The 71347-nt window shown below is 41.4% G+C and overlaps 4 protein-coding genes and 1 pseudogene across 5 annotated transcripts; 1 reads left to right on the top strand and 4 right to left on the bottom strand.

Annotated features, from left to right (window-relative positions):
• Window positions 1-2792: 2792 nt before the first annotated feature.
• On the bottom strand, window positions 2793-10036 carry LOC100585563 (paraspeckle component 1-like). Its single transcript, XM_003279144.4, has 3 exons — window positions 9909-10036; window positions 5796-5965; window positions 2793-3286 (listed from the first exon to the last, which is right to left on the bottom strand). Exons 1-3 carry the CDS (start codon window positions 9952-9954, stop codon window positions 3101-3103), a joined length of 402 nt encoding a protein of 133 aa, XP_003279192.1. The 5' UTR covers window positions 9955-10036; the 3' UTR covers window positions 2793-3100.
• A 6165-nt stretch (window positions 10037-16201) lies between these two features.
• Window positions 16202-41709, top strand: LOC115835057 (cilia- and flagella-associated protein 47-like). Its single transcript, XM_030812452.1, has 5 exons — window positions 16202-16278; window positions 22342-22488; window positions 23955-24180; window positions 36362-36586; window positions 41640-41709. The coding sequence occupies exons 1-5, from the start codon at window positions 16236-16238 to the stop codon at window positions 41707-41709; spliced, it is 711 nt and encodes a 236-aa protein (XP_030668312.1). The 5' UTR covers window positions 16202-16235.
• A 1322-nt stretch (window positions 41710-43031) lies between these two features.
• On the bottom strand, window positions 43032-53732 carry LOC100585893 (NUT family member 2G). 2 transcript variants are annotated; one of them, XM_030812516.1, is made up of 7 exons: window positions 53683-53732; window positions 50333-51029; window positions 47300-47428; window positions 46196-46335; window positions 45357-45697; window positions 44774-44890; window positions 43032-43070 (listed from the first exon to the last, which is right to left on the bottom strand). In XM_030812516.1, exons 1-7 carry the CDS (start codon window positions 53696-53698, stop codon window positions 43032-43034), a joined length of 1479 nt encoding a protein of 492 aa, XP_030668376.1. In that variant the 5' UTR covers window positions 53699-53732. The 2 variants fall into 2 exon arrangements, with proteins under 2 accessions (XP_030668376.1, XP_012362187.2); XM_012506733.2 differs by lacking the exon at window positions 43032-43070 and adding an exon at window positions 43631-44413 and having other exon boundaries at window positions 53683-53731.
• A 3062-nt stretch (window positions 53733-56794) lies between these two features.
• On the bottom strand, window positions 56795-65332 carry LOC115835056 (annotated as a pseudogene).
• A 3753-nt stretch (window positions 65333-69085) lies between these two features.
• LOC100602135 (prothymosin alpha-like) lies at window positions 69086-70430 on the bottom strand. Its single transcript, XM_003276106.3, has one exon. The coding sequence runs from the start codon at window positions 69444-69446 to the stop codon at window positions 69114-69116; it is 333 nt and encodes a 110-aa protein (XP_003276154.2). The 5' UTR covers window positions 69447-70430; the 3' UTR covers window positions 69086-69113.
• Between the last annotated feature and the right edge of the window lie 917 nt (window positions 70431-71347).

Here is a 71347-nt window from a genome sequence, read left to right as displayed (position 1 = left end):
TGGAGTCTCGCCCTGTCACCCAGGCTGGAGTGCAGCGGCTCGATCTCGGCTCACTGTAACCTCCGCCTCCTGGGTTCAAGCGATTCTCCTGCCTCAGCCTCCCAAGTAGCTGGGATTACAGGCGTGCACCACTGCACCCGGCTAATTTTTGTATTTTTAGTAGAGACTGGGTTTCTCCATGTTGGTCAGACTGGTCTTGAGCTCCTAACCTTCGGTGATCCGCCCGCCTCAGCCTTCCAAAGTGCTAGGATTACAGGCATGAGTGACTGCACTGGCACAATTCATTGTTTTCAACAGGAACCCAGGCATGGCATTTGAAAGGAGGGGCATATTCTTGATTTCAACAAAGGATTGAAGATGAGGACAGACAGTGGCTTAGGTGTTGGGAAGGTGAAGGGGATCCACAGTGATGAGATTCCATGTTATCAGGGTATATGAGGCTAGGTCACAGATGGGGATGATGATGGAGGAGGGCCTGAAAGCAGAAGGCTACTGCAGGGAGGAAAAGGCATGAGTTATCTCAATGAATAGGAAATTATACCAATTCAATCAGTACAGCATGGTGTTATGAGCTGAACTGTGTCCCACAAAATTCTATAGTATGTGGAAGTCCTAACCTCCATCACCTCAGAATGTAACTGTCTTTGTAAATAGGTCTTTAAAGGAGGTAATTAAGTTAAAATTAGACAGTTGTGATGGCCCTTAATCAAATATGGCTGCTAGCCTTTTAAGAGGAAATTTGGAAATACAGATTTTTTATTTATACAGATCTTCATTTTTGTATCTACCACCTTTAAGCAGATGATATTTAAAAATCTTCCTTGGTATACTGATTCACAAGAAAAAAATATTGACTGAACCAGCCACAAAGTTTAACTATACAAAAACACTAAAAACACGGAATAACTGGGAGTTCAGAGATGCTCCACTTGACTGTCACACAGAAGCTGACTGCTCCCAGCGTAAACTTGGTAAAGCCGGAACAAGGATTTTCTTGATGCCGGGAAAAAGTTGTGTAGAACTCTGTTCTTGGTGCCGGAGTTGAGCCTGGACACTAGGATGTTCAGGAGATTAAGACATCTTTTTGTGCACTGGCCTTCAAGTGTTCTTGAATGAATCATACAGAATTTCACAGCCTTGGCCAAAGGTACCTTGGTTTAACATCAAAGGATCAAGTTTCTCCCAATCATATTTCAGCTTTGAAGTGAAATACAATGCTAAAAATTACCTGAGAATTATATGAATAAAATATAGATGACGGGAAAGGTAGATTTAAGTGCAACAGATATCACTGAAAAACTGTAATCAATGTTAAAATTCCCCATATCCCAATTAATGTCACAAATTAAAGCAAATCCCACTCTCCATCACCTCATACTTATGAGAAACATGAGAATAGTCTTTGACTATTATTTTGCAATCTCCAAATCATGTTTTCAAAGAACTGTCAAAAACAGAAACCTATGAATACCGCAAATTTTAGAAAATAGTTCCATCCACACTGTGTATCTAAAAAAATAGCAGAACATGAAAGAGTATGTATGAAAATTTTAATTAGTATAAAAGAATGCATCAGTTATGCTTTACAACCAACTGCTTTTATGCAAAATTTAAATTGTTTTTTTCCAAACTACACCTTCCAGCAAAACAGACACCACTATTTACATACTGTTTATTTTAAAATAGCATATTATCTTTCAGAAAGGTGCTGAAAGCCTGATATAGCAAACCATTGCGATGTTTTATGAGAAATAGCTACGCTATGATCAGTAGCTGATGAATTAGATTTGTGGTATGAGTCATATGATTCCTTAAATGTAATTTTAAATAAACATGACCAACATACACATTTTTAAATACAGTTATGACTTTGTTTGGCAATAAACTATAATGTGATAAAATCAGTTTCTCCCTAGTATTGAAAATCAAAATAGGTATTTGATAGTAAAGGGAGCTAATCAGATTCCAATGACTCTAGCCATTCTCAAGTAATTCTCTGCTTTTTAAAATCACCTCTTGAACTGTACTCCTTGGATGTCTTAGCATTATCTTGAAAAAAACAAACAAACAATAAAAAAAAAAACCACCGCCATTCCTTGGAGACAAATGGTCCTAACCCATCAGACAAGTTTTACTGGAGAAATGTCCAAACTTTGGGGAAATATTTACAACAATGCAGAGTCAAACCATCTTTTAATACTTCTAGAAACCTACATTCTCAAGAAATGCCTAATTCACCACAAATCACACAGCAAATCCTCACTTCACAGCCAACCCAACAGTATTGTTTTATTTTAAAGAATGTTTAACACTAACTGTACGATAATAATTGGGTAAGGTCTAGATATTGAAACCAAATAAATAATGGCAGATATGTTTAAAACTAGACATTATTTTTTACCAGCAAAAGAGATTTGCCATTAGTTTTTTTCAAGATGAAAAAGACTTATTTGGAAAAATCAGCACAGGACAAAGATATCCTTAATAATCTGTCTCAGGATACCTGAATATTCAGAATCTATATGAAATGTAGGTGGAAATTCCGATTTCACAGAACATCAGTGGTTTATACAAATTAAACTCCCATACCCTCCCACCCCCACATATACTACTCTATCTACCCCTTATTGACATTAGCTTTCATTAATTAAGCTTCTATCTTCAGTGCTACTTGCACAAATTAAAAAGCAAAATCATTTTCATTTTTAATGACTACGATTAGTTAAAGCAACCAAAGCATTACTGTTACAGCAAAGTTTAGTAAGACCATAAGAGAATACCACTAATAACAGTTTTAAATTATCCAAAATGATTTCCTTATTGAGATTAAGTAACTACATAGATTTCACAGTACTATGGAATACTTATATTTAGCTAAAGTCACAAACACATTTCAACATTCAAAATGAGCATCATTACCATTCTAATCTACAAAGCTCATGAATAAAGAAAAATACAAAAACCTCAAGTTTAAAAAAAAAAAAAAACTTTTAAGTCTACATACATTAACAATAAAACCATTTCTTCCAGATAACAGGTAAAAGTATAAAGGCATACCACTGACTTTTTTTTTTCTAGATAGCCAGGAATGAACGAACGTTTAATATCTACGACGCTTATTAGGGCCTTCAAAGTTGCCCCCTTGATTTCCTCTACCAAAGCCACCAGGACCACCACTCACAGGACCTACACCACTCATTGGTGCTTGAGGGGTTTCAGAACCTGTTCTACTCCCCATAGGTGAACCCATCTGAGATGGCGGTCCTTGAGGAAATCTGTCATTGTGCTATGATACCACACAATAAGGAATAGAACATGAAGTCCATTTGGAACACGCCAAATATAAGTGACAAGAAAAACTGGCAAAATCCCAAGTGGTGGTGTCATGAAGTTTGGCAGAAAGTCCAGCAGAATCAGGATCACACATAGAAGGAAGAAAGGAGCAATTTAATTAGTTACTATGTTTTTTTTTTAAAAAATGCAGCATCTGAAGATTTACATATTGCTAATGCTATGCCCCAATTTCATGAACAATGAACTGATTTCGTGACAGAAGCAAATGTAATCTTAAGCCTAAACAATATTATAATAAAGCTCTGATTCCTTTTTTCAAAAGTTTATATTGCATGAAACTATGCTATGTAAGAAAAATACTTTTTTTTTTCCCTTGGAGATGGAGTCTCGCTCTGTCGCCCAGGCTGGAGTGCAGTGGCGCAATCTCAGCTCACTACAACCTCCACCTCCTGAGTTCATGCCATTCTCCTGCCTCAGCCTCCCAAGTAGCTGGGACTACAGGCGCCTGCCACCACGCCCAGCTAATTTTTTGTAAGAAAAATACTTTTAAAAAAATCAGAGAAATAAAAACTGGGGAGCAGCATCATGTTCTGCTTTTTAAAAGTAAACATTCTAAAAAAAATCTTTACATCAATTCCTCGAAGATAGAAAGCACTAGTATAAACATACACAAAGAATTATGATTTCAGTATGGAAACTTCTGAGAGTGTTTTCCTTGAAATATTATCATTGGGAAAATAGTTTTAAAAATTAGTGCAATAACATGCACTAATAAGCACAATTAAACATCTGAATGAAGTATTTTGAGAAACTTCACAATAATCATACATATTCATCTCAAAGGTTGGACAGAACTCCCTAAAGTGTAGCAGTAAAATGTCAGTGCAAAAAAGACCAAGGGTGATATTTAAATAAAGTTTACAATTTCAGGGAGACAATAAAAAACTGGGACAGTTAATGTTACTTCTCTGTTTCTATTGATGATTATATGCCACACAAAAACTTAACCAAAGTAGTATAAGTTTTTACTAGCTTTCAAACATACCACCATAAAATAAAGCCTCTACTGAAGGAAATAAATGCAATCACTGTGTTAAGCGCCATCTGTTCATAGTAGCTGTGCACTGCCTCTTTATCTCCCTGTATAAACTATCATTTTAAAAAATCCAACTGCCAGCATGTCCAATTTCTCCAAATTCTTAAAAGACTACATTTGAAGCAAATAAAATAATGATAAATGCTGAATTCAATTCTAAGACATACAAGGCATTGCTTTTAATGTCTCTGATCACGATGGATTTACAACTGATGACAGGTCTGAGTCTAACTGGCAGTGCTTTTTCTTTCTTAGCAGCATTGGCACCTCAAGATTTCATATAGTAGTTTCAAAACGAAACTGCCTTTTCAAAATAGATAACCAGTTTCCCTTTCAAAATGTTGTTTAGAACAAGCATTAACAAACACTAAATGAGAAAACGGTTTGCCTATATAAAACCCGATTTATATAGTGATAGACTTTAATGGAAATGATAAAAGGTATCATTCTTGCTACTAATATATTTAAATATAGTAAAAATTACAACTGAAAAACCTTGTCGTCATAGTATTTAATCCACACAAAGATATCTTCACACTCTCAGATCAAGAAAATAAACTGTCTACTTTAAATTTACTAAATATAATTTAAAATTCTGTGAAAAGAATGCCACAATGGTGGTTTGGAAATACACAAACACTTTAATGTTAATTTATAGCTAAATTCTTTGCAATAAATCATGACAGGTAATATTTTTATCAAAAATATTTACTGAAAACTGTGTGTTCATACATATTGGACTTCTGTCCCCATCAAACATAAGGAGTCCACACAGGAAAAGAACACCATCATAAAATGCTTGAACATTAGAATGCTGGTAAAAGATGGAAACAAATTAAAAAGCACAGAAAAGTATCTGTAATAACATATGCATTTGCTATATACTGAGGTACCACAGCATGCCACAGACAGTAATCCTAATTCTTGGACTACTTAAAAACTATCTCAGCCGGATGCAGTGGCTCACGCCTGTAATCCCAGCACTTTGGGAGGCTGTGGTGGGCGGATCACGAGGTCAGGAGTTTGAGACCAGCCTGGCCAACATAATGAAACCCTGTCTCTACTAAAAATACAAAAATTAGCCGGGCGTGGTGGCGCACGCCTGTAGCCCCAACTACTCTAGAGGCTGAGGCAGGGGAATTGCTTGAACCTCGGAGGCAGAGGTTGCAGCAAGCCAAGATTGCGCCACTGCATACCAGCCTGGGTGACAGTGCGAGACTCCATTTGAAAGAAAAACAAAAACAAAAAAAACTATCTGTAACAAATCAACATATGATGTCACAAAATTTTCTTCTTCATTGGCTGCCAAAACAAATGATACCAAATTATATTAAGTGTGAAATTATCCTTGATGCAGAAGTGTACATTACTGAATATAATCAAAATAATGTTTATGATACATTACCACTGCTCCATTATCTGGCATCATTGGGGTTCCCATATTTGCGGCTCCTTCTGGTCCCATGGCAGGACCAGGACCCATTGGTGGGCCAGGTATAGTTGCTCTGTTGTTCATATTCATACCCATCATTGGAGGAGGACCTTGGTTACCAGCAGGGGCTGGGCTAAACGCATCTATGTAAAACAATCTATACTTAGAGCTGTCCTATCTTAGTTTAGTAAACATTAACCATTTAACAATATTTATGCAATCTATATACCAAGACCATTATCAAAATTACTTTCGCTCCTTGAGAATGAGATATGCGTTATCTACTCTGTAATAGAGCATTACCTACACTCTAGAATTAGAATTTTCATCCCCAAGCCAAACGTACATAAAATCAATGAGGAACCTATCAATTATTTTAGGGCATTTGAGACTGTAACAGTTTGCAAGCTTTGAGACATCACTATTATTTGTTATACTAGGCTTTTTTTTTTTTTTTTTTTTTGAGACAGAGTCTTGCTCTGTTGCCGAGGCTGGAGTGCAGTGGCGCGATCTCAGCTCACTGCAAACTCTGCCTCCTGGGTTCACGCCATTCTCCTGTCTCAGCCTCCCGAGTAGCTGGGACTACAGTCGCCCGCCACTACGTCCGGCTAATTTTTTTTGTCTTTTTAGTAGAGACGGGGTTTCACCGTGTTAGCCAGGCTGGTCTTGATCTCCTGACCTTTTGATCTGCCTGCCTCGGCCTCCCAAAGTGCTGGGATTACAGGCATGAGCCACCGCTCCTGGCCTATAGTAGGCTTTTAAACCAAATAATGCCTAACAATCGGGACTACATTTTACAGTTTAAATGAGTAACAAATGATTAGCACTTACAAAACCCACTTAATTTTTTTTAAGCCATGGCTAAAAATATTAGCAGTAAATTATGCTAAGTTGCCAGAGAGGAAATCATTTCCTGCAATATATAAATAAAGATCATTATAACTAGCCTCTCATCTTAGTTTTTTGTTTTTCCTCCCTGAGTTTATGGAATACATTTCTAAATTACAGGAGGTACTCTTTTTTTAACTTTTTGTATTGAAATATGCAATCTAAACAAAAAAATTAAAATGACTTATAGCAAAACTTATTTTTAAAAGCAACTGCAACCAAATACAGATAAAACATTAATATAGCTATCTGGATCTTCCTGACAAGCTTAAATTCCATAAATGGGGACAATCTGATAATATTTCAAGATTTTTCATTTAAAAATCCACCTACCTCATATTAATTTTAATAGTGTTTGTGCTCTAATACTACATATATGATGATCTCAGATGCAACACATTTTTAGGTATTTTCTTTGAAAAATTTTTTCCCTTAGTACTTGTTTATCATTAAAAATTCATGACAAAGCCATTCTAATTTAGGATTTTATTCTAGTATTTCATTACATAGGTCAATTTTCTGACAATAAGAACTCAATTTCTCAAATATACATTATAATGCAGCTAAAATCTCTACATGGCTGAGTCCCTACCAGCCCCTGGCATCATACTTCTGCTGTTTGAATCCAATCCCCAGAAACCTAGCAAATTCATAGGAAGGAATTATTTCCTTCATCCCCAAATGCTCTTGCCAATAAATATACTTTATCCAAGAATCTTTCCACTCCCTCAGTATAGCCCTAAATAGCTATTTTTAATGATTTCTATAATCTAGAAATGAACAGAATATAAGAACAGTATCTAAGAGGAGTCTTACCTCAACTATCCCCCAGAAAACAAATTAAGTTTCTTTTTCCTCTGTTTCTCTGTAATAGAATGTAATTTTACAATGATGGGTTCGGAATATAACTATACAACTATGGGTATAAAAAATCAAAAATAATATTTCCAACTAACAATAGTTAGCTTAGAGCTTTACTTTTAGTACTCACATCTTCCACCACATAGCTATAAATTAAATTTAAAGATATAAGAAACGTTAGCATTATCTGATTACTAGAAAGGCAGCATTATAATGTAGGTTTCACTTGGTTATACACACTAGTGATACACCAGAAAATCTGCTGCCACTTTCCATCAATGTAACTTGATGAGTTATGACAGTTTTAACTTCTCAACAACCCAACTGGATGATAATGATTAATAGCTCTATAAAACCATTATGATGAAGTCTCACATTGAATGAAGACTGAAGAGAAAATTAGAGAAACTGGGCTTTAGGAGAGTAAGTGCTAAAATGTAAATAAGTCCTCTGGTGAATAAAATGTCACAAAAATTTTAAATTCTCTTCAATTCCTAACTAAATAAGGACTCTAAAGGCGTATTTTTAGATTTCCTCTGATAAAATTGCAGAGTATCTCTGCACCATCAGAAATGGTTTTAAGTTTTATACTATTTTAAAGTTTAGCTCAGATGTTAATACCACTCTAATAATGATAACGGCCTTTTAAACTGCGTATAATCTATAATAACCTTATTCCTAAAATCCTTAAAATTATGTAGATTATAGTAAATACCATCCCAGAATTTACTCTAAAAGAAAGACATAAATATTGGACCTCTTGGACATCATTATACTCAATTATGCTTCATAATTTAGAATGTAGATGCTCTTGGTTCATTAATTATTTCACTTATCCACTGTAGTAATTTCAGTAAAGTTCTTTATGGGCAAGAGTCATGTTTCTTGCTTCCTGCATATACCAGAGATATTCACTAACTACTCATTGGTAAAAAGTGACCAAGTAAACAGCAATATATGACTCTACATCATCTGATTAGTAGTACTGAAAAACTGGCAACAGAAGTTTAAGAAAAAAAAGCTGGTCATGGAAAATGTTTATTCCACACATGACGTAAGTTTCATTTGATAGACTATATATACTAAGGACACACTTGATTTTGTAAATGGGTGTGCATGTTAAGTATATTGTTTACCATGGTAGTGTAATCTTTAAAACAATATGTACATTTAACTTACGTAAAGATTTTCAGCTTCATAACAGCTTTTGTGGGACAATTTAATGTGGGACAGCTTTTGTGGGACAATTAATTTCATAAAATTTAATTCCTTACCCAACTTGTAAATGTATGACATTTCAAATTTAGTAAGGCCTACTATATGCCACACTTGTTTTTCCTTCAGGTTATTTACTTGGCATTATTTCCCTTGCAACTTGGCTATACGAGCAAATCCATACTAAAGTTGCTAATATACTTTCTTAAAAGCTTAGTCAACTCTAAAACATGCATTGGCGACACACATGTAATTCCCTTGAGTCATAGACTACAAACACTGAGTGCACTTCTGTGCACAACACTGTAGGTTAAAGGAAAAAAGTTCAATGTTCATTAAAGTGAAGGAAAACAGCTTCAAAGTTACACAAAAAGCTAGTTTAAGATAGAAATGTATAAAATGCTCTCTAAAAGCCTAAAAACACAACTCAGAAACAATCTATTTCCAACTCAGAAACTATCAATTTCCAGTGTCCAATTAGGACAGGTGAGGTGGCTCATGCCTGTAATATCAGCACTGTGGGAAGCTGATGTGGGCAAACTGCTTCAACCCAGGAGTTCGAGACCAGCCTGGGCAACAAGGTGAAATCCCGTCTCTACTAAAAATACAAAAAATAAGCCAGGCATGGCGGTGCGTGCCTGTAGTCCCAGCTACTTGGTAAGATGGAAGGACCACTTGAGCCCAGGAAGTCGAGGTTTCAGCGAGCTGAGATTGTGCCACTGTACTCCAGCCTGGGCAACAGAGTGAGGTCCTGCCTCAAAAAAAAAAAAAAAAGCCAATTAGAAGGCATAAAATTTGATTTTAAAACTGCAAAGACAGAGCTGTATTACACAATGCAATGACTAAACTACCTTCAGGCTGTATTGCAACCTGGCTTATATGTTTCTTTCATTAAGCCTATGAATGTATAACACAAACAAAAACAAAATGAGAATTTTCTTCCCAGGCATATATTTTTAATGTAACTGTATTGTATTCCAGTTTAATGGATGTAAGAGATTTCACCTTTAGAAATGTTGGTTCCGTATTTTAGTTTCTTACTGATATGTAGACACCACAAACAGCATAAACAGTCCCCCCAAAAATGATAAGTTACAAAAGCCTTTTGCTTCAAATCCCTACCTCCCATGTTTATTGCTCCACGGGGACCCATATCACCCATTCTCATTTCCTGTTCTCTCTGTAAGTAAACATAGTTGTCACAGTCAACCTATCGATCTTATGACTTTACATTTCCCATCTAAAATCAAAAAGAAAGAGTGAATTGGGACATCATTTTCCATTAAAAATTTTGAAAAGTTTCCATCATCATAAACTTAATAAGAATGCTGAAAAGAAACTTCAGTCTCCCAGGCTTAATACACTACAAATGCTTAATGCACCCAGTTTATATTGCAAGATTAGATTACTAATGAATCAGATTATATAAAATATACCACAGGTTATTTTTAATGTTTTTATTCCAACAGATGAAAGATACATGCCTAGATTCCAAGCAAAGGAAAATCTAGTAATGATAACCACCAGGCCCAATTATTTTCTCCTCCCAGGTCACTGAAGTCTTAAAATAGAAATGACTGTTACCAAGTTCATACTGAAATGCATTCGAACATATAACGCAAATAGCTTTAGGGAATTATGCTAAAAATAAGGTTACAGTCTTCGTTGTCTAAATATTATAATTCATTCATGTATTGTTATTCATCTACTCAAGCATTATTCCATCCAGGGACTACAGATAGCCCACACAAGCAATTACTGAAAGCTGGACATAACATTGCTTTCCTTTAACTGCGCAGTAATTTTATCTGAAAACATGAATGAAAGTATTACACAGTTAACTATAAAACAGAAATATTCAAAACATTTGAAATTTCAGTACAGAAACTGCTTTCTAAAAGCTGTTCATTTACCAACAATAGTGACTTAACTTCAATGAAATCTCTAAGTGAAATTTCTCAAGATAACATATGAAAACTGCAATGTTCACTTTGACTTGATGACCATTTCCAATCACAGAAAACTGTGTTAAATGCAGCAATCATGAAAAACATTCCCTTATGAGACAAATGCAGCAATGTTTAAGGAAAGCATAATTACTGTACTTTTGAAAAAGCAATCTTATTAAAATCTAAATGTTCATTTAAAGTTCCATTTTCAAAACACCAACCCAGCATCTTTTCCTCTCCTTCACCTGTTGTTCACTTTATTCAAACCTATATACAGAAATATGGTTCATTAATCAAAAGCAATGTTACCATTAACCTCTTTTTTTATTTTATTTTATTATTATTATACTTTAAGTTTTAGGGTACATGTACCCAATGTGCAGGTTCGTTACATATGTATACATGTGCCATGTTGGTGTGCTGCACCCATTAACTCATCATTTAGCATTAGGTATATCTCCTAATGCTATCCCTCCCCACTGCCCCCACCCCACAACAGTCCCTGGAGTGTGATGTTCCCCTTCCTGTGTCCATGTGTTCTCATTGTTCAATTCCCACCTATGAGTGAGAACATGCGGTGTTTGGTTTTTTGTCCTTGCGATAGTTTGCTGAGAATGATGGTTTCCAGTTTCATCCATGTCCCTACAAAGGACATGAACTGATCATTTTTTATGGCTGCATAGTATTCCATGGTGTATATGTGCCACATTTTCTTAATCCAGTCTATCGTTGGACATTTAGGTTGGTTCCAAGTCTTTGCTATTGTGAATAGTGCTGCTGTAGACATACTTGTGCATTTGTCTTTATAGCAGCATGATTTATAGTCCTTTGGGTATATACCCAGTAATGGGATGGCTGGGTCAAATGGGTATTTCTAGTTCTAGATCCCTGAGGAATCGCCATACTGACTTCCACAATGGTTGAACTAGTTTACAGTCCCACCAACAGTGTAAAAGTGTTCCTATTTCTCCACATCCTCTCCAGCACCTGTTGTTTCCTGACTTTTTAATGATCGCCATTCTAACTGGTGTGAGATGGTATCTCATTGTGGTTTTGATTTGCATTTCTCTGATGGCCAGTGATGATGAGCATTTTTTCATGTGTTTTTTGGCTGCATAAATGTCTTCTTTTGAGAAGTGTCTGTTCATACTTTTTGATGGGGTTGTTTTTTTTTTCTTGTAAATTTGTTTGAGTTCATTGTAGATTCTGGATATTAGCCCTTTGTCAGATGAGTAGGTTGCAAAACAAAGCTGGAGGCATCACACTACCCGACTTCAAGCTATACTACAAGGCTACAGTAACCAAAACAGCATGGTACTGGTACCAAAACAGAGATACAGACCAATGGAGCAGAACAGAGCCCTGAGAAATAATGCCGCATATCTACAACTATCTGATCTTTGACAAACCTGACAAAAACAAGCAATGGGGAAAGGATTCCTATTTAATAAATGATGCTGGGAGAACTGGCTAGCCATATGTAGAAAGCTGAAACTGGATCCCTTCCTTACACCTTATACGAAAATTAATTCAAGGTGGATTAAAGACTTAAATGTTAGACCTAAAACCATAAAAACCCTAGAAGAAAACCTAGGCAATACCATTCAGGACATAGGCATGGGCAAGGACTTCATGTCTAAAACACCAAAAGCAATGGCAACAAAAGCCAAAATTGACAAATGGGATCTAATTAAACTAAAGAGCTTCTGCACAGCAAAAGAAATTACCATCAGAGTGAACAGGCAACCTACAGAATGGGAGAAAATTTTTGCATGAACCTCTTCTTTTAACCCTTCATAGCCACTGCCAGTGTTACCAATATATAATTTTTTTTTCTAGCTGCTTTGCAGAAAAAAGTTTAGTCAGGTAACCATAGTAAGACTAGAGAGACATGTTTCTATACACCTGGAGGCTTTCTTGCTGTGTCCATTTCTCTGTGAATTAAAATCATGCTCAATAAGATTGCTTTTAGAATGTAAGATCTGCCTTGAAATAGTATAGATGGGAGCAGAACTTTAGTAAAGATGATAAATATAATATCGTAATATTTTTTATGATGTTGACATATGTTTGACATGCCATCACAGTATTTTGTGTGCTAGTGGGAAGTGCTAAAATATTACAAATACAAGGCAAAATATTATAAATACAAGGCCAGTTATCACTGAAATTTAACTTGAAGCTTCAAAGTTTTATTCCTAAAAATTGCTCAGACAACCATAAAATCTCTCAGCCTCACTAATGATATGGAAAAAATTAGTGATGTGTGATTAGAGTATTAATTATTCACTAGCTAATGACCAGAGAGATGAATTGTGAGACTTTTAACACCTTATTTAATTAACTGTATGTGGTCATCATACCATTCAATATCAAAATATGAAAGACTGGTGAGGAAAAGGATGTACACATGGTCTCCACATTTCATCCACAGAATACTTACTAATTTCCAAAAGAGAAATTTCCAGCATAGGAAAATCTGTAGAGACAGATTAGTTGTTTTCAGGGGCTGGGGGCGGGGTGGAGTTGCAAATAGAGAGTGACTGTTAAGCGGTAGACAGTTTCATTTAAGGACAATGAAAATTTTCTGGAGTTAGATAATGGTGATGGTTGCCCAACTCTGTGATTATATTTTTAAAAAAACACTGAACTGTACATCTTTAAAAGATGAATTTTATGGTATGTAAATTACATGTCTAATGGTGCTGTAAAAAGAAATGAAGACATCCGGTGGACACCACCATATCCAAATGACCAAACACAGTATTACTTATAACAGGAAACATGGCCAAAAATAGTACAAACCCGTTTACATTTTCATTAACATTCACATCATATCTTCGACCCTCTTATTGCCAGGAATATTCATGCTGATTTTTACCCAGTAGAACTATTTTAAATCACACATGCCTGAGGTAGCTATTTAAATCTTATAATGGAATTGAAACTCATAATATCAAAGGGCCTTTTCATCTCACTGTTACTGTAATACTGAGTATTTTTTAGAGCAATTCCTCTGTCAGTAACCATTTGTGTCTGTATGCATTGGCATAGGGAATCATAAATATTACCATTGTCCCCTGATGAAGTAACACAAATTGCTCTATTTCCCCAGAAATATTTTTATTAAAATGTAGGGTATTGGTACTACCAACTGTATGTCCTTTTTTCTATTTTAATATATTGTTAATAGTAATATCAATGAGTGAAGTGTCCATAGTCCCATGCCATATTATTTGTATAATTTCTATATTATATGCTCTATGAAAAGAATGTGGTCAAGTCAGTTTTGTATATGTTGGCTATTTTTTTACCATGAGGAACATCTGAAATCAAATATTATCTTCTGCAAACTAGGTTTGTAAGAGAAACAAACAAACATTATACTTATTTCCACTTCATTCTTGTAATAAAATTTATTTTCAGAATTATTTTCCTTAATTCTTTACCATTTTAGAAATATTTCAAGTGATAGTGTTTTTTTGGTTTGATCATTTGGTAGTTGTCTTAGGGAACTTTGTCCACAAGCTCACTTTTAGATGATGATTCATGGGTCTGTGCATTAAGGAAACGTTCCCCCCCAAAAAACAAGTAAGGGGGTAAGAGAAGTAGAACAGGGAATTGATCACTCCAAATAAATGTGACATTTAAATCAAAGTCTCAACAGCAACCTAATCCTGTAGGTTTCTCCAGAACTGAAATGACATCACAATTTTTGTTGTGATTGGGGTGATGGAGCTGAGATTTGAAACTTCCACACCCACAGGTGTTGGCTGTGGGCCTGCCCCAGGGTACATCACAGGGGATGTGAGTACAAGGGCACAGCATCCACAGAATTTATTACGGTGGTCTTTTTTTCCTTCTGTAGTCATAGTTAAAACAAAAAATAATATGTCTTATTCTATCTGGTAATGATGATGGTGCCTCTATGTAAACTATGTTATTTAACCTAAAATTATTGGTTAAATATAGATAATTGGCTAATGAAATTTTGATTGATCCCTATGTTTAGCACAAGTGCACAATTTGTAGAAGTACTGATTTATGCTATCAAGGAAATTTAAATTTAAGAATGATATCATATGGTAAAAATTACATATACATATGAAATGTAATCCTGAATAAGGTTATCTGATACATGTGCTTAGGATCCATAGAAAAGAAAGATAAGATTAGTGTTTGTTAACCAAGATGATGTTGATTGTGTGTATTTTACATAACATGTTAATACATATCAATGTATAAAGTGAAAAATGTAGTTCCTTTCTTACTGGAAAATATTGTATGCAGAACTGAGGTGGAAATCATTCAATCGCGTGTAATATATGTTTACCATTAATTTACTTGATAACTCATTATATTTCAGCTATGAACATTTTTTTACTTTCATCCTATTCTGTATTTACTTACAGTTGTTTGCATTAAAACGTGGGATTTTGGCATTTTACCTCAGCTAGTGACCATAAAGTACTAGTAGATGATAGATGGCTGATTCAACAGTGATATTTTCTTGGTATACTATAATGCAGATCTGAAATTAATAAGGCAGTATTAAAGAGATATAGATATAAAATATAGCCCTTCTATTTAAAAAATCAGTTGCACGAGAATAGAATTGTCATATAAGATAGACAGCCCAAATATAGTTTAAGTGTGTTTTGTGGTTGGTAAACTAATAAGACAATTTCACAATGCTTTCATAAAATAGAGTATGCAGGTTACAGAAGGTAATAGTACTTTGTACTTGTTGAATAACTTTTGCAGTATATATTGCTTTCAGTCCTCAGACACATTTAAAGGACAAACACAAAACAAAAGGTTCTCTAAATAAATGAGACTGATATATAAGAGATTTGGAGACCTGGCAGTAGGAAGAATCCTCAAATGTTCTAAATTGCTGAAATCTGAAGATAAACCTTAGAGAAAAAATAATGACTGTATTTAAATATTTGAAGAACTGTAATGGGGTTCAGATTGTAGGTTTTCTTCTATGTTGCGCTGGAACAGAACTTCTGAAGTTACAGCTCTCCAGATATAAAATGAGCTGCTTCTGTGTTGTGAATGTCATCTGGTAGTGTCTCCCTAATAGTGTCATCCAAGGCTACATACCATTTGTCAGGGACTCCATAGAAGAACGGAGCAAATAAACTATGAGACACCTTCAACTCTAAACTTTCCTGAATCTGTGTTTTTGCACCTGCACAGTTACAAGCTGTGTTCTATAGCACACTTTACAGTGAAATTTATACTATCTGTTAAAATCTTTAAAAGTAAAAATTTTAAAAATCATTAACATTGAGTAGATGGTTAAAAAAACAAAGTAAGTAGAAAGAAAGAATAAATCATGTCTTCATCATTAAGGGCATCTGGGATACTTAAATGCATTGCATTTACTGCATCTGAAATTTTTATTCTATTGAAATGCAATGTTTTCACTTTCAGGTTTTCACTTCCAGTTACTGCAACAGCAGAAAACTGCATTCTTACTATTTACCCATATATGGCAATTCATCCGGACAAGCAAAACATTATTTTAAAGAATGGTAAGCTACGTATGACTTATTTATCCCTAACTCTCACTGTATAGGTTCTTGGCCAACATCTAGAAATAAAGTGAATTTAAAATTATCAATTGTTTATTAAACAGCTGCCTCTGATAGAAGCTGTGCTTGTCATTGAGAGTAGAATCTGTATGTCTCTTAATTCCAAAAGTTGATGATCTAGTTTGAATAGAACGATTTGGGCAAAAGACAAAATAGCAAAAACATGCAGGTGTGACAGGAGGTGTAAGGCAGTAAATGTAGGTACAGGACTATAATGCTATGCCCTTTATTCTGTAGCAGTGGGAACCTTCTGTCATTTTTTGAGTATCAGTGTTTAGAAAGAGAACAATTCTTGGGATGTGTGACGAATTAAAGTGGGACAGAGTGTGGTCATTAGACCAGCCTGGAATTGCTGCAGGGGAGATTGTGAGAGAAGCTAAGAATACTAAACAAGCTAGTGAGCAGGGAGAAATATGAAAGGCAAGAAACAGGGGAGTACATTAGAGAAAGGAGGGAGAGTGGGTAACAAAAAAAATCCCGTTTGTGTAGATCGTCAAGGTCTTAATTTTCAGTGCTGAATTAGAGGTCTTTTGTTTGTTTTTAACCAATTTTCTCATATTCTTCACTTGTTTCTTCAAATATTTACAACTCTGATGAAACATATTTAGTCTTATCCTACCTTAATTTCAGGGGATGACTCTTTTTTCTTACTATTCAGAAGAAATAGAGGCCATTATGCAGTACCACTCTGAACTTCCAAATACCCTCTTGGATTGGAACTGGATTGTGACAAGCAAGTCACAAGCATGTATCGTGACTCTTTTTACTGGTCACAAAGCTGGGAGCCAGGGCTCTCTTGCCTTAACTCATTCCTTTATCTGAATCCCTTTACCCAGGTACCTTTCTCAATCAAGTAACCTTGCTTATCTTTTCATTTCTGCCTCCCTCTTAGCTGCTTTGAGTGAGCATCTAGGAAGACAGTAGAAAGGAGAAAGGAGACTATATTTTCTTGGTGGCCAGCAGGCTCATTCCCAAAGAGCAAAAATGGTAGCTTCAGGCCATGCATTCCTTATTAATTCTTTCCAAATCTAACAGTAAAATAAATCACTCAACTTCCCAGGGAGAAGGAGAAAAGCAGCAGAGGAAATTAAACAATTAGAATACTTCAGCTGCCTTTAACAGGAAAAAAAATTCAGGGGTGAGGAAGAAGAATTTATCCATTATGCTGCCATTACTAAACTACTGAGCACAGCTAAGACTGTTGACTATTCTCTTTCTCCATCTTCAAACTTTCTTTGGGTTTCCACATACTGTACTTCTTTTGGTCTCGTTTAACCTCTCTGACTGTTCCTTCTGAGCATCTTTCATAGATTCCTCCCTCTTCCTCTATCTGTACTTTTAAATTGTCTGTGTCAGTAGTTCTGACCCCTCTCTTCTTCCTTCCATGACTTCAGCTATAATCCATGGGCTATACCTTTAGCCTTGTTTCCTCTCAGAGATTCAGGAATTCGGAATTCAACTGTCTTCTGGATACCATTCATTGTATTCCCATAGGCACCCCCAAAACAACAGAACCCCAACTGAAGTCCTCTCTCTGACATTTTTTTCTCTATATACCCCATCTCTATGTTTGTACCTATAGTCCATACAGGTGCCAAATCCGGAAACCTGAGTGCCATCATTGGCAGTGTCTTCTGTCTCACACTCCACTTCCAGTCAGCCAATTCCTGTCCCTTTTGCTGCCTACATATTTATCAAATCCATTCACTTTTCTCCCTCTCCACTGCCATTACAAACATTCAAGCTGCCATAATACCTTTCCAGGATTGTTGCACGGGTTTCTAAGCTGTTCTCCTTCCTCCCACAGTGGTCTCCCCTTTCACATACCTACCCTTACACAATGGCCACGGTGATATTTACAAACTGAAAATTCATTCTTTAATTCCCAGGTGTAAAATCTTTCCATAGAATATCATTGCTAGGTGGATGAAGCCTACAAGACCACACATGTTAGCAAGTGGCTTAGTTGTCATTTCTGGATATTTTTCCCTTTGTGCTCAAGCCACATTAATCTTCTGCAAGTTCTTTGAGCATCTTGATTTTACTGATATTCTTTCTTATGACTGGAGCATTTTACCCATGACACCGTACACAGTTATAGAAGATCCCTGCCTCTGCATGCAAAAATTATGTGTTTCTCTGGCGTATCCTCATAGCTCTGTGCAATTCTTCTGTCATAGCCCTTACTACATTTTGACTTAACCTGCCTATTATCAGTGTCTTTTTCTAAATGTTGCTATCTATAAAGTCTGTGAGAGTAGGAATCACCTCTCTCTTTTTCACCCTTGTGTCGATAGTGCCTCACACAGTGTTTAGCAGATAAAACGTATTTATTCAGTATTGTAAAATGGATTACTTGAATCATAAACCATCAGGAAGGCATCTTTTAGCTATGTATTTTCATAAAAGAATGGGTTATATGTGAAATAGCATATTCTGAACACCAAAAAATTATTTTAAAGCAATTTATGGAATAATGCAATTGGCAGAGTGGAGATATATAGGGAGATATAGATATCTCAAAATTTTAACACACATTGTCAAAATTTAAAGGTTTTTTTTGGCCGGATGCAGTGGCTCACGCCTGTAATCTCAGCACTTTTGGGGGCTGAAGCAAGCAGATCACAAGGTCAAGAGATCGAGACCATCCTGGCCAACATGGTGAAATCCCATCTCTACTAAAAATACAAAAATTAGCTGGGCATGGTGGCACGTGCCTGTAATCTGAGCTACTCGGGAAGCTGAGGCAGGAGAACCGCTTGAACCCAGGAGGCAGAGGTTGCAGTGAGCCAAGATCATGCCACTGCACTCCAGCCTGGTGACACAGCGAGACTCCTCAATTAAAAAAAAAAAAAGATTTTTTTGACTAATATTGACATAATATTTTTATATTCGACTGTACTTCCAGGGGGAGGATTTCAGATTATACAACATAATAGTTATGAAGAGTCACACAAACTGGATGATGGCAATTCTCATTTGTGTTCTAACCACACTATTATGCCATATGATTTTATCGTTTATTCTCAAATCTTCAAATTTACCATCTTTTATTAAGCAAAATGTGCATGACAGAACAGTAACAGAATACTGATAATATCTGTTTTACCTATTTAAAAGGTCTTTTGTGAGGACCCATAAACTGCAAATACATGGAAATTATTGTTATTAATAGTATTTCATTATTATTGCTATTATCACTGTGGTTGTGATTGCATTATCATTTTTATATGCTTTATAATTTACTTCCAGAAAATAATGATTAATTACTGGGCAATAAATAATATTGTTATCTCTTTAAAATAAATAAATAAATAAAACCTTGTTAGATTATTAAGCATAAAGTCTATGTGTTAAAATAATACATCCATTTGGGGAAATATTTCAAAAGAAAGAAATTATAATTCTTAAATATCCTAAAACATCTTTAGAAATATGTATAGTCATAATTTCTAATATATATTTAATGCTTACCAGGTATATGGTGCTCTGCTAAGTGCCTTATATTTGTCCTTTAAATTAGTCCTCCCAGAAGTTCTGAGTTAGATCCCCTTATATATCTCACTCTACAAATTAAAAATCTGAATATGTAGAGAGGGTGAGCAGCTTATCCCAGGGAATTCGAATGAAATTTGAGGTCTCAGATCCCACACACTTTGGTAGTGTGTGCTAAGGTATGATGTGATCAATAAAGGTAAAATCTTAAAATATATCAAGTATATCTAAAAGTAAAGCAGTATGATTATTTTAGTATAGTTCATCTGCAAAATTCTTTTAAAAAGTGAATTATTGAGTTTAGTTGAAAGTGTATAGATATGGCTTTGCATTCCACTAGGAACTTTTTATCATTTAATGGTAAGTTAAAAACATTTAGCCTAATGCATCTACCACAAATAATTTTATCATTGAGTTCTCTGAGGCTCACTTCTGTGAAGTCTATAGTGGTGTAGCATTCTGGAAATAATGCACACCTATTGACTACAGAGTCTCAGGCAAATTCTAAATGACTCTGTTATGAAAGAGTGCAAGAAACTTAGCATATAAAAGCTCATTTATATTTGTTATTGCCTTTAATGTAATCTTCACAACAAACTCATGAGCTCAGAAACTTTGGTCTCATTTTATGGATAAATACATGTTTTAAATAATTTGTATAACATACTCACAGTTTAACTGTGAGTAGGAGTAGGCGTGCCAAGTTTTCAAATCAGATTTTTCTAACTGCAGAGTCTATGCTTTTTTGACAGAATTAGACTGAGTTAGGAGCTAGGACTTGACACCAGGGTGGGGCTTGGATGCTTGGACAATGGACCATATGGAGGACTAGCTAAAACAGAGTGCGGGCAAAATCAGCTTTCTTTTTCTTTTACCTGTTTTTTTTTTGAAACAGGGTCTCCCTCTGTCTCCCAAGCTGGAATGCAGTGGCACAATCTCGGCTCACTGCAGCCTCCACCTCCTGGATTCAAGCGATTCTCATGCCTCAGCCTTCTGAGTAGCTGGGACTATAGGCACGTGCCACCACACCTGGCTAATTTTTGTATTTTTACTAGAGATGGGGTTTCACCATGTTGGCCAGGCTGGGCTTGAACTCCTGACCGCAGGTGGTCCTCCTGCCTTGGCCTCCCAAAGTGCTGGAATTATAGGCGTGAGCCACCTCACCTGGCTGCAAAATCAGCTTTCAATCAGACATGCCTACCAGTGTGCCATGTCAATTTACCATTGCCATGGTAACATTTGGGAGTTACCGCCCCTTTACATGGCAATGATCCAAGGATTACTACCCTTTCCCTAGAAATTTCTGCATAAACCGCCCCTTAATCTGCATGCAATTAAAAATGGGAATAAATATGACTGCAAAACTGCCCTGAGCTGCTACCCTCTGCCTAGGGGTAGCCCTGCTTTCCAAGGGCAGTCATGGAGCTGTAATATTGCTGGAGGTGTAACACTGCCTCTTTAATTAAGCTATTTACTTCTACCTTTGGCTTGCCCTTGAATTCTTTCCTGGGCAAAGCCAAGAACCCTTGCAGGCTAAGGTCCACTCTGGGGCCCACCTGTCCTGCATCAAGACTATGAATATATGTAAATTGCATATGTATTTTGAGGCTTGGCCTTAGGTCACACCTACTGGCTTTTCTTCGCCAGCACTGCCTTTGGTTGGATTCAGATTTACACTGTGGCAGACCCTAATATACATATATAGCAACTGTAACTGAAATCCAGATTGAAATCTGTACAAAAATGGTATCAGTTCATAACCAAGCTGTCATATTATTACAGAGAGTTAACTAGGAAGAAATTAGTTTTTCTGGTGACTCTTTTCCTATATCTTGTTTTGAACAGCATATGTAATAATTTCATTTATTTGGATGTAGAAACATTTAAAACATTTTCATATTCTTTTTTACGCTAAAGTTGAACATTGTTCATTCTCTAATAACTTTGATGTACCATAACAATTGCCTTACCAAAAAAAATTCATTTAGTTTAGAAAATTGTAGGCCGGGTGCTGTGGCTCACGCTTGTAATCCCAGCACTTTGGGAGGCCGAGGCGGGCGGATCAAGAGGTCAGGAGATCGAGACCACGGTGAAACCCCGTCTCTACTAAAACTACAAAAAATTAGCCGGGCGTGGTGGCGGGCGCCTGTAGTCCCAGCTACTCGGAGAGGCTGAAGCAGGAGAATGGCGTGAACCCGGGAGGCGGAGCTTGCAGTGAGCCGAGATTGCGCCACTGCACTCCAGCCTGGGTGACAGAGCGAGACTCCGTCTCAAAAAAAAAAAAAAAGAAAAAGAAAATTGTATCAACTTTTGTGTTATCTTTTTCCTATTTGACATCTTATTTGATGTACAGTGGGTGTTTAGGCTTTTTTTTTTTACTTTGTCATAGATAGCTGGATACATAGATAGATACATCAATAGATAATAGATAAACTCAGGTTAAATAATGGTATAAAGAAATACGTGAATGCATGTTTTGCTTACTGTGATCCAATGTGTCGTTTGTAGATAAGAATGAATATCTTAAGAAGACTAGAGATGGTGTTTTGCCTCCCTACCAGGATGCTAAATCACCCTCTCCTGCTTCAATTAAAAAGACATACACCACTAGCAAATTCAACGATGCTGAACCTGCAAAGGGAAACTTATTTATTGGTATGTAGCAAATATATAGTGTACTTTCCAAAATTAGTCCATGACATGATCTCCTTAATATCATTTAATTTAAAAGTTAGGTTTTTACAAATTACAAGAAATTCATGAAGAAAATTGGGAATTTGTCATTAATTTTAAATGGATCATCTGTTTGGAGAGTTGTCTTCAAGGGTCAGTAGTAGAGATTCTCTAATGTTCTTGGTTCACAGCACTCTTACAGTTTCAGTATTTACTTTTCCGAATGCCAAAATGTAGCACATAGTTCCATTTATTAAATGCATTGGGACAAAAATGCAAGAGTAGTACTTATGTACTGTCTAATAGATGTTGCAGTAATATTTAACAAAAATGTTAATACCTGTGGAGGCTCTGTAAATTTACTGTGACATCTCAAGTGCTCTCTGTGCACAGTTTGGGAACTGCAGAACTAAGGACTTGTCTCTTCATTATCTAACTAACTGTAGCCAAGGTTTCCTGTCTTAGAAAGAGGTCAGCACAGATAAATATGTGAGTTTCATACTATTATTTACCATTAACTGTTCAAATATTTATTTCTCTGGATGTAGGTAATATTGAACATTTTTCTTTTTATTGAATGGACCAAACCAAGTTAAATAATATGAGGGTTTTACTGAGTATGTGATTGTGCCATTATATGGCCAGATATTTTTGGAAAAAAAGATGAAATCATTTTACATTCTTGAAAATTACTTTAACTTGAAAGTGCTTTGTTTTATTAAAGTACTTGATTTGGATAGAAAGTCATTTGGGATCTAAACCAATATTGTGTTTGTATAATTTTTACAGATGAGATTAAATTTTTTCTAATACATAATGCTAAAGATTGTCAGTACATTTTACTAATGTAATAAAAAATGAAAGATTCCACTTCAGGGAATATTTTCACATACCATTATGGCAAGAAGAAAATGTAACTTTTATGTATTGAAATCCAGCTATTGTTAAAACGTTTCTCTTAGGTCCTTAAAAGTAAATGTATTTTCATTGTTGACTTTAAGATACAGTAAATTGACTCAGAATTTCTTTGAGAGCATAGAATAATTTGTAGAATGGGTTCTATTAGTCTGCATACAAATGACAATAACTGACAGAATATTTTACTCCTGGTCAAGTAGCCCTTTTTTTTTTTTTTTTTTGAGATGGAGTCTTGCTCTGTCACCCAGGCTAGAGTGCAGTGGCGCAATCTCGGCTCACTGCAAGCTCCGCCCCCCGGGGTTCACGCCATTCTCCTGCCTCAGCCTCTCCGAGTAGCTGGGACTACAGGCGCCCGCCACCACGCCCGGCTAATTTTTTGTATTTTTAGTAGAGATGGGGTTTCACCGTGGTCTCGATCTCCTGACCTCTTGATCCGCCCGCCTCGGCCTCCCAAAGTGCTGGGATTACAAGCGTGAGCCACCGCGCCCGGCCCAAGTAGCCCTTTGTTAACAAACTAATTTGAATTTTAGGAGTGGAAGTACTGCCTGAAAATTTGCACTTGGATGAAAGTGAAACATCAAAGGAAGATGATGGATCTGTGGAAAAGGAAAAATATGAACAATTCCTTTCTCTTGAAGAAGGAACAAAGGCACACTACTTTTTTGAGAAGGTTGTAAATGCAGCACAGACCTGGTTCAGTCTCTTTGGCTGGCCTGAAGGACCCCATTCTTTTTCTATTCCAGAGACTATAAGAAGGTGAGAGTCCCATGTTTCTTTAAATTCCTTGCTTCGTATCACATCATCAAATATAATCTATTGATTGAGATTATTTTAAGTGAAATACAATATGAAATAATTTATTCTAAACTGATATATTATGAAGCATCTCATAATTTATTGTTGTTATTGCAAGAAGAGTAAAATGATGCAAACACAAATTTTTTAGTATAATGTCATCTTTAATTTCTTTTAAATATCTGATAATTTTAGGCAAGCACTGAAAATCTCTGAACCTCACCTTCCTCATCTGTGATATGAGGAAGGTTATACTATGAGTAGGAAAGCCCTTTTAATATTAGCCCTGGATCGAGATTACAGCCAGGCAGACAGGTAATGGTATTAATGAACAAGGAGGGCTCACTTTTCTTTGACTTGATTTCCTCGTTTACAGTGCATTTACTTCCCTTTTTTCATGTGTTGTTTTATTACTCAGTATGTCTAAAATAGTTCAGCTGTTTTGGTTATATCAAGTGACTTAATTCTGTTGTTAATTTAAACAGGAGTTTAGGCCTGTTACTGGTTATAATATTGTTGGTGTGATATATTCTCAGAGCTTTTCTACCTGCTTTCTCAGCAATGAGGTAACTTGCTGCAACCACGGCGGGGAGTACAGTACTCATACCTATAGTGGACTATGGGCTATTTATAGAATTTCTGCTCTATCTTCGAGTGATCTAGGTAAAACTAAGGCTACAGTTTTCCTATATGTTACCTTTTTCAGGTTTTTTAATTAATAGGACAAACCTAGCTTCTTGGAATGAATTGGCTAATATTTCATCTTTGTCCCTGCTGTGAGAAAATTAATGCAATGGACACCCTGAAAATTTGTAGTTTTCATCATAAAATCATTTGTTATTGAGATATTTTTTGGAATGTTTGGTGCATCTTCTTTCTTGAACCTGAAGATAGAGATTGTCAGAAATGCTCTTTGTTGATGTGTACCTTGGGTAATTTCACTCTTTAGAAACACCACTTCACAGCAATAAGGAAAATAACGCCCAGTTCATTTGTTGATTGCTGAGATATATATAAGTAGAATAGCAGAAGACAAAGAAATTATTTGAGGGGACTTTCGTATTTATTGATAATTCTTAGTCTGTTTTCTTTTTTATAAGGCTATGAAAATTTCAGTAAGTTAGATTTTGTCTTTTATAATAACTTTTCTTCATAAACATATTTTGGGATCTAGTTAATGAATTAGATGACTTATGGAGTTTTTTCATTTTTTTTTTTTTTTTTTTTTTTTTTTTTTTTTTTGAGACGGAGTCTTGCTCTTTCACCCAGGCCAGAGTGTAATGGCGCGATCTCGGCTCACTGCAAGCTCCGCCTCCCGGGTTCATGCCATTCTCCTGCCTCAGCCTCCCAAGTAGCTGGGACTACAGGCGCCTGCCACCGTGCCCGGCTAATGTTTTGTATTTTTAGTACAGACGGGATTTCACCGTGTTAGCCAGGATGGTCTCGATCTCCTGACCTCGTGATCCGCCCGCCTCGGCTTCCCAAAGTGCTGGGATTACAGGCGTAAGCCACCGCACCCGGCCTCAAATTTTTGAACAAATTGCAATCATATATAATTATAGGGTGCACAGCATTAATATGGTATGTATATGTACAGTGTGGAATAATTAAATCAAGATAATGAACATATTCATCATCTTAAGTATTTATCATTTATTTCTCTTGTATAATTGCAACCTTGTATCATTTGACCAACATCTCTCGGGCCCTCAACCTTCAGCCTCTGATGACTACTATTTCACTCTCAGCTTCAATGAATTCAACTTTTTTAGATAAAATGTATGAGTGAGATCATGTAATACTCATCTTTCTATGCCTGGCTTATTTCACTTAGCATAATGTCCTTCAGGTTCATCCATGTTGTCAAAAACTACTGGATTTCACTCTTTTTTAAGGCTGAAGAGTGTTACATTTTCTTTATCCATTCATCTGTTGATTGACACTTAGGTTGATTCCATATCTTGGCTATTGTGAATAATGCTGTAATAAACCTGGGAGTGATTATATCGTTTCAATGTACTGATTTCATTTACTTTAAATAGATACCCAGCATTGGGATAGGTGAATCATGTGGTAGCTTTATTTTAATGTTTTAATTTTAATTTTATATTTATTATATTTACTTATGTATTTATTTATTTTGAGATGGAGTCTCTCTCTGTCACCCAGACTGGAGTGTAGTGGCACGATCTCGGCTCACTGCAACCTCTGCTTCCCGGGCTCAAGCAGTTCTTCTGCCTCAGCCTCCCAAGTAGCTGAGACTACAGGTGCTTGCCGCCATGCCTGGCTAATTTTTGTATTTTTCAGAGACAGGGTTTCACTATGTTGACCAGGCTGGTCTAGAACTCCTGACCTCATGATCCACCTGCCTTGGCCTCCCAAAGTGCTGGGATTACAGGCATGAGCCACTGCGCCTGGCCTGTTGTTATTTTTTAATAATTTCAACTTTTATTTTAGATTCAGGGGTACATGTGCAATATACATGCATATATTGTGTGATGCTGAGGTTTGGAATACAAATAATCCTATCACCCAAATAAAGAGCACAGTACACAACAGTTAGTTTTTCGACACTTGTTTCCTTCCCTCATGTCTCCTTCTGTTCGTCCTGAGTGCCTTTTGTGGCATCTTTTTGTTCATGAGTACCCAATATTTAGGTCCCACAAGACAGAGCATGTGGTATTTGTTTTTTTTTGTTCCTGTGTTTATTCACTTAAGATAATGGTCCAGCTGCACCCATGTTGCTGCAAATGACATGATTTCATTCTTTTTTATGGTTTCGTAGTATTCCATTGTGTATATATACCACATTTTCTTTATCCAGTCCACCTTTGATGGGGAACTAGGTTGATTCTATGTCTTTGCTATTGTGAATAGTGCTGTGATGAATATACAAGTGCATATGGCTTTTTGGTAGAATGATTTATTTTCTTTTGGATATATACCCCACAATGGGATTGCTGGGTTGAATGGTATTTCTGTTTTAAGTTCTTTGAGAAATCTCCAAACTGCTTTCCACAGTAGCTGATCTTACTTGCATTCCCACCAATAGTATTTAAACATTGACTTTTTTTTCTTTATTTTTTTATTATACTTTAAGTTTTAGGGTACATGTGCACAATGTGGAGGTTTGTTACACATGTATACATGTGCCACGTTGGTGTGCTGCACCCATTAACTCGTCATTTAACATTAGGTATATCTCCTAATGCTATCCCTCCCCCATCCCCCCACCCCACAACGGGCCCCAGTGTGTGATAAACATTCACTTTTCTCTGCAGCCTCACAAACATCTCTTGTTTTTGCCTTTTTAGTAATAGCCATTCTGACTGGTATGAGATGGTATCTCACTGTGATGTTGATTTGCATTTCTCTGATGTTTAGTAATGTTGAGCACTTTTTCATATGTTTGTTGGCCAGTTATATATCTCCTTTTGAAAAGTGTCTGTTTAGGTTATTTGCCCACTTTTTAATGGGGTTATTTGTTTTTTGCTTTTGAACTGTTTCAGTTCCTTATAGATTATGGATATTAGACCTTTGTCAGATGCATAGGTTGCAAATATTTGCTCCCATTCTATAGGTTGTCTGTTTACTCTGTTAATAGTTTCCTTTGCTGTGCAGAAGCCCTTGGGTTTAACTGGTCCCACTTGTCACTTTTTTCTTTTTGTTGCAATTGATTTTGAGGACTTAAACATAAATTCTTTCCCAAGGCCAATGTCCAAAATGGTGATTCCTAGGTTTTCCTCTAGAATTCTTACAGATTGGGACTTTATATTTAAGTCTTTAATCCATCTTGAGTTAATTTTTGTATATGTGAAAGTTAGGGTTCTAGTTTTAATTGTCTGCAAATGACTAGCCAAGTATCATAGTATCATTTATTGAATACGGAATCCTTTCTCCATTGCTTATTTTTGTTGACTGTGTTGAAGATTAGATGGCTGTAGTTATGCAGCTTTATTTCTGGATTCTCTATTCTGTTCTGTTGGTCTTTGTGTCTGTTTTTGTGCCAGTACCATCCAATTTTGGTTCCTGTAGCCTTATAGTACAGTTTGAAGTCAGGTAACACAGCACCTCCAGCTTTTTTTTTTTTTTTTTTTTTTTGCTCAGGAGTCATTTGGTTATTTGGGCTTATTTTTGGTTACATATGAATTTTAGAAAAGTTTTTATAATTCTTTGAAAAATAGCATTGGTAATGTGGTAGAAATAGCATTGAATCTGTAGATTGCTTTGGGCAGTAAGTCCATTTTAACTATATTGATTCTTCCAATCAGTGAGCATAAAATGTTTTTCCATTTGTTTATGTCATCTACAGTTTCTTTCAGCAGTGTTTTATAGATCTCCTTGTATAGATCTTTCACCCCCTTGGTCAGATGTATTATTAGGTATTTTATTTTTCTGTGGCTATTGTAAATAGGACTGCCTTCTTGATTTGGCTCTCAGTATGAACATTATTGGTGTATAGAAATGCTACCAATTTTCATACATTGATTTTTTATCTTGAAACTTTGCTGAAGTCATTTATCAGTTACAGCAAATCTCTGGGATGCAGCAAAAACATTGTTAAGAGGAAAGTTTATAATGCTAAACACCTACCTCAAAAATTAGAAAGATTCCAAATTGCTGGGTGCAATGGCTCATACCTGTAATTCTAGCACTTTGGGAGGCTGAGGTGGGTGGATTGCCAGAGGTCGTGAGTTCGAGACAAGCCTCGCCAACATGCTGAAACCCCATCTCTACAAAAATACAAAAAATTTAGTCAAGCATGGTGGCACACTCCTATAGTCTCAGCTACAAGGGAGGCTGAGACAGGAGAATTTATTGAACCCATGAGGCAGAGGTTGCAGTGAGCTGAGATCATGCCACTGCACTCCAGCCTGAATGACAGAGCAAGATTCTGTCTCAAAAAAAAAAAGAAAAAATAAAAAATCTCAAACTTCACACATTGAGGCAGTAGAAAAACTACATTTGCTGAGGAGTGCTTTACTTCCAACTATGTGGTCAATTTTGGAATAAGTGCAACGGGGTGCTGAGAAGAATGTATATTCTGTTGATTTGGGGTGGAGAGCTCTGTAGATGTCTATTAGGTCTGCTTGGTGCAGAGCTGAGTTCAATTCCTGGATATCCTTGTTAATCTTCTGTCTCGTAGATCTGTCTAATATTGACAGTGGGATGTTAAAGTCTCCCATTATTATTGCGTGAGAGTCTCAGTCTCTTTGTAGGTCACTCAGGACTTGCTTTATGAATCTGGGTGCTCCTGTATTGGGTGCATATATATTTAGGATAGTTAGCTCTTCTTGTGGAATTGATCCCTTTGCCATTATGTAATGGCCTTCTTTGTCTTTTTTGATCTTTGTTGGTTTAAAGTCTGTTTTATCAGAGACTAGGATTGCAACCCCTACTTTTTTTTTGTTTTCCATTTGCTTGGTAAATCTTCCTCCATCGCTTTATTTTGAGCCTATGTGTGTCTCTGCACATGAGATGGGTCTCCTGAATACAGCACACTGATGGGTCTTGACTCTTTATCCAATCTGCCAGTCTGTGTCTTTTAATTGGGGCATTTAGTCCATTTACATTTAAGGTTAATATTGTTATGTGTGAATTTGATCCTGTCATTATGATGTTAGCTGGTTATTTTGCATTGATGGTCTTTACAATTTGGCATGTTTTTGCAGTGGCTGGTACTGGTTGTTCCTTTCCATGTTTAGTGCTTCCTTCAGGAGCTCTTTTAGGGCAGGCCTGGTGGTGACAAAATCTCTCAGCATTTGCTTGTCTGTAAAGGATTTTATTTCTCCTTCACTTATGAAGCTTAGTTTGGCTGGATATGAAATTTGGGTTGAAAATTCTTTTCTTTAAGAATATTGAATATTGGCCCCCACTCTCTTCTGGTTTGTAGGGTTTCTGCCAAGAGATCCACTGTTAGTCTGATGGGCTTCCCTTTGTGGGTAACCTGACCTTTCTCTCTGGCTGCCCTTAGCATTTTTTCCTTCATTTCAACTTTGGTGAATCTAACAATTATGTGTCTTGGGGTTGCTCTTCTTGAGGAGTATCTTTGTGGTGTTCTCTGTATTTCCTGAATCTGAATGTTGGCCTGCCTTGCTAGGTCGAGGATGTTCTCCTGGTTAATATCCTGCAGAATGTTTTCCAACTTGGTTCCATTCTCCACATCACTTTCAGGTACAGCAGTCAAACATAGATTTGGTCTTTTCACATAATTCCATATTTCTTGGAGGCTTCGTTTATTTCTTTTTACTCTTTTTTCTCTAAACTTCTCTTCTTGTTTCATTTCATTAATTTGATCTTCAATCACCGATACCCTTTCTTCCACTTGATCGAATTGGCTACTGAAGCTTGTGCATGCATCACATAGTTCTAGTGCCATGGTTTTCAGCTCCATCTGGTTACTTAAGGTCTTCTCTACACTGTTTATTCTAGTTAGCCAATCACCTAATCTTTTGTTCAAGATTTTTAGCTTCCTTGAGATGGGTTCAAACATTCTCCTTTAGCTTGGAGAAGTTTGTTATTACTGACTTTCTGAAGCCTACTTCTGTCAAATTGTCAAAGCAACAATGGTGCTAGAAAAACTGGCTAGCCATATGTAGAAAGCTGAAACTGGATCCCTTCCTTACACCTTATACAAAAATTAATTCAAGATGGATTAAAGACGTAAATGTTAGACCTAAAACCATAAATCCCTAGAAGAAAACCTAGGCAATACCATTCAGGACATAGGCATGGGCAAGGACTTCCTGTCTAAAACACCAAAAGTAATGGCAACAAAAGCCAAAATAGACAAATGGGATCTAATTATACTAAAGAGTTTGTGCATGGGAAAAGAAACTACCATCAGAGTGTACAGGCAACCTACAGAATGGGAGAAAATTTTTGCAGTATACCCATCTGATAAAGGGCTAATATCCAGAATCTAAAAAGAACTTAAACAAATTTACAAGAAAAAAATCAAACAACCCCATCAAAAAGTGGGCAAAGGATATGAGCAGACACTTTTCAAAAGAAGACATTTATGCAGCCAACAGAGACATGAAAAAATGCTCGTCATCACTGGTCATCAGAGAAATGCAAATCAAAAGCACAGTAAGATACCATCTCACACCCGTCAGAATGGCAATCATTAAAAAGTCAGGAAACAACAGGTACTGGAGAGGATGTGGAAAAATAGAAACGCTTTTACACTGTTGGTAGGACTGTAAACTACTTCAACCATTGTGGAAGACAGTGTGGCAATTCCTCAAGGATCTAGAACTAGAAGTACCATTTGACCCAGTGATCCCATTACTGGGTATATACCCAAAGGATTATAAATCATGCTACTATAAAGACACATGCACATGTATGTTTATGACGGCACTATTCACAATAGCAAAGACTTGGAACCAACCCAAATGTCCATCAATGATAGACTGGATTAAGAAAATGTGGCACATATACACCATGGAATACTATGCAGCCACAAAAAAACGATGAGTTCATGTCCTTTGTAGGGACATGGAAGCTGGAAACCATCATTCTGAGCAAACTGTCGCAAGGACAAAAAACCAAACACCGCATGTTCTCACTCGTAGGTGGGAACTGAACAATGAGAACACTTGGACACAGGGTGGGGAACATCACACACTGGAGCCTGTCATGGGGTTGGGGGATGGGGGAGGGATAGCATTAGGAGGAATACCTAATGTAAATGACGAATTAATGGGTGCAGCAAACCAACACAGCACATGTATACATATGTAACAAACCTGCACGTTGTGCACATGCACCCTAGAACTTAAAAGTATAATTTTAAAAAAAAGAAAAACTAGGAAAACTAACCCAAAAGCTAGCAGAAGAAAATAAATTATTAAAATAAGAGCAGAACTGAATGAACTTGAAACTCAAAAATATATGCAAAGAATCAACCAAACCAAAACTTGGTTTTTTGAAAAGATAAACCAGATTGATAGACTACTAGCTAGACTAAGAAAGAAAAAAAGAGAGAATATACAAATAAGCACAATCAAAATCACTAAATGTGGCATTACAACTGATCCCACAGAAATACAAAGGATCCTAAGAGATGTTTATGAAGACTTCTGTGCATAAGAACTAGAAAATTTAGAGAATGTGGATAAATTCCTGGAAGCACACAACCTCTCAAGATTGAATCAGGAAGAAATTGAATCCCTGAACAGATCAATATTGATTTCAAAAATTAAATAAGTAATAAAAGACCTACTAACAAAAGCCATGGGCCAAAAGAATTCACAGCCAAATTCTACCAGATATACAAAGAAGAGCTGTTAACAATTATACTGATTGTATTCCAAAAAATCAAAGAGGAAAGACTACTCTCTAACACACTCTTGGAAGCCAGCATCACTGTGATACCAAAAGTTGGAAGAGACACATTGAAAAAAGAAAACTATAGGCCAATATTCCTGATGAACATAGATGTAAAAATCCTTAATAAAATAGTAGAAAACTGAATCCAGTAGCACATAAAAATGCTAATTCACCATGATCAAGTAGGCTTCATTCCTGGGATGCAAGGTTGATTCAACACACACTAATTAATCAATGTGATTCACTGCATATAAGGAATTAAAAACAAAAAGTGTGTGATCATCTCAATAGATGTGATAAAAGCCTTCAGTAATATCCAACATCCCTTCATGATAAAAAATCTCAACAGAGTCATCAGCAAAGGACCATACCTCAAAATAACAAGAGCCATCTATGACAGCCAACATCATACTGAATGGGCATAAGCTGGAACCATTTCCCTTGAGTACTAGAACAAAACATGGATGCCCACTCTGACCACTGCTATTCAAAATAGTATGAGAAGTCCTTTTCAGAGCAAGCAGACAAGAGAAAGAAACAAAAGGCATCCAAATAAAAGAAGTCTCACTTCTGTCTTCACTGATGTTATGATTTTATGCTTAGAAAACCCTAGTTTAATTTTTATTTTTTTGAGGAACCTCCATAATGTTTCCTGTATCACTGTACTAATTTACCTTCCTACCAGAAGTGTGCAAGGGTTCCCTTTTCTCTGCATCTTCTCCAAAACTTGTTATTGTTCATATTTCTTATAAGTCAATCTAACAGGCATGAGATAATATCTCACTGGGATTTTAATTTGCACTTCCTTTATAATTAATGACTTTGGGCATCAGTCTGTTTTCAGTTCCTAGAAGCCCTTAGGTATTATTTCTTTTTTTGCTCTTCCCAAATCACCAGAAGATAGAAGTAGCCCTTGAAATAGACAAGAAAACACAACTTATGTTTCAGAGATAATCACAGAAAATGTAGTAAATATTATAGTCTATTCTTTTCAAACTGGATGAATTGTAGAAATAACATTTTTTATAAACACCGCTGGGAAGATCTCTAAGCAACTAATCATAGAGTCATTTGAATCATACTGGAAGTCCCACTTATTCTGAGATAAGTAATTGCAGTACATATAGGTGCTATCCCAGGATTCCACTCTAGCCGGAAGCTTCCTGCAGCTGCCACATACAAATAACACATCCTAGAATGCCAGTCGGGAAGCTTAAGGAAAACTTGTTCCAAAGCTACCTATTCCATCCCAGAGCCTCTCATTTAGTATAATACTTAGAATCTTATAGAAAATCAAATCCATCCAGTAGAATGTTTTATCTTTCATAATAGGAGGATCTGAAATGAGGAAAATATTTCCTCTATGCCTTCTCATCTGTAAAAAAGGAGATAATAATACCTAACCAATACAGTTGTTGTAACATTTATGAGGTAATATATTTAATGCATGTCAGAGCAGACCTTAGGACCTAGTAAGTCTTCAGTAAATCTTAACTATTATTAATAAATTTAATTAGGATTATGTTAATATAGTTATGTATTTCTAACTTCATTAATCATATTCACCAACTCTTCTTGTACTTGGCAGTAGAGAGTCAGTTTAAAACTCACCATTTTCAAGAGAGCGCTTTTCCAAATTATGTTTTATTAATAATATTTCACCTTTCTTTGCAGGATGTTTCCCCAGCTTGATTCAGGAACATTTGACTTTTATTTGTATATATATTATATATATATATATATATGTATGTATACATATGTGCATACATACATATAGATGTTGTATACATATATGCATGTATACATGCATGTATACATGTATGTATACACATATATATTACATATATACTTATACATGTATGTATATATATACACATATATATAGCATAGCATGCTTTTCTCTTTGCAGCTCTGAGCTGCTGGCAAGCTCACTGATAAGTTTAATAGTATTAAAATGAAGTGTCACCTCCATTTCTGGGCATCCTGCCCATTCATACTGTCAACAATGTCCAACAAAGTCATAGAAACTTGACTTTAGATTCAAGCTACGTATTAAAATGAAAATGACTGTAATAACTCATTCTAGTTGTGTTCCTTGAATTCTTACTTTTGCACACCAGTATAACAATAATGAGATATTCTACAATTCTTATTTTTAAAAGAGTTTTATTTGTTAATCATTTTACTGCATGTTTGCTGGTGATAGTGATGGGTGAGCCTTTTGAATATTTTCAATCTCCAAATAGGTGATTCTCATAATTGAAAAATAAACAAAATCCTTTAACATATTAATATATATGTAAGAGCAAAATGAATATAGTTAAACTATATATAGGCAACTATGCAGTTATTAAACAATAATGATTTAATAATGTTTAATACTATTATTTTTGTTTAATTATGGTTTTTAATCAGTTAATATTTGCCTATATATTTATCAACATCATTATTCTTTTTTTGCATCATTAGTCTTGCAGGTAGGATGATTTTCATTTTCTCAAATGTTGCAGTATGAATACTATTCTATGACCTATATTTCGTTGCAGTAATTTTGTTTTTATTTGATTTAATCTACTGTTAGGCTCATCCATTGATTTCTTAATTTTATTTATTCAGATTTTTATTTGTGAATGCTCCTTTAGTCAAATTTTGTATAATTTATTGTTCCATGGCAAAATTATCAATTTTGAACATAGTACATATGGTTAGTTTAAAACCTGTGTCTTACAACTATAATACCTGGGATCCTTGGGTATCTACTTTTATTGCTTATTGTTCCTTTTAATTTGCATTAATCTTGACCAATAGTGGTGTTAATTTTCTCCATAAAATATTTGTTTCTTTGCTGGTAACTTCAGGATACACTAGCTCTATCATACCCATTACTTATGAGGAAACTAAGGAACAGAAAAGTCAAGTAACTTTTATAATGTCATGCAATAAGTGGAAGAGCCATGTTTTGAGCAGTGGTAGTCTATTTCCTGCCCAGTGGAATGTATTTTCTTCTGTGTGAACTTCCTATCTACCAAAGTGGGTAACTGCCATTCAAAATGGCCTCGGGTACTTATTTGTCAATCTAAGCAAGTGATACATCTGTGATTCTCATTGCTAACAATTAGACAATGCGGTGTGAGATATTTAATAAATTATAGACAGCAAGAATAGTGGTAATTTTTAACTTCATTAAAAGTCAGTATGCATCACAACCTTGTGCATTATTACTAGGAATTAGAGATTGCAGTATCTTATTTAAAGAACTGTGGGCTTTATCTTTAAAATGAAAATCCCTGCTTATTAAGCCAATGTGCAGGATTTGCCCTTCTAAGCATTAAAATACAAATACTGAGAAAATGCGTGTAAATTATTTTTGTATATACATGTGTGATAAACATTTGAAATCTATCTTGGAAACTATTATAGACCTTATTATCTCCAATTTATATCATGCAAAATTGAGCTCAGTGAGTTTAGATAGCTTGCCATACTCACTCAGCTAGTGGGTGTTGGGTTTAAATTCAATCTCTATTCTGTTTCTCAAGATCCAATCTATTCATAATCTAATACTTCAGATTTGACAGTTGCAACATTAGATAATTATGTGTATTTAAATGAGATGCTGGAAAGCTATGATAATATTTAACAAATCTTTTTTGACCAACAAATGGTAGCCTAGTGAAGTGTATTATGGAGTTTCTTACTTAGTTGATTTTAATAGAGTTTAATTTAGTCATTGAATTTAACATGTTTTTTTCCCCATACTATAACATTTTGAGACTGTTTTTAATTTAAAGTCTTTTTCTCATAGGGATGTATATAAAATGCAATTCTACTCATCAACCTCGCCACCCCAAAAGTTTTCCAGACAGAATGACTTTTCCAAATATAATAAGACCATTTATGATGTGCTGCTCCATTTGAGTGGAAAAATGCCACCTGGAATTAATTCAAGTCAATCTTTACCTGTAGATAACCACGAAAAAAGGGTAATTCAACTCCATTTGCAACATTCCTCACTTCTGGACTTTCTCAAGTAAGTGCCTGGATGTTCTCATATAAGCACGTAACTCTGGCTTGGATAGTTAGACAAATGAGCACATAGACAGACTTTGATATTATTTTTCTTTTTAACCAAATACACACACACACACACACACACACAGACACATATATGTATGGTAAAGTATATATATCTCACACATTTTGAAAAATATATAATGCTTAATAGCCAATAAGCATTTTATGATGTATTGGATTTTTAATCTAAGGCAATCATTCTTATACTTTATCATGCATCAAAATCACTGAGAGCGTCTGTTAAAACGACAGTTTACTGACCCTTACCCATTGAGTTTTTCAAAGTTAATTTTCATTTATAACAAGTTTCAAGGTGATGCTGATATTTCTGATCCATTACCTCATTTTGAAAATCCTGGTCTACGGCAAATATATAAATCCATTTAGCTAAAAAGGGGTGAAACCAACAAGCTTTATTTCTCAGACTATTATTAGTATCATCTCAATTTATGGGTACTGTGGACTTTTAGTCTGCATATGTATAGTCTTTTAATATTAAAATAGTAGGCAGGCGAAAGGAATTTTAAATGGTTGATGCAAAAGAAAGGAAAAATAATTGTCATAATATCTGTGTTCCTCTGCAAAGATTAAATGGCAAGTCGCCAAGAAATGGAAAAACAATGTACATTTACATTCTGAGAAGAGTACTGGTGAATTTACATTGCTTCTTTAGCCTGCGCTTGCAACATCCATGTACACTGAAACATCCCACATCCATAGGCAGTAATTCATTTAGCATTGAGTTGAACATGTTATTACTCCCTCTTCCATGCTCCTATACAATTAAAATGGCATTTATTACTTGTAACTATTTATGTAATATGGTTAATATATTTTTAGGTATATTATTGTGATTTTCTCTTTTGCTTCTTTGTTTATGGAATCTGCTCCACAGTTGCTCAGAGATGTTCATCTGTCCTAGCAGGAATAGAGATGCAGGGCAAGAATACTCTTACAGCAGGAATACAAATTAAAGATTTGACATTCAGTTTTTTATTTCCAAATCAGGATTTTTAGTCCTTAGTGGTACTACGTATTAAAACTTTGACATATTACTTAAAATATTTCCTTTCAATGCTTAGGCTCTCAATATCATGGTAATAAGGCAAGATTGGCTTGGTTCCTTGTGGATTACAAGGTAGCTAGAAGTTTCTAAATCACTTAAGGTGGCTGAATCAAGATCCAGGCAGCTTGTCATGGTGGTTTCCGTGTTGGGATGTTAGAGGGACCCCACTGGAGAGGCAGAAGAGTGGCAGTTGTCTGGCCCTGATGCCACAATAGGAATGACAAATATATGAGGACTAGGGAGTGGCTGAGTCAGTTATAGGAGACCTCTTGGTCCTTGACGGGCATAAGGGCAGAGACAGAAGATCCCCATCTCAGACATCAGCAGCATATGCCCACATGACACAGACATTTCAGGCCAAGAAGAGGCACAGCAAAAAAAGAACAAGTATCCAGAAATGCAGTCACCCACCTTCACGTACAAATATAGGAGTCCCTCTCCCTATCTCGTGTAAGCCCAAATCCAGCATGGATGATCCTAATTCTGAGAGTTCTTATACAATGTGAGGAACCCTTCTATATAAAATAGCAAATGAAAAATACAAATATTAGATACATGGCTTTAGAAGGTAATCATGAAAGTAAAAAAACATGAAGCTAAAATGGTATTTATTTGACAATGCTATGTATTTGACAATGAGTCTACCTTTTCTCAGGTGCCATCTGGCATGGATAGGCAGGGGTGAAATTTTGACTGTTAATCACAAATAACAGAATTTCTGTAAAGAGATTCTTTGGGTAGAAGACCTAAAGATACATGGAGATGCAATTTTGCATTTTCTCTGTATCCTTCTGCACTCAATCTAGATGGGAGAATGAGAACGGTTATATCAGTTAAGGAAATAACACAGCTGTGTGGAATTTTGTAAATCACTTTCAACTCCACTGACTTATCCCTGAGTCGGTGAATCCCACAAATCTGTGAGCAACTTAAGGGCAGAAACCACATCTCATTCATCTGGAATTTCTAACACCCAGCATCACTGGGGAATGGGGCTGATGTTCATTACATATTTATTTTTTAACATTTTCTTTCACAGATATTTACCTTTTGAATTTGTGTGGTATAAGGAATAAAACATGGAAATTGCATTGCAGGACATTTATATAAGAATGAAGAAAATGCTGTGAAATATAAAAAGTGGTAAAAGAAAGGGTGAAAAATTTTCATTCCAGGAAGGAGAGTGTAACAAATGAGAGGGTCAAGTTGGAGCAAACAACGTAAATTTTTTTTCTCAGAGTTCTGGATTCTAGAAGTGCAAGATCAAGGTATTGTCAGGGTTGGTTTCTTCCGAGGCTTCTCTAGTTGCTGGCAGATAAACTCTTCTTGTTGTGTCCTCACGCGGTTTTTCCTCTGTGTACCATTTCCCTGGTGTCTTTCTGTGTATTCAAATGTCATCTTCTTATAAAGACACAAGCCAAACTGGATTTGATACCACTCTAATTACATCATTTTACATTAGTTATCTTTTTAAAGCCCCTAACTCCAAATACAGTCACATTCTGAAGTACTGAAATTTAGGGTTTCAACATATGAACTTTGTGGAGGGGTATAATTTAGACCATGGCAATACCATATGTGTTATATTATGAAACAATATTCTGTAATTGGATGTTATATTTTATAATAAATTTTGTATGGATATATTTGCAGTAATATATTTCTTGTCGTTTGTGTCTGGTATGGACTGAATTGTGCCCCATCCCAAATTCATATGTTGAAATCCTAACCCCTAATGTGATTTTATTTGGAGATAAGGCCTTTAAGGATGTTATTAAGGTTAAATGTAGGGCCCTAATCCAATATGATGGATGTCCTTTAAAGAAGAGGAAGAGATGCCAGATCTCTCTCTCTCTCTCTCTCCTCTCTCTCTCTCTCTCTTTCTCATTATAGAGAAAATGTTATATGAGTACACAGTGGGCAGATGGCCATCTAAACGCCAGGAAAAGAGACCTCACCTAAAACCAAATTTTTGGCACCTTAATCTCGAACTTAGAGCATCCAGAATGGTGAAAGAATAAATGCGTTGTTTGAGCCACTTATCCTGCGGTATTTTCTTACGGCAGCTTGAGCTTACCAATATCATATCTAACATCCTTTGATACAATTTCACTTGTTTATAGTTATTATCATTTTATGATGTAATAATTTTCATTGAAAATAATAAAATTTTTAAAAATTTATAATTTGTGTAGTATAAAACTAAAACAGACGCAGAATATCAACATCTTCTGCCGTACTTTGTAACTAAGAAGTAGACCATCAGAAGAATATAAAGCTATTATAACTCTTATTTTTAAATTCCATTGAGTTTTTAAATAGTTAATTCACCAAAATAAATACACTTAGAAAAAGCAACTCACATCTCCTTATATGTAAATTTAGTTCCACTTGTGATTTTCACTTTTATCCTTAAAAATTTTATATCCTGGGCTGTGTGCGATGGCTCACGCATGTAATCCCAGCACTTTGGGAGGCCGAGGCGAGTGGATTACACAAGGTCAGGAGTTTGAGACCAGCCTGGCCAACATGGTGAAATCCCGTCTCTACTAAAAACACAGAAAATTAGCTGAGCCCTGTGGTGGGCGCCAGTAATCCCAACTACTCAGGAGGCTGAGGCAGGAGAATCACTTGAACCTGGGAGGCAGAGGTTGCAGCGAGCCAAGATCACACCACTGTACTCCAGCCTGGGCAACAAGAGCAAAACTCCATCTCAAAAAATAAAAAACCTGCACATTGTGCACATGTACCCTAAAACTTAAAGTACCCTAAAAAAAATACATGTATTTCAACTCAACTTTTTGTTTCATCTGCTATGTTTTAAAAATTATAAGACAACTAGATTAAAGCATGAAACTAAAATTGCCAACAAAAAAAATAAAAAAAGGAAAAAAGAAAATAAAAAATTAAAGTGCTATATCCTTCTCACTTATGCATGACCATTATAGTATCTTATTTAATGGAATTGCATCTAAGAATGAAAATATTTCAAAGAAACAATCCAAGAATTAATCCTGGAAGGGTGCACTGAACTGGGTTGAAGGAACATGGCTTTCGAATCATGCAGATATAGGCTTATATTCCAACTCTTCTGTACTCCTGTGACCTTGCACAAGTTACTTCACCTGTTTTAGCTCTAAGTTCAGTATGTAAAATTAAGGGTGATAATTCCATAACTAACTTGGTTGTTAGAAGAATTACATCAGGGAAATAACTAACGGATGCTAGGCTTAATACTGGAGTGGCAGAATAATCTGTACAACAAATCCCCATGATACAAGTTTGCCTATATAACAAACCTGCATATGTACTATTGAACTTAACATTTAAATAAAAGAGAATTAGAAATAATATAATGTGAATCACATGACATATAGTAGATTGTTATTGTTATTGTTGTTAAATGAAATGAATTATGGCCTAAGGCTTTCACAGGCTTAGATGTTTCCTTAAACTATTCCAATATAGTAACCACTAGTGACATACTGAAACTGATTCTTGTGATATCACTATCACTGAAATGGAATATTTATTTTAAAAATCCACTTTATGAGTAATAAGTGTTGACATAAAAATGTCAGAAAGCCAGTATTTATCAATTATACCCTCACATTTATTAGACTGAAATGGAAACTTTATTTAAATTTTAATAAGTTTATAATAGAAAGCACATAGCTTTTAATTTTACCACTTCCTACTTTTGGTCATCAATAATTGATTCAATAAGGCAAGTGCTCTAATTCAGTAAGTCCAAAACCTGAATGCATTTTTTTCAGAAAGCTAGTTTTACTCTGAAAATATAATAAATATTAACTGTGAGCAAAAGAAGGAGGCTTACATACTTAAGTCAATCCTGATTGTATGTATATAATGGAAATCAAACAACTTTGTGACAGCATCATTAAACTCTATGGAACTTGCAATCGTTGTGTTATTCTTGTAGAATTCTTTTTGGCACAGCTCCCAGTAGTGTTGACATTAACATGGGTCATTTGTGTTATGACATTTTATGATGTGAGGATGCAGGTATGGAAGAATAATTTTGACATTAAAGCCACACCATTCAGATTTATTTGCTCTTTATCTGCAAATACATGCCTATCAGGATATGTTGACTGTGATAAAATGACTTAACATTTAGAAAGTGACAGTATGGTTAATAAAATTGGGTCATTAATTCAAGATATGTGCATATGTTTCATCATGGAAATATATGTATTCAAATGCAAAATAATCATAAATGTTATCAGCTTCCCCATTTAAATTTGATAATACTGTAGGTAAGAACTTTTGTACACGTGAAATATCTACTCTGCAATAAATGAGCAGCTTATGTTTAGGGATTAAGCTAGAATTTTTTGAGAAACAAATTTTTGGAGATTAAGTTTAGCATTTAATAACTAATTGCACCTAATTATGTTTTGATCCACCCAATGCGAACTTGGAAAAAATATTCAAATAGAAAACCTAGTATGTAAAAGTTTAATCACATCAATTAGGAAAGTCAACTCTTTATAAAACTACTGACAAGATGTAAAATCTACTGATAAGACATAAAGGTAAATATTGTCTTATGCACTGATGAAGTTAGGCGTTGAGGTGGATTCAAAATGAAAAGAATAAAACAAGTCTTCATAACAATCTCAGCCTTTAAAATGAAAAAAATTCATTTTTCTTGTCCTCAATTTTACCTAGGGTTTACTCTCTGGTGGACACTTTGGAATACTCAAATAAATAGCACGTAGGCTCCCTCCTGAAGAAGCTCCCATTTTAATGGTTCCCTGATATTTTCCTCCAGTTCTCAGTAACATTTCATAGAAGTGACCACTTACATACTGAAATTCTGTCTTGGCTTTGGGCACAAGAAAATATTCCAGTTTCTTCATATGTCTCTGAGTTGTATGTTTTGTTTTACTCTAGAGGATTTCAACTTAATGGAGACGTCATCTCATTGCATTTCTACATAGGCTGTAGGTTGGCTAATCTTGCTGAGGAGTGGTGTTACATAAAATTAGATCTTATTTAAATCTATACCAATTTGACTGTAATGAAGATTCACAGAAGTAATGTGCATGAGGACAGGAAGTGTGTGAAAATCAAAAAGAAAGGTTTATGTTTTATTTCCCAACAAAGGAACTTTATGTAGGCAGTATGATTTCTACTACTAACTTAGACTGACCCAGGGCCATGTCAATAGACCGAGCAGAACAAAAGCCAGCCAGCTCTCTCCAGCCCAGGATTTTCCAGGGATACTGATAACAATGGGAGGCACCGAGAAGCCTCCCTAAAGCAGGCGGGGCCTTGTGAGTGGGTGGTGGGAGGGATCAGGGCTTCCTCAGCATCTGTCAGTCCCTGGAGCATCTGAAGGGGCCCCCTATACTAGGAGGAAAGAGTAGAGCTGGCCCCTGTGGGTTCCCAGTGCCTGGCGTCTCCCAGATCCTCAGCCCTCCCTCACAGACACCCTCCACGGAGCAGCACAGCGCGGAGGGCAGAGGCAGCAGCCCCGAGAGCATTTTCCAACACAACTACATTTATTCACATTTACACACAAGGCCCCCAAGGCACTGCTTCCCACCCCCAGCCCCTTCTCCCCAGGCCCTCCCTTCCTGCCCTCCCTGTTCAGCCACCCTCTTCCTCCCCTCCCTCCCCTACCCTCCTCCCTTCCTGCCCTCCCCATTCAGCCACCCTCTCCCTCCCCTCCCTCCCCTACCCTCCTCCCTTCCTGCCCTCCCCTACCCTCCTCCCTTCCTGCCCTCCCCATTCTGCCACCCTCTCCCTCCCCTCCCTCCCCTACCCTCCAAAGCTAAGGCCCAGCAAGATCAGCACTGGAGGAGAAGCAGCCTTTGCTTTGGGGCACTGGGTGCCATGAGGGTCCGAGAGTTCAGAGCCCCACCCTTGGGGATTGGCACCAGAGAGCCTGCCCCGTGGCGGCCCCTACTGGCTACAATGCCACTGCTTCTTCCTCCTGGAGACCAAGGGGTCACCCTTTCTCTTTTGAGACTGTGAGGGGCCACCCAGCCCCCAAGCCAGGGATTGCTCCCCAGAGACCCTGAGCCCAGGCCCTGGGTGGGGCGTCTTTTCAGGAGGAGATGGGCTTCCAAAGAGAGGTTGCTTCTTGGATTTGGTGGCAGCCCAGGGTGCTGGGCTGAGATCTCTTCTTTGGGAAGATGGTGACTGAAGAGCTCCCCGGGGTCCTCGCCCTCCTGGGCTGAGAGGGCCCGAGGAAGGGACAGGGCTCTGGGACAGCCTCCAGGGCCGCAGCCTATGGTGGGAACCCACGACATAGACCATGCCAGGGATTTCCCTCTCCTCACTTGACCCCTTAGCCAGCCCGTGTGACTCCCTGACAGGAGATCCTCCAGGGAGATCCAAGGCGTCCTTGGTCTCCAGGCCAGGGCAGGTGGGTCTGTGGTCCTGGGGAGGAGAGGTTGTCCGGGCAGCCCTCAGCCCAGGGGAATCCTGACAACCCAAAAGCACAGCAGGGTCTTCGGACCGGGCCATGCCAGTGTTCACTCTGCCCTGTCCCTGAGGGTCCCGGGCAGCCGTCTGTGGTGAGGAGGTTTCCACACTGACCCTTTTTTGGGCGTCAGGGAAGTCTCTCGCTGCTCCTTGGCCAGCTGCAAACTTAGGACTTGAGTCCATCCGGGCCGTGCCATGTCTAGGGGCTGCCCTCACATGCCATTTCTCATTCAAGGAGAGGAGGCGCTTCTCCACTAGCTGCAGGAGGAAAGGGGGCACTTACTGGTGCTGCCCCAGGTGTGAGCAGGGCCTAGGATGGTGGAGACCAGGGCACTTGGGCTGGAGGCAGGGAAGCCTGAGGCACCTGGGCTTCGTGTCAAAGGGAGAGGGTGTGGCTCTGCTGGGCATCCCGTTGGGCCTCACTGCAGCTTGCATCCTGACTCCCTTCCCTGGCTCCTCTCCATCCTACTCCCTCTGAACCTGCATCTTCCCACCCCGGAGTGGCTCCCCAAGAAGCTGAGCATCCCAGCAGGGTGGGGTTAGACAATCGGGTGGGCCTTGTGTGCCGGGTCCGTCCTGCCCCGGGGTACCTGGGTTCCCCTCCCTCCCCTGCTCTACCTGGGCAACGGTGAGTTCTTCCTCCTGCTCCAGCTCCTGGCTTAGGGCCAATAAATCCATCTCTGGGTCTGGGGAAAGTAATTCTTCCAGGAATCGGCAGTGAATGACGGCCTCTACCTGGAAACAGAAGGAAGAAGGTGTGAACTTCCTGGGCAGGGAGTAACCTGGAGCCAAGGACACCCTTGGAGATGCAGAAAGCGGGGAGGGCCCCGTCCCCCCCTCCTGGGGCTGTCTCATATCACGGCGACCACTAGCTACACACACAGAACACAGACCTGGTAGCATACACACATACAGACAGACACACAAACCACACACAAACACACAGACCCACGTATGACACAGGAAAAGACACACAAGTAACATACACATTCACACCCACACAGACACACAGTAACAAATCAGAGACACAAACACTCAGCAACACATAGACACACACAATCACATACACAGACACTCAAATCTACAGAAACACACCCACCCACCCCCCTGCTGAGTAGCTAAGGAACAGAGCTTAATTCCAAGGGCCTGGGAGTGCCACCCCCTGGAATCCTACAGACCCCAGGACTCCAGGCAAGCCCACCTTAGTGACAAAGTCTTCCTGGGAACACAGCTTGTCAATGTAGCTCAGGAGGCCGGGGTCTGAGGTCATCCCGTCCTCTTCCTGCGGCTGCTCGACTTTGCCCTTTTCCCATTGTCCCTCGGGCTCCCCTGTGGCCCCAAGGTGAGACCCCAGCAGCTCCTCCATGATGTCCACATACTCCTGCACCACTTCAGGGGGGATCTCCTCAGGGACCTTGGTCTCCGCTGGCCTCTGGAGCCTGGGTGGTGGCAGGTGGGCCTTGGTCTCCGCTGGCCTCTGGGGCCTGGGTGGTGGCAGGCAGGCAGTCGGGGCCTTGGGGCCAGCCTTGCTGGGAAGATACTCTGAGGCAGAGAGGGAGGAGGCCGGGTGTGATGAGGGCCGCTCCTCCTGCCTGCACCACACAGGGGAGGGCAGGGCTTGGGGATGTGAAGTGGGTTCCAGCTGGGTCAGGACCACCTGAACCACAGCGCCCCGGAGGAGACGCCGCAGGAGGGGCACATCTGAGACAGCATCGCTTGGGAGGAAGTTTGGAGCCACCGATATGCCGTGTACTCTCCCTCTCATCCCTGCTTCCTGGGCAGAGCATACGTGGAGTTTTGGACAGGCAAGGGGAGAGAGTAAGTAGGAAACGTGACCCGGTCAATACCCCACTTCGTGATCACAGGCCACCCATGAAGTAGGTATTGACCTGGTCAATACCCAACATACACTCCCAGAAGCTGTCCTGTTGGAGGGAGCAAATCCCCCTCTTGAAGGGAAGCATGGGATGTGGGGACAGTGGCCTCCCTTGGCCCCTTTGGCCTTTGCCACGGCTCTTATGGGAAGGTGAGAAGCTGTACCTGGCTGCTTGACCACCTTAGAGGCCGGGGGTCCTTGAGGTTCAAGCCTCAGCAGGGCTAGAGGAGGCGGGCACTGGGGCCCCTTCATCCACTGCGACTTCCAGATCTGCATCTCCTCCTCAGCCTCAAACTCCAGGAACCTGGGGGTGAAGGAGGCACAGGCCATGCTGAGAAGATCCAGGCCCCCTTCCCCCAGGACCAGGCAGTGGCCGATGGTAGGGATGGGAAGGAGTGCCTCGGGCGGGCTGTCCAGACCCTCACTGGGTCCCATCCCCCAGGCCCAGGAGGGAGCTGCTCCCAGAGTTCTGGGCTCACCCTCCCTCACCTGGCCCCTGCAGAGCCCATGGCGTCAACGGGGCTTCCTGACTCAAGTCAGGGCCACAAGGCCCAGGAGGGTCCCGGGGACCCCTCCTCCAGGTTTCAGCTGGCCAGGGGTGGGGTTGATGGCAGAAAGCATCAGGGATGATGCCCAGATGCAGGAGTCCTGAGGCTGGGACTGTGGGCCCCTGAAGGATAATTCAGGAGCACGAGGCCTGGGAGACCCCTGGTCAGGAGGAAGCAAAAGCTGAGCCCAGAGGGCAGGGCCCCTTTCCCCTGAGGCTGCTGTCTGTCTGTCTTCATGGAGGGGACTGCCCAGGAGCAAAGGCAGTGAGGCCAGAGAGGGGTCTCATGGTGTCCCGGGTACAGGTCTCCCCGACCCAACTCCCTGGCCAGGCTGGGATGGGAAAAAACCGACTTCTGGCCACTGCTGTAAGGGGCCTACCCCCCACTCTGTCTACAGCCACTAGTGCCCCTTCTCCCCATCCCCACAGCTGGAGGTGACCCCCTTTGGGCTGCGATGCTGGCTGCCCCTGCCATGACCTCCCGTGTCAAGGCAGGGGTTGGCCCCAGGCCAGGCAAGGGGTGCTTCCCAAGAGGCCAGGACAGAGACCCCAGAGCACTCCAGGTGGCAGGAGCAGCTTCATGAGGGAGCCAGGGGCCCAGGGTGTCCTGTGTTTGTCCATACCCTCATGCTCCATGCTGAGAAGCCACCACAGCCACTGGGCCTCTGTCATTCACTCTGACCCTGCCACACGGGCCCTGCCCCCAGGACCCCAGACTCACTTTTCGGCCATCTCGTAGAATTTCATCCGGTCAAAGTTGCTCGTGTGCTGCCATTCCCGCATGGCCCGCCACAGTCCCTCCTCCAGGGTCATGGTGGGCTTCCGCCGGGCCAGGGATCGGAGAACTGGGCTGTAAACCAGTGCAGTCAGTCCCAGTCTGTAAGCCCACCCTCCATCCCGAGCCCACCTGGTCCCAACACCTGGCCCCTGTCCTCCCCACACCTGTCCTGCCATCTGTCCTTGTCCTGTTCTCCTCCATGTGGGCTCCTCAGGCCCCAGGACATGCCCCCAAGATCAAACATCAACACAAGCTACTGAGTGGCCTCTCCGACTGCCCCTCGAGTCCTCGGTGTTATGATGTTGAGAAGTGACCTTAGTACTATGGGTGGAACATGTGTGTCCCCAACATTCCTGTGCTGAAGCCCTCAGCGCCAGTGTTTCGGTATTTGGAGGCAATCAGGGTTAGAGCAGGTCATGAGCGTGGGTCCCAGTCATGGAATCCGAGCCCTGATAAGGACAGGAGGAGGCACCAGGCTCTTCCTCTCAGCCATAAGAGGACACAGCCAGAGGCAGCTCTCTCCAGCCAGGAAGAGGGCCCTGACCAGACACCAAATCTGCTGTCACCTTGATCTGGGACTTCTGGCCTCTGGAACTGAGAGACATGAACGTGTCTTGATAAAGCACCCAGTCTATGGGATTTGTTACGGCAGAGCCTGAGCTGACTGAGACACCACGCACACAGAATGACCTGGGAGCAAGGGTTAAAGTGCAGGTTCCAGGGCCCCAGGACTGAGCATTTAACCAGCTTCCTGGGGACTCTGGAGCAAGGCAGCCCCTGGGGACACAGCTTCAGGGTCCTGGAGCTTGAGGAGCAGGAGCACACGTCCAGAACCAAAGCAGAGCAGTGTCCAAGCCACTGCAAGCAGCAGGTACAGCTTCCCACATTCCCACAGGAGCCAAGGCAAAGGCCTGTGAGCCCCAGGCAGCTCCACTCCAAGAATCAGGGTCCCCAGTGCACCACGACTCCGCTCCAAGGGGGGATGCAACCAGTTCCAGGGTGCGGGGGCAGCGAGATTGTTGGGGAGGAAGATGGGGCCACCTTCACCTACACCCCAAGCAGGGGACTCCCCTAGGGGAACGGCCAGTGTGTTGCACGGTGGATGTGCTCAAGTTCCTGTTTGCTCATCAGTGGGAAACACAGGGTCACAGAGGCGCCACAGGGTGGAGAGAGGCAGGGACTGGGAATGAAGCCACAAACTCTCCCAGATGCTGACGTTGCTGCCTCACAGTCACCACAGTGCACGGCCCTGGGCTGCTGGGCTCGTGGTGCACTCAGAGCTATCACTGGGGCCTGTGGCTTTGGGGAGCACTCTCCTAGATGGCCTAGTCCTGATAATGATAGTAATGGGGACAGTAATCATAATTGCTGTCATGTAATGTGTCATAGTATGTGCCAGGCACTGTGCTACGCATGTCATATGTGAGCTCAAGTCATCTCTTTGCCATCCTCTGAATGAAGCACCATTGTCCTTTTTTTCTAGGGGGGATTGAGGGTGAGGATGCAAATACCTGCCCAGCATCGACACTAGTGCGGGTCCCAAGACCATCCCCCTGTGCAGGCTCCACCATCACTGGAGCTAACTGGACCGCGGCAGAACAGTGTGGGTGTGTGCCAGGTTCCTGCTGGGCCCTGCAGCTCCTCCCCCCAGCCCTATGTGATGTGCCCCTGGCCATTGACACTCAGTTCGAGGGAAGGCACTAGGGTGTACACTCAAAGACCTAAACCCAGGGCGGGTGCGGTGGCTCACGCCTGCAATCCCAGCACTTTGGGAGGCTGAGGCGGGTGGATCACAAGGTCAGGAGTTCAAGACCAGCCTGCTCAACATAGTGAAACCCCGTCTCTACTAAAAAATACAAAAAATAGCCGGGCATGGTGGCGGGCACCTGTAATCCCAGGTACTCGGGAGGCTGAGGCAGGAGAATCGCTTGAACCCAGGAGGCAGAGGTTGCGGTGAGCCAAGATCGCACCATTGCACTCCAGCCTGGGTGACAGTGCGAGACTCCATCTCAAACAAACAAACAAAAAAGACCTAAACCCAAACCGTGGCTCACGTCACACCAAGAACCCTCTCTGACCTGGGTCTTCTGTAAACATTGTTGTGAAAATTATTGAAAGTAAAAGCCGGGCACGGTGGCTCATGCCTGTAATCCCAGCACTTTGGGAGGCCGAGGAGGGTGGATCACCAGGGTAGGAGATTGAGACCATCCTGGCTAACACGGTGAAACCCCGTCTCTACTAAAAATACAAAAAAATTAGCCGGGCGTGGTGGTGGGCACCTGTAGTCCCAGCTACTAGGAGGCTGAGGCAGGAGAATGACGTGAACCTGGGAGGTAGAGCTTGCAGTGAGCCGAGATCGCGCCACTGCACTCCAGCCTGGGCGACAGTGAGACTCCATCTCAAAAAAAAAAAAAAAAAGAAAGAAAGAAAAGAAAGTAAGTATTGGGGCCAGGCATGATGGCTCATGCCTGTAATCTCAGCACTTTGAGAGGCTGAGGCGGGCAGATCACCTGAGGTCGGGAGTTCGAGACCAGCCTGACCAACATGGAGAAACCCCATCTCTACTAATACAAAATTAGCCAGGCATGGTGGCGCATGCCTGTAATCCCAACTACTCAGGAAGCTGAGGCAGCAGAATCACTTGAACCTGGGAGGCGGAGGTTGTGATGAGCTGAGATCACGCCATTGCACTCCAGCATGGGCAACAAGAGTGAAAGTCCATCTCAAAAAAAAAAAAAAAAAGTGAGGATTGGCTGGACTCACGGGACAGTGACAGGCAGTTGACATGAGGCCCCTGACAGTCTCTCCTGAGCCGCAGCCAGATTAATGTTGCTGAAAATGTACCTTCCCATAGCACAACCCATCGCCCTCACAACCGCCCTGCAAGCTCCCCTAAACAGCGTGACCTCCTGTCCATCCAGCAGCCTCTTTATGAGTGAGCTGCAGGACAAGCTCCAGTGCCCCGAGGACACTCACATGAGGAAGCAGGAAAGCGCTTCGGTGTCAGGACTCTGGGGAAGGTGCCTCCGGGCCAGGGGCTTGTAGTGCTGCCAGAGTCGGAAGTTCTCATGGACACTCTTGGGTTTACAGGAGTCGTCCGGTGGGGCCTTGGCCTGGGAGGGAGCCAGGCTGCCCTCTCCATGAGCCCCTTGTGGCCATGGCCCAGCATTCCCTGGGGACACAATGGGGGCCACCTGGGCAGCCGGTGGTGGTGGTGGAAGAGGAAGGCCGTGGGACGAGCCTCCCTCATAGGCCTGGGTGCCCCCAACCACCTGGGCAGATGTAACGGGCACCCCGGGAGCAGCTGCCAGGAGTAGGGGAGGTGGACACACGACACCTCCACAGACGGCACCTGGAGCCTGCCAGATGAGGGGGGCCTGAGTTAGGATCAAGGTCTGTGCCTGAGGGGCCGTCACAGGCCCCACTTCTGTCCTCAACTGGACAAAGACGTTGGAAGCCCCGGCCCCACTCAGGCCTCGGCCATCCTGTCCTGTCACCAGAGGTGTCCTGGGGAAGGCAGACAGCACCAGAGGGCCGCCTGGAGGAACCGCTGCAGTCACGAGGGGCGGCCCGTGTGCTGGGCCGGGAGCGGGTGTGGCGAAGGGCAGAGCAGTGAACACAGACAGGGAGGCGCCAGGGTTCACGGTCACGCCTGGTCCCAGCACTGGGTATGCTGTGGAGACAAAGGAAAGAGGTGAATGAGCTGGGGTCTCCAGCTCCGCACTAGTCACTGGGGAATCAGAGTGGAGTCCCAACAAGTGAGGGTGTGTGACAGGGAAACTCTGCAGCTTGCAAGTGTCCCTGAGTGTGCATCAGATGCTCTGTTCCTCCACGGGAGAGTCGCTCCACTAGAGAGCCTGGCCCCAGTCACCAAGACTCCCTGACCCTTGTCTCCCAAGAAGCTACAGCCAAGCCTCTGCTGTCTCTGAGGGTCTCCCTCGGGTGTCCCTGGCAGACTGCACCAGCCTCACAGGCATCTCCCAAGCCATGGGTCAGGGATGAGGCTCTTGGCGGCTTGGTGGCTCTCAGCGTGCTCAGCAGCAGGTGAGGGGCCTACCCCAGGGCAGTGCTCGGCACTCAGAAGGCTGACAGGAAGCCAGAAATTTCCAAATATTATGGCCCCATCTCCTCTTCAGTCTTCCTTTCCCTGAAGCTCTTGTAAACCCCTTTCTTTCCTAGCTCAACACAACAAAAGAAAACCACTGGATAGGCCGGGTGTGCTGGTTCATGCCTGTAATCCCAGCACTTTGGGAGGCCGAGGCAGGTGGATCACCTGAGGTCAGGAGTTGAAGACCAGTCTGGCCAATGCGGTGAAACCCCGTCTCTACTAAAATACAAAAATTAGCTGATGGTGCATGCCTGTAATCTCGGCTACTCAGGAGGCTTAGACAGGAGAATTGCTTGAACCCAGGAGGCAGAGGCTGCAGTGAGCCGAGATCATGCCACTTCATTCCAGCCTGGGTGACAGAGCGAGACTCCGTCTCAAAAAAAAAAAAAAAAAAGAAAACCACTGGATGGAAACTCACCCAAGCCAGCGCCCTAGGAACCCTGAAGATAACCCATAACACATCACGCCCAGCATGCAAGCGATTGTCCTGGCACCACCCACACAAGTGTTAAATAGGGGTCAGATTCAGGCCACCCATTCCTCAGTGCTCAGTGGTCCCAGCTGCCACTCAGGAAGCTCAGTTCCCAGGGAGCAGATCTGAGAAGCAGTGGTGGAGTCCCCTGAGATATTGTCATTGTGTAGCCAGCAACAGCTGCACATGATTAGAACACAGACAGCAAATGGTGAGCAGCAGGGCTATCAGGGGAGGTGTCCAGGGATTTTCTTTTTTTTGAGATGGAGTCTCGCTCTGTCGCCCAGGCTGGAGTGCAGTGGTGTGATCTCGGCTCACTGCAACCTCTGCCTCCCAGGTTCAAGCAATTCTCCTGCCTCAGCCTCCTGAGTAGCTGGGATTACAGGTGCCTGCCACCACGCCCAGCTAATTTTTGTATTTTTAGTAGAGACGGGGTTTCACCATATTGGTCAGGCTGGTCTTGAACTCCTGACCTTGTGATCCACCCACCTTGGCCTCCCAAAGTGCTGGGATTACAGGCGTGAGCCACCACGCCCAGCCAGGGATTTTCACAGCTATTGGTCATGTTACACTAGATAGTGGGACAAGAAGCCCATCTCTGGTCCTTCTCCTTTGAGCTCCTGATAACTGAACATAGTGACCAACCAAGAACCAGGGGTTCTTGGGCCACAGGCCAGGTGAGACAAAGTTGTCTGGAACTCATCCCTGTTCACTAGGACCTCATGCAGTCTCTAGTCAAGGGGAATAAGGGATACAGCAGATGCACCTCATCAGTCAGGACACACATCCTAATTTGAATAATAATAATAATAGGACTGTCTTCCTATTTGTGCACTACTCGCTTTCCTCTACTGAAAAGGAAACCAGCCTTTTCAGACCCTTCCACTGAGAACCAGCAAGAATCCACACCTGTCCCCCGTTCATGAGGTAGTATAAATGGAACAGGAGCAAATTCTTCACCTCCACAGTAACACAAAGTGCAGAGGACGGGCCATGAGCTAGCTGACAAGAGGAAGTGGGTCTGAAGACCTGAGCTTCCACCAAAGGGCAAACAATTCAGAGCAACTCAGGAACCCTAGGCCCTGTGTTGCCTGAACTTCCCCATCTGCCCCCACCCCTGTTAAATCAAAGCCAACAGCTACCTGAACTGATGGAGAAGCCATCTCTGGGGAGGGAGCTGAGAGGCTCTGGGCTGTGGCAGTTACAGTGGCCCCCAGCCTCGCCCACCCAGAGGCTGTCACTACATGCTCTGTCACAGCCAACCCACCCAACAGTTTTCTGGCTGAGACCACTTCTCCCCACTCCTCCCTAAGAACTAGAAAACTCCAGTCCAAATCCCTCTAAACACTATGGAAGGGCACCTTCCAGGTGCCTGAAGGCACAGCACAGGGCTCAGGCTTGCCCGTCATTCTCCCTGGGCCACCAGCACAACACGATCCCACCACTCCCTACAAACACAGCTATGTGACCTGTCCCCCTCTAGAAAGGATCAATCCATCCTCTCCATCCTTTCCACTACACGGTGTATTCCCCCAGGCATCTTGGTTCGCCTCTAAGGAGCCGTCCTCCCTAACCACAGACTCAGGGTGCCATGGCCATCCCCAGGTGTGATGTCCTTGGGGGCATCCAGTGCTCCCTCCCTCAACATCAGCCCTATAAGCTGTCCCCAGGGGCAGTTCAAATTTGAATTCCCAAAGAAGTGAGGCATGGCAGACTCGGATAATGCCCCCATCCCTACAGGCTCACCTCCATTTGAAGCCATCCCCTCAGGCTGGGCACTGACCACCGCTGTCTGGCAGTTTCCGCAAAGAAAAAAGTCAAGGGCAGGACCCAGAGAGTGACCTGACTCAGCAGATCCTCCTGAGTCCAAGTGGAGCAGGTAGAATTTGAATGTAAATAGCTTTGGAACACAGACCCGAGACATTCTGCAGAGGGGGAGGGGCAGTGGGCAGTTGGGCTTGGCAGGGGTGGGGGACATTCTGTGAAGGGCTCTGGCCAGTAGGCAAGAACCTGAGGTTCCCTTCCAACTGGACAGCAGCAACACAGATGGTGTGCGCCTCTTTAGGCAACTTATAAATTGTCCTTCTCACTCACAGCAAAAGCTTCTACCTGATGTCCCCTTTACTTCCATTCTTTATCAACAGACCTACTTTTGTGCCAATCAACCTAAGCTCCTTCCCACTTTGGCTCTTTCCCACTCTTGATGAATTTCAACAGGGGCTGCACTTACTTAACAAAATTCAGAACTCGTTTTCAGTCTGAGCAACACAGGGTTTCTTAGGACGGCAAAGGGACTGAGTGTTTGAAATCAGAATGGTCTCACCTGATCCAGGCTATTAGGTGGCTGTGTGCTCATCATTGCTTAGGAGGCAGTCCTTGTGCCCCCAGGTCATGTATGTTGCTGGAATCTGTCCACACCAGTAGGCCAGCCTTACTTCCCATCCCCTTTCTTGGGAAGACTCAGTCCAGGAAAGATTGGCTATGTGACCTACAGCGCTGAGACCAGAAATCCTTTCATTTTGTTTCCCAGCATATTGTGCTGCTGTTAAATGTTTATTTCGTATCTTTTACATGATTCTAACTTAACTAAGCAACACTTTTGCATGGTTCCAAATTCAAATTGCGCACAATGGAATAGGCAGTGACCAGTCTTCCTCCCACCTCTTTTCTCTGGCCACCACATTTTCTTTTGTGGAGGAAACAGGTGTTATCTGATTCTTTTTCATCTTTCCAGAGATATGCAATCAAAAGCATGATGAAGCTATTTTTGCCGTCTAAAAATATTTTCAGTTTTTTTGGGTAAAAATTAATATATTAATATGTTCCAGTTTTCTTCTGATATTTGCAGTGACTGTATTTGTCCCAGTAATGTGGCTCCTCTCTTTATTTCTGTAGGTAAATTGCTAGAATGAGATGTTGGACTGTTTTTTAAAATTAAAAATACATGAAAGAACATAGTGGCCAGATTTAGCAAGTATGAATAAAGAATACCAAGTGGAATTTGAATTGAAGATAAAGAGTGAATTAGTTTTTACTATAATTATGATCCATATGACATTTAGAGCACACTTTTACAAAAAAAAAAATCTGTCCTTTATCTGTGCTATTCACATTTCACCGAGATCTTGCACTTTATCTGGTAACTCTTCCCAAAAAAGTGTAACATATTAGGCAATTATTGTTAACTCTCCACTGTGAGAGTGAGAACTTGCAGTAAGGAGACTCAAGTATGAATCTTGGCTGCACCACAAAAAGATTCTGCACCACAACCATTGCAGAAAACAATAGCAGGCCGATTTGATGAAAGGAAGTCAGGAGTAGCCATTATACTGTTCTCAGCTTGCAGGTTTAGTGGCAGCATGCACAGTTTTAAGGGACAGGAGGGCAGAACACCGTTTTTTTCTTTCCTAACATAAAGTGGCTTACAATTCCTAGAACTCTGGTTTCTCCAGGAGTTAGAAATCCACAACCCATGTCCATTCTGAGACAAGCAAGGATGCCAACCACCAACGTCCCATCCCCATTCCCATGCATCCCCTCACATGTGTGAATCCTGGCTGGCCTCTCTCAGCTCATTGCTGTCCTCATCTTCAACGCAAGTGTCATCACATATGGTTCTCAGCATGGGAATTATTGTAGCCTGTTTTTAAAAAAACTTCATTCTCATTTTCACACAGAGAATTGCTGTTTATCAGCATCAAAATGACAGGAAAGAGCACTCATGTTCTGTGCTGTGAACAAGGGGAGTGTTAGGAAACTGGTCAAAGGAGATGAGGAGTGAGTACTCAGAGCACAGCAACAAAATCTGAGACACACACGTCACTCCCTGCTGGGCAGCAGTCATTTTGCACTGACGGGTGGGTGTTGGGGAAGGGAAGAGGCCTTCAGTCGGACCGGTGCACACTGTGAACATTCACTGAAACACACCCTGTTGGCACATAAGAAGCATTTGCCCCTTTCGAATACATTCGGACTCAAGAAGGCAGAGTTGCAGACAACGTAACAGGGGCCACACTGCAGGGACAGGTGGTGGATTGCAAGTCTCAAGCCCAGGGTTCTCCCCTCCTTGCCCCAGTTGTGTGAAAAAGTCATTTCCTAACTCCTGTCCAATATCCTCATGAGTTCTCAGTTTTGTCCCAACTCTAAACCTGAATGGTCCAGCGAGCATTTCTATGAAATGCCTCCACAGTGGCCACTGGGAGGAGAGTGACCTCCATGCAGTGACTGCCTGTCTGGGTGCTCCCAGGCCTTTTGTCCTCTGAGACAGAGCTGCCTCCTTATATGCAGCCCTCTTCCGCTGTGCAACTCTACCTTGATCTTAGCTGAGAAGATCAACGGAGAGCAATTCAAGCAAAATCATGGTAAACTTACCAAAACCAAACCAAACCAAACAAACAGTAAATGCTTTGGAGATCTTTCTGAGGACTCGATCTTTTATCACGGGGCAAAAACTTAAATGATTTTCAATCAGTAACTTCATCTAAGAGGGATATTGAGCAAAATATCACACTCAGGCACTGAAGAAGGGCAGAATTCTTGGTTGCTTCCTCCCTTGTCAAGTCAGTCAGCCGATGCTTTCTCGAGATGCTCACACATGGCTTTGATACAGGATTTGAATGAGTCTTTTTCTGAGCCACTGACACAAAAAGTATACTGTGGAAGTGTCTTGTCTCAATTCTGCAATCGCTTCTGTATGTGTTTGAAGTCCTAGACCCCAGGAGGAGAGACAATCAAATTAGCCAAAGGTAATTTGTGAAGACTGGCCATAGAAGGTGGTGGCTAAAAGCCCTCTGGCCCCTGCTCGCTGAGCATGCCCACAGGAAGTCCTGGGCCACACTAACTGCTGAGAAACAACATCTCAGGGCTTGGATCCCCTGTTGAGAGGACAGATGCTCTTCCACCCAATCACTGAACGGTAGAGAAATGGCGGGTCCATGCTGTGTCTGGCAGAGCTCTCAGTCTCTGCACTTGAGGCCCTGGGCCGTCGTAGACATGAAGGCTCTTCAGTGTCATCAGGTGGAGACAGACGATAGGAATCCTGCAAATGAGCAGAAAGGATCTGATGATGAAAGTTTCTTCTGAAGCTATTACAAACTCAGGTCAGTGACTTGCTTCTGTACTAGTTTTATTTATTTATTTTTTAGATGGAGTCTCGCTCCCACCTTGAAGTGCAGTGGTGTGATCTCCTCTTACTGCAGCCTCCGCCTCCTGGGTTCAAGCAATTCTCCTGCCTCAGCCCCGAGTAGCTGGGACTACAAGTGCGCGCCACCACGCCCAGCTAATTTTTGTATTTTTGGTAGAGACAGGATTGCACCATGTTGGCCAGGCTGGTCTCGAACTCCTGACCTCAGGTGATCCACCCGCCTCGGCGTCCCAAAGTGCTGGGATTACAGGCGTGAGCCACCACGCCCGGTCAGACTCGCTTCTTTCTAGGAGGGACGGTCTTGGAGGCTCCAAGGAGGAGGCGTCGCCTGGCCCCAGGAAGCGCCCAGGTGCAGCGTCCCTCCATTCCCCATCTCCTGCGGGGCCCTCCCAGGGCGGGCTCCAGGCCTGCCCCGCGCGCCTGCGCACGAGCCTCCAGGCGGGCGGGGTTCCAGCGCGCAGCCAGCCGCCCTCGACCGCTCCCAGCATTGGTTGCAGGTGGTTAGGGACAGGGAGACGGCGCAGCGCGAGCGGAAAGGGCGGTTACCCAACGGCCTTCGCTCTCATGGGGTCCTCCGTGGTGTTACCTAAAAATAAAGTTATTTGTGATTAGAAGGTAATCGCCTCCTGGTCATGCTTCCGCTGGTCACCAGTGTCTGCGGGGCGACCCCATCCTTGTGGGAGGGCCTGTGGCTGCGCTCAAGGCGGGAGCGGTCCTTAGCGGGGCCCTGCGGGACGCCCAGGCCGCGCTCCTTTCCCTTGCTCGCCTGGACTTGAAGTGAAGGGGGAGGTTTAACAATGCAGTGGGAACCCCAAAGTTTGTCTCGGCTGTGCCCCTCACATTCCAAACAATGCAAAAGCTTGAGGAAAACCTCAGTAGTTGAAACGTGATGCCGTTCAGCAAAGAAGTAGCTCCTGTCCTGGTAACATCAGTGAAGTTCTCACCGACGACCTCATTGAGTGAGTTGTGAAGCTTGTTGACTTAATCAGAATGATCAGCCAGCATACGCTCATTTGTCAATGATATGAGCAGCTGCAAAGTGGAAGAACAGGCCTTTACTCATAGTCTGTTCACTTGGTAGCACAAGTTGGTTGTGGAAGCAAGAGTGTGGCCAAAGTCAAGAAAAGCTTCTATGAGAATGACTTACTTATGTGGAATTTAAATAAAAAGTAGTGTATATCATTATTTGTAAATTGTAGACTACACAATGTGCTTGTATTTTTCAGTAAGTGGTTATTAGGGTTATATATTCTGAGAATGTAGTATATGTGTCTCTGATAGAGAGATGGGGTTCTGTGTTTATACAGGAGAGTGATAGAATTGAATTTCTGTGTAGTAGAGGTATGTGATATGGTTATTGGTTAGTACTTGGCGATGTGAGAGACACTCCCCTCGTTTACAAAGCGGTGCCCAGCTGTTTTGTGCGAGTGGAGAATATGGCGGACCAGCTCCTAAGGAACAATGACCTGTGCTACCAGTGAGCAGTAAGATGTGTTTCTTCATAATGTCTTTTGTCATGTGGTTAGTGTGGTTTACACTTCCCCCAAGTTATAATTTTAATAGCCATCTTTTATTGTGTATTATAATACACCATGTTGGCCAGGCTGGTCTCGAGCTCCTGATCTCAAGTGATCTGCCTGCCTCAGACTCCCAAAGTGCTGGGATTACAGGCATGAGCCACCGTGCCTGGCCTTCTTTAGATAATTTGAACCAGTTTATAACAAAAATTTTAAAATAGACTACAATAAAGTAGAAGACCACCACATAGAAGGTAGAATGAAGTTAAAATTCTGGGCTAATACAATTCTGCTGGCTAAACATCGTTAGAAGCGGCAAGGTATAACAGAGAATGTAGATTTTGAAGTCAAACACATTTGCTCACCCCTTCCTTACTGTATAATGTTGAGCAAGTTGCTTAATTTCTGAGGTGTAACATCCTCCTCCACAAAATAATGTAACAATTATGTTGTAGAGTGTTGTGAGAATTAAATAAAATGACATTATGTGTATACTGGATGATACTTAATAAATCTATTTTCTTTCCCTCAAGCTGTTAGTTGAGACAAAAGGGAGACAGAATTATGCAGATTTTGTTGTTGATTATAACACTTTGTTTCCGTGATTCTCGAAAGTGTGGTTCCTGGACCATCAGCATCAGCATCACCTGGGAAGCAGTTAAAAATGCAAATTATCGCTGGGCGCAGTGGCTCACACCTGTAACCCCAGCACTTTGGGAGGCCGGGGCGGGTGGATCACGAAGTCAGGAGTTTGAGACCAGCCTGGCCAACATGGTGAAACCCCGTCTCTACTAAAAATATGAAAATTAGCTGGGCGTGGTTGTGGGCACCTGTAATCCCAGCTAGTCAGGAGGCTGAGGCAGGAGAATTGCTTGATTCTGGGAGGCAGAGGTTGCAGTGAGCCGAGATTGTGCCACTGCACTCCAGCCTGGGTGACAGAGCGAGACTCCATCTGAAAAAAAAAAAAAAATAGAGATGGGGTTTCGCTATGTTGGCAAGGCTGGTCTCGAACTCCTGACCTCAAGTGATCTGCCCGTCTTGGCCTCTCAAAGTGCTGGGATTACAGGTGTGAGCCACTGCGCCTGGCAACAGATTTTAGTTTAAGATAAAGTTCTTTTTTTTGTTTGTTTGTGTTTTTGAGATGGAGTCTGGCTCTGTCGCCCATGCTAGATCTGCCCGCCTCAGCCTCCCAAAGTGTTGGGATTACATACAGGCGTGAGCCACTGCACCCGGCCAGAATAAAGTGATTTTTTTCAAAAAAAAATTATTTTGGACCTTTAAAATTAGGCCATACTATAAAACAAAAACAAAAAACAGTCCACACTCATATTCAGCAAATTCATACCAAAATACTCCATTTTTGTAGGACAAAGGCCAAGAAAACTTTACATATGCTATAGGTTTATTACATGTATTTACATGGCTCTTTCTTCCCTAGTTACTTAAAACTTTCACATTATACAAGTCTCCAAAGCAAGCTTCCTCTCCCCAAGGCAAGCTTTGCAGAAATGATGAGGTCATATTACTATCAGAATAGCTTAGGCAGTGCCGTAATATAAAAATGTTTTGTTTTGTTTTTGAGACGGAGTCCGCTCTGTTGCCTGGGCTGGAATGCAGTAGCGAGATCTTGGCTCACTGCAACCTCTGCCTCCTAGGTTCAAGCGATTCTCCTCCCTCAGCCTCCTGAGTAAACTGGAATTACAGGCATGTGCCACCATGCCTGGCTAATTTTTGTATTTTTAGTAGAGACCGGGTTTCATCATGTTGGTCAGGCTAGTCTCAAACTGCTGACCTTGGATCCGCCTGCTTCGGCCTCCCAAAGTGCTGGGATTACAGGTGTGAGCCACCGTGCCCAGCCATAAAAATGTATTTTGAAAGCTATTGAGGTACCGTTAAATGATGTCTTATTTTTTTTTTAATGATTTTGGGCCAGGCGCAGTGGTTCACGCCTGTAATCCCAGCATTTTGGGAGGCCGAGGCAGGCAGATCACGAGGTCAGGAGATCGAAACCATCCTGGCTAGCACGGTGAAACCCCATCTCTACTAAAAATACAAAAAAATTAGCCGGGCGTCGTGGTGGGCACCTGTAGTCCCAGCTACTTGGGAGGCTGAGGCAGGAGAATGGCTTGAACCTGGGAGGCGGAGCTTGCAGAGAGCAGAGATCGTGCCCCTGTACTCCAGCCTGGGTGACAGAGAGAGACTCCATCTCAAAAAAAAAAAATGGTTTTGGTGTATTTGTTGGCAGACACCTATCCACTGCATTTAGAGAAAGGGACATTGGGGTATACTGTGCCTCGTTATAATACACCCCAAGTGCCCTTTCCAGTTTCACCACTGTACAATTTACTAAAATGCAACTATTAGGAAAACTTCACATTTTCTTTTGGCAGTGCATCAGGTTGTTGGCATATTACTGGTTTGAGTGCTTCTAGTATACTGAACTTTCAGAAGTTTACCTACTTCTTAATCCTGTGTCTTAGCTAGATGTTTACAATCTGATTCACATTCAGCAATCTACTATCATGAATAATAATCTTATATTACTATTTTCCCCCAACATTCAATAGAAAAAGTTGATTCCCTTGCTAGTTCCCAAATCTAAATTTGAATGGTTTCACTTAAAAGTTAACTTATTTGAGGCTGGGTGTAGTGGTGCATGCCTGTGATCTCAGCACTCTGGGAGGCCAAGGCAGGCGGATCACTTGAGGTCAGGAGTTTGAGACCAGTCTGGCCAACGTGGTGAAACCCCGTCTCTACAAAAAATATAAAAATTAGCTGGGTGTAGTGGTGCACGCCTATAATCCCAGCTACTCAGGAGGCTGAGGCAGGAGAATCACCTGAACCCGGGAGGCAGAGGTTGCAGTGAGCCAAGACTGCACCACTGCACTTCTGCTTGGGTGACAGAGCAAGATTCTATCTCAAAAAAAAAAAAAAAAAGAACTCATTTGAGAACACTTAATATTTAGTACAATTATTCATTTAGTTACTTTAAGTTGCACTGATGCTATCATTACATCACAGTGCACCCAACACATAAAACAAATGAGATGAAGTCAATTTTATTTTTTACATTAATTAACAGTTCTACACAAATACATTAATCCCTTGGTGTATTTGTTTTAGACCACTTGACAACTATCTGTAAACATAGCTAAATGTAAACATTAGTACTTTATCTTATTTTGTACCTGTACTTTAAGTAAGGTTTTAAGTTAAAATGTCATTATTTCCTTATCGGAAGAATTAAAGGAAACAGCTTGGTGGTTTGGGAAGAACACTTGGTGATGGAGGCCCACTACATTTGGCCCTGGCAAAGTTCTGATTAGCTTGAGATTTTTTTTTTTTTTTTTCCTTGAGACGGAGTCTCGCTCTGTCACCCAGGCTGGAGTGCAGTGGCGCAATCTCAGTTCACTGCAAGCTCCGCCTCCCGGGTTCACGCCATTCTCCTGCCTCAGCCTCTCCGAGTAGGGACTACAGGCACCCACGACCACGCCAGGCTAATTTTTTGTATTTTTAGTAGAGACGGGGTTTCACCGTGGTCTTGATCTCCTGACCTCGTGATCCGCCCGCCTCGGCCTCCCAAAGTGCTGGGATTACAAGCGTAAGCCACCACACCCGGCCTTAGCTTGAGATTTAAAAAGTAAGCCGGGACCTGAAAAGTTTAGAGTTCCAATTTTGATTTTTTGGAAAATTTTTGTTCTTTCCTCCGTCTTGCATGGCCTGCCCTGCAGCTGCTGATGAGTTATATCCCTGTCTTCTTTCTTTTTTCTTATGAAGAATCTTCATCGGGGGATTTTGACTCTTGGTCTATTAAGCTGTTGCTGATTCTACTAACATTTCTAGGTTGAGGGGCTGGAATTTTATACCTCTCTCTACCACCCGTCTTCAGCTTCTTTATCACTTGTCCTCTTTCTTAGTGTCAAGTTCAGGACAGTAGGTGTTGCTTTCTGACAGCTCCTTTCCTTTGTCTCAATACAGAAGTTTTCGTGGGCTGAGCTGCTGAGTTCAGCCTGGGAACTGAGGCCAACATCGGAGTCTCCTTGGCACACAAGTTTAAAAGAAGTCCTAGTGACTTGAAGCTCAGAACCATGGACGGCAGGGTTCCCTCTGGATGTGGAATTCTCCGTCCCTTTCCAGGGAGGGAACAAAGCCCACAAGCACCGGTGAGTGAACTGCTGACCCCCGCAATTTAAAAAAATATCCTTTTTTCTCTTATCTTTGCAAAAATAACATGGCATAAAATTTATTCCTAGCAGCCAGCTACCTAGAGATACCACTTTCCTGTCTCCTCCCACCCATATTATATCTCCCTGTTTTCTTCTGAAGCCCGCCAAAACCTGTTTTGTAAACTGCTTTCTCCCCACTCAATATATAGTAGGCTTTTTTTTTTTTTTTTGAGACAGAGCCTCCCTCTGTTGCCCAGCTGGAGTGCAGTGGCATGATCCCCGCTGACTGCAACCTCCACCTCCGGAGTTCAAGCAATTCTCCCCACTCAGCTTCCCAAGCTTCCCAAGTAGCTGGGACTACAGGCACCTCGCCCAGCTAATTTTTGTATCTTTAGTACAGACAGGCTTTCACCATGTTGGCCAGGCTGGCATCGAACTCCTGTCCTCAAGTGATCCACCTGCCTCGGCCTCCCAAAGTGCTGGGATTATAAGCGTGAGCCACTGCACCTGGCCTATAGTGAGCATTTGCTGTCAATCATAAATATTCTCCCATAAAATGACTTTAAATGTGCGCAATAAATTCTACCAAAAGGCTGGGTGTGGTGGCCCATACCTACAATCCCAGCACTTCAGGAGACCGAGGCGCAAGGATGGCTTCAGCCCAGGAGTTCAAGACCAGCCTGGGCAACACAGAGAGACCCCCATCTCCACACACACACACACACACAAATTAGCCAAGGGTGGTGGTATGAATCTGTAATCCCAGCTACTCAGGAAGCTGAGGCAGGAGGATCGGTTGATCCCAGGAACTGGAGACTGTAGTGAGTCATGATCATGCCACTGTACTGCATTCTGGGCAAAGAGTGAGACCCTGTCTAAAAAAAAAATCTGGTCAGGCACAGTGACTCATGCTTGTGATCCCAGCACTTTGGGAGGCTGAGGTGGGCAGATCATGAGGTCAGGAGTTTGAGACCAGCCTGGCCAACACAGTGAAACTCCGTCTCTACTAAAAATACAAAAAATAGCTGGGCATGGTGGTGGGCGCCTGTAATCCCAGCTACTTGGGAGGCTAAGGTAGGAGAATCACTTGAACCTGGGAGGCAGAGGTTGCAGTGAGCTGAGATCGCACCACTGCACTCCAGCCCGGGTGACAGAGCTAGACTCTGTCTCAAAAAAAAAAAAAAAAAAAAAGTTTTACTAAACGAATTTCCGTGATTTAGAATCAGTATTGTTAGTTATTTATGTAGCTTCCAATTTTTCTACCACAAATAGCCTTGCTAAACATCCCTGAAAATTAACGTATGCATATATCCTGGATTGTTTTTCATTTGAATACATTTCTAGATGTGAATGAATGAGACCAAACATAGGTAAGAAATGGAAAGGTTTGGATGGGCCCGGGTGCGCTGACAGCAGCACCACAACAGCACAGTGACAACACAGTGGTGGGGACCTCATCAGCGCCCACTCCTTTCTTGATTTACCGCGTTACTTCCTCCCTCTTCTCCCCAGTAATTATTATTCAGAGCTTCCCAGAATAAAGCCGGGGCCCTGATTTTACTGGACAAATAGTGCCAGAGGTTTCCCCTGAAGGAAAGGCTGAACCAGGCAGAGAGACGAGGGTGAGGGTGGGAGTTCCAGAGGGGAAGGGGCACAGGTGGGGCCTGGATCCAGATTACGGATGGATGCCCCTCCCAGGTAGCACCCAGGCCCAGCCCTGCCCCTCCCATGCATGGGAGTAGCAGGAGGTTGTGATAGTGGCCCTGACAGCAGGTGGCCGGCCCTCCTTTATGCCATTGACCATGGAGTGCTGAAGTCTCTGTCTTCCTTCTTTCTCCTCACCCTCCCTTGCCCCACACCTTTGGCCCTCCTCCCTTCCCCCTTCACCAGGTCTAGGTGAGTGGGATGAGCCCAGCCTCCGCAAAGGCCTCGGGCTGGGGAGCCGCTGCACACCGCAGACATCTAGCTATAGGAGTGCCCAGGTTGCAGCTTGGGACCAGCCCTTGGAGGAAGAGGTCTAACTCAGTGCTCTTTACCTGCACACTGTAATGGAGTGACTAGTTTCTTTTGGTGGTGTTTTTCTTTTTGACAGAAGGTGTTCCAGATATCAGAAAGAACTTCTTTTTTTTTTTTTTTTTTTCCCAGAGACAGAGTCTTACTCTGTCACCCAGGCTGGAGTGCAGTGGCACGATCTCAGCTCACTGCAAATCCACCTTCCGGGTTCAAGCAATTCTTATGCCTTAGCCTCCTGAGTAGTTGGGACTACAGGTGTGCGCCATCATGCCTGGCTAATTTTTGTATTTTTTGTGGAGACAGGGTTCACCATGTTGGCCAGACTGGTCTCAAACTCCTGGCCTCAAGTGATCCGCCCGCCTTAGCCTCCAAAGTGCTGGGATTACAGGCGTGAGCCATTGCTCCAGGCCAGAAAGGAGTTCTTGGTGGGACAAGACATCAAAACCAGCTGTTAGCCAGTTCCCCTATCCTTGCTTTCTCTTTCACTGGCTGTTCAGGGAGTGAAGAGATGAAGCTTTAAGTGCAAGTATGATGCAGGTCACTCACTCACCTGGCATTTCATGATGTTTTTTCCTTATTCACTTTCCCTAAGTCTGATTCTCCTGTTTATATCCTTCACTGCTGTATAAACTTCTCCAATGCAAGGGACCAGCTCTTACAGTTCTTATGTTGTTTCCTAGATAGATAGATGGATACCTATAGATATATATAATATAAATAATATATGATACATATTTGTATATATTGAATATATATTTTTTAATATATGACATGTGCACTTGTATACTACTGCTTGGGCAAGAGAGATAGCTAGGAGTAAAACAACAGTTGTCCTGCGTGGCAGTCAGCTGCCTCTCCCACTCACTGCCACATGAATCATCACTAATGGGAATGTCCCCTGAGCACTACTGAGAACTGGGGGGATATATAGTTCGATACTTTACCTGGATTACTGCCCTTCACCTGGCTGAATGCCACCTCCTTAAGTCTCAGCTTAACTTTCACTTCCTCTGGGAAAGTAGTTCTGATTTTCCCCCACAAAACTAGAAAACATAAGTCCACAGGAATCCCACTGTTGAATGAACTAGGGAAAACAGGTAATTTTTAGTAGAGACGAGGTTTCACCATGTTGGCCAGGCTGGTCTCGAATTCCTGACCTCAGGCGATCTGCCCATCTCGACCTCCCACAGTGCTGGGATTACAGGTGTGAGCCACTGCGCCTGGCCTAGGAAACTTTTTGAAATGCAAAAAAAACAAAAACACAATTACAACAGTTCTACCCTGTGTACATGCTTTAGGAAATAATGCTATTTACCTTAATTTTCACATTTTCAACAATGAACAGGCACGATTTGCTAGTGAACGAGACCCCAATTTATTGTTTCCCTTATTACTATATTTCTCTATCGTTCTTATAATTCTACTTTAAGAAGACATCGATACTGTGGAGTTGTAATTTATTATATTGGATACCTAAAAGGGGTAGAATCAGGTTGAACAAAGAATTTTCTTGGCATAATTAGTACAAATGTTTTGTTTATGAAGTGCAGCAATATCTCCTTCAGACCCAGGCAAGAGGGACCCTGCTCTGAACCCTGGCACCCCAAAACATTTTATGCACCCCAATACCTATGTTGCTTTGTTACAGGCAAATGGTACTTTCATCTCTCAGGACCCCATGCCCTGTGCTGGCACAGCATGACCTAAAGCCCTAAACACCAATGCTTATGTGCAACACTGCTCACCAAGGGATGTATCTTGGCTCCCAAAACACAAGGCACCTGCATACAAAGGTCATGAGAGTTTGTGGGTTGTATGCCACTGATGTCAAAGCAGATACTGTTCCAGTTAGAGGAAGGATTCCAGAGGAGGAAGCATTTAGGAAAGAAAAAAACAAAATTGCCTGCCAAATCCTTACATGTGGATAGCATGAAAGCAATTAGCTCTTGGCTAATTGAAATATTGGTATGCTGAGCATTCATGTTCTTTTCACATTCCAATTCTGATTCCTGAGGTACTTAAATTACTTTGGTATTCACCACAGTTGCGTATAGCACCTGAGAAACATTTTGTAACACTGAATGATGCATGCTATTCTTACATTTGTATGTATGTAGGACTAGATGTAACAAGCAACTATACTGCCGGTACAGCATAAATTATGTGCAGATTTCAATTATAATAACGTAAGTGGGCCGGGCGTGGTGGCTCACACCTGTAATCCCAGCACTTTGGGAGGCCAAGGCAGGCAGATCATGAGGTCACGAGTTCGACAGAAGCCTGGCCAACATGGTGAAACTCCGTCTCTACTAAAAATACAAAAATTAGCCTAGCATGGTGGTGCATGCCTGTAATCCCAGATACTCAGGAGGCTGAGGCAGGAGAATTGCTTCAACCCAGGAGGCGGAGGTTGCAGTGAGCCAAGATCGTGCCACTGCACTCCAGCCTGGGTGACAGCATGAGACTCCATCTTGGAAAATAAAATAAGTGAAGGCCAAAAAAAAAAAAAATGCAATATGTATTTTATTTTATTACTCATCCCCAAATCACCAGCTTATCATAAGAGCATCCAGACACATTCAACCGTAATCACACTCAATTATCTTGACATTTTGCCTTTTTTCTTTTTTTTTTGAGACAAGGTCTCGCTGTGTTGCCCAGGCTGGTCTCAAACTCTCGAGCCAAGCAATCCTTCTGCCTCAGCCTCTTGGGTAGCTGAGTTTATAGGTGCACACCATTGCACTAGCTCCATTTTTTTTACCTTAGGAGAAATAGAGCTTTAAACCAATTTTAAAAGCTTAATGTTCTGTAATCCCAGCACTTTGGGAAGCTGAGGTGGGCCGATCACCTGAGGTCACGAGTTTGAGACCAGCCTGGTCAAAATGGTGAAACCCTGTCTCTACTAAAAAATTACAAAAATTAGCCAGGTGTGGTGGCCCATGCCTGTAATCCTGCTACTTGGGAGGCTGAGGCAGGAGAATTGCTTGAATTCGGGAGGTGGAGGTTGCAGCAAGCCAAGATCATGCCACTGCACTCCAGCCTGGGCATCAGAGCGAGTCTCCGTCCCCTCCACCCCACCCCCCACCAAAAAAAAGTTTAATGTTTTAGAAGGGCGCATTTGTCAAGCTAGGAGGATACAGCATGTTTTCTCTGACAGTTTAATTCGATTTGCAACTTAAATACCTGAATATGGGATATTTGGGCCTTCTTTTGCATTCTTAGTCTGGGCCCTGCAAGTGTTAGGGGAAGGTCTGAACTACTCTTAACGGTTTGATTTTATTTTTAAAATTTTTTGAAATGGAGTCTCACTCTGTCACCCAGACTGTAGTGCAGTGGTGTGATCTTGGCTTACTGCAACCTCCGCCTCCCAGGTTCAAGTGGTTCTCCTGCCTCAGCCTCCCAAGTAGCTGGGATTACAGATGTGCACCACCACACCTGGCTAGTTTTTGTATTTTTAGTAGAGACGGGGTTTCACCATGTTGGCCAGGCTGGTCTCGAACTTCTGGCCTGAAGTGATCCTCCCTCCTCAGCCTCCCAGAGTGCTGGGATTACAGGCGTGAGCCACCGTGCCTAGCCATAGTTTGATTTCAAATACCAATAACCTTGATATTTTTGAAAGCCTACTTGTTTATTACTTTTCTCTCTGGGATATTGCAACCATTTTTTAAAGAACAACTCAGCAAAATAAAATTCCTGTTTATTGTTGGACAACATTGTTTCACACATACGTCAAAGAGGCCAAAAAAACCCCAGCAACTTTATAAACAAAAAAAGGGGAAAAAAAGACGGGGTTTCACCGTGTTAGCCAGGATGGTCTTGATCTCCTGACCTCGTGATCCACCCGCCTTGGCCTCCCAAAGTGCTGGGATTACAGGCGTGAACCACTGCGCTCGGCCCTTTTTTTACAAGTTTTTTTTTTCTCCTTTGAGATTATAATGAACATGGTCACACCACAAGTAAAGTCAGAAGTAGGACGGAGAATGGTTGCAAGGCTGGTTTGGTCATCCGAGATCATTAAAAGTGGCTTACCCTAACAATATGTACAAAAATATAAAATGTAAATAAAAAATACAAACAAATTTCTTTTTTAAAAGTACTTTTAAGAAAAAAAGCAGGGCCTTGGAAGTTTTGGTTCTTTTTTCCTCCCCTGTTGCAAATTCTTAAGGTTTAGGTTGGGTGGTGGAGAGTGTGCGTCATCTGTGGGTGGCACTGCCCACGGTGGGCGGGCGGGCCTCAATGCTGGAAGGTGACCACGTTTAGATTCTGAGACAGGAAATGGAGGGTGAATAGGTCATGGCGGCCTTTTTTTGTTTAGTTTAGCTTTTCCTTTTTTGCTGTCTAGTCATCCTTGTCGGTCTTCTGCTTCTTGGTATCGACATCATCATTCTCATCATCTTCAGCTGCCCGCTTGCCTGTAGCGGACTCAGCTTCCTCGTCTTCATCTCCATCCTCTTCCTCACCATCACCTTCTTTTTCCTCCTCCTCTTCCTCCCCACCTTCTTCCCCTTCTTCATCTACCTCATTGTCAGCCTCCTGCTCCCCATTTTTCTCATTAGCATTCCTGTTAGCAGGGGCGTCTCTTCCATTTTCTGCCGCTTTCACAACTTCCTTCTTCTCCTTTAAGTCCTTGGTGATGATTTCAGAGCTGGTGTCTACAGCTGCATCTGACATGGTGGGGCACGCCGGTGATCTGATGCAGGGGATTAAAAAGAAAGCGAGAGTTCAGGGACTCCGGCGATAAAGCTGTCAGAGTCTGCGGCGGAGGCAGCCACAGCGAGCAAGGAGCTGGAGGAGGAACAATGCAAAGATGGCTTTTCAGAGCAGCCAATCGGCATCTGGAAACTATTAAGGCCTAAAATCATTAGCTCTGTTTTCTCCCTCTAAGACGTACATGGCTTTTCACTTTATTTTCAACCGAATGCTTTCGCTGTTTTGGGTTTAGCAAGCTTTTGGTCTTAAAAATATCCAACAATGCAGTTAAGAGGCCAAATGACTTTATGCATGAAACATTGTTAGGATGAGCAATTTTCCCATAGAAAGGTGACCAGATTTGAGGAAATTATTTAGTCAGTATAAACATTTTTCCAGATTTAAACAGTACAGATTTTACTTTCAGGCTTTCCTAATAAAGTTTCTAACAGACCTGGAAAGGAGAAGGAAGAGTAACATCTGTTGCAAAACCCTAGTTACATGTAGGACAAATAAGAAACTGGGAAAGTGGTGACTTGCCCAAGTGACACACCAATTTGGGATATATTAGGGAGAACCATTAATTCTTGTCCATAAGGCTTGATCTAGAATTGTTTTTTATTTTAATGAAAGTTCTGTAGAAAGAAAGGCATACTTGGAAAAATTGAGCCACTTGTAAATACTTGGAAGATGAGAAAAGAGAGTGGTTTAAAATCTTCTTACCATTTCCCTATTCTCCTCCTTATCATCAGAATCACAATTAGTCAGTCAAAGTTGGCACTTTATTAGTGTGAACAATGTCAGTATGAAAACACAAAGTATAGGGAAGTTGTGACACCCAATATGTACAATTTCTAAGTCACACCTGTCTGTTTCACATTTATTTATTTATTTCTCAGTTTCGCTTTAATGTGGTTATAGGACCACCAGGTTCGATTGCCTGTTGCATGGTAACACCAATGCATCAAAACAGTGGGGATTGCAACAGAGAAAGAGTTGAATAATTGTAGGGCAGCCGAACGAGAAGACAAGATGAGAGGAAACTTCAAATCTGCCTCCCTGAGAGGCTTGGGGATGGGGATTTTAAGGGTCTGGACAGGTGATGGGCTAAAGTATGGGGATTGCTGACTGGTCGAGAAGTGGGGAGTGAAGTCATGGGACCAGGAGATGCTGAGTCGGCTTCTTGGTAGGGGTTTTCAGACGGTTGGCATCAGCCATTCTGCTGGAATTCAGGATCTGAAAAACACCTTAAGCAATTCTTGGGTAAAAAGGTCCAGTGTCAGATTCTATCTATGGGAGCAACGGGGGAGCAGGTGGTCAGTGTGCTGCATGACCCTCGATTAGTTAGCAGCTGCAGGGAAATGAGTCAGAGCACACCAGTGCATGCTGGTTGATGCCTGACTACAATTCAGCCTAAAGCCTGCTTGTAATTCTCATTAACCCTGTGAGGGTGGGTTTTCCCTTGGGCTTTTGCCCTATTCTAAGCACCACTTCTATGGATATTTTTGACTAAATGTTTTTTGTAGTGCACACTGGAAAATATTCTGTTTGCTCAAATTAATTTTTTTCCAAGAGTGCTTCTCATTCTAATATCCCAGAGCTTCTCTTGCATTTTAGGCTGCAATGGGTAAAGAAAGTTATATCTTTATTCTTTTGTCAAAAATTTATTGAGTGCCCAGGCACTCAAGTGCTGTAATCCCAGCACTTTGGGAGGCCGAAGCAGGAAGATAGCTTGAGCCCAGGAGTTCAAGAACAGCCTGGACAGGAGGATCACTTGAGCCCAGGAACTGGAGGCTGCAGTGAGCCATGATTGCACCACTGCACTCCAGCATGGGCAACGCAGCAATATCCTGTCTCAAAAAAAAAACAACAACAAAAAAAAA

Source organism: Nomascus leucogenys, chromosome 5 (assembly GCF_006542625.1).
Source record: "Nomascus leucogenys isolate Asia chromosome 5, Asia_NLE_v1, whole genome shotgun sequence".
Classification (NCBI taxonomy): domain Eukaryota; kingdom Metazoa; phylum Chordata; class Mammalia; order Primates; family Hylobatidae; genus Nomascus; species Nomascus leucogenys.
Note: the sequence above shows the minus strand (reverse complement) of the source record. Positions and strands in the feature narration are given on the sequence as shown.

What these genes read in the sequence shown, in the direction of transcription:
- LOC100602135 (XM_003276106.3), bottom strand. Translation starts at nt 69,446, where the DNA reads ATGTCAGATGCAGCTGTAGACACCAGCTCTGAAATCATCACCAAGGAC.
- LOC100585893 (XM_012506733.2), bottom strand. An exon ending in TTCTACGAGATGGCCGAAAA is followed by an intron (nt 46,336 to 47,299) that starts GTGAGTCTGGGG and finishes CTTCACCCCCAG; the next exon opens with GTTCCTGGAGTTTGAGGCTG. An exon ending in TAAGGTGGTCAAGCAGCCAG is followed by an intron (nt 45,698 to 46,195) that starts GTACAGCTTCTC and finishes TCTCTGCCTCAG; the next exon opens with AGTATCTTCCCAGCAAGGCT.
- LOC115835057 (XM_030812452.1), top strand. Translation starts at nt 16,236, where the DNA reads ATGGCAATTCATCCGGACAAGCAAAACATTATTTTAAAGAATG. An exon ending in AAACATTATTTTAAAGAATG is followed by an intron (nt 16,279 to 22,341) that starts GTAAGCTACGTA and finishes TGTCGTTTGTAG; the next exon opens with ATAAGAATGAATATCTTAAG. An exon ending in ATTCCAGAGACTATAAGAAG is followed by an intron (nt 24,181 to 36,361) that starts GTGAGAGTCCCA and finishes TTTTTCTCATAG; the next exon opens with GGATGTATATAAAATGCAAT.
- LOC100585563 (XM_003279144.4), bottom strand. Translation starts at nt 9,954, where the DNA reads ATGAGAATGGGTGATATGGGTCCCCGTGGAGCAATAAACATGGGAG. An exon ending in TGGAGCAATAAACATGGGAG is followed by an intron (nt 5,966 to 9,908) that starts GTAGGGATTTGA and finishes TGTTTTACATAG; the next exon opens with ATGCGTTTAGCCCAGCCCCT. An exon ending in TGCCAGATAATGGAGCAGTG is followed by an intron (nt 3,287 to 5,795) that starts GTAATGTATCAT and finishes GTGGTATCATAG; the next exon opens with CACAATGACAGATTTCCTCA.